Here is a 51,283-nt window from a genome sequence, read left to right as displayed (position 1 = left end):
ATAGGAGCTACTCCCAGGCAGGACTCGTCTGTCAGGCTGCAGTGCCCTGTGCATGGGGCTGGCTGCCGGCGAGAGGGCAGGGTCCAGCCTGCCTGCCTCAGCCAGAGATCTGTCATTCGGGGCTAAATTGACTGCTCAGAGGTACAAGGGCCCAGCCTGCTGATTTATACCAAGAGATGACAAAGAAAAACCACTGATGCCTGTGTCTCTGGCTGCCAGGGAGTGGGGCAAATTGTTGTTGGCTAGACTTGGTGAGTAGTCCTACATCCTACTTCTCCTTCCAGTGACTTCCTTTGGAGAGGTATTTCAGAGACAAGCAGCCAGTTGGGATTCTACAGTTGTGAGTCTTTGGTAACTTGGGATTTAACTAATAACATATAAAGAAGTATTTTGGTGATTATGTATTAAAAAGAATTTGGTAACTTGGAGGTGGTGTATATAATTCAGTAAGAGCATCATTCTGGTATGAGAATATTTTTATTTTTACTTATTCTCTCTGCTCAGTTGTCCCCTGACCCCATTCAGAATTCAGAGTCCAGGAAATTGGAATCTCCAAAAGACTGTTTTTATTTTTTTCTGATGACCTCCAAGTGACTAAGTGCAAATAGAGAAGCTAATGAACTGTTTTATCATTATTTCCCCCATATAACTTTGTAACATTTTATCTCCAATTTTGACTGATTATCAAGGCATCACCAGCTTTAAAGTCTCCTTGAAACCAGAGAAATATTTTTACACCTTTTAAAAGAATCCTGCACTTCCAATGGCAAACCTGAGGCATTAATTCTTGATTCTAGATATTCTATTCCTCAGATCAGACTTTCTCAAGAGGAATGTAAACTTTGGGAGATTTCTCTTGGTTTTAGGTTTGTCTTTGTTATGTTGTTCTTTGCACTGGGGGAGAGCAGATGAAATCACACATCTACATTTCCATTGCCTTTCATATCATTACTCAAATATTGTTATAACTGAAGCTTAATTTTATTCTTTCCTTCTTCTGAAAGGGTTCTTTGTCAGTATTTGTTGAAAGTGAATTTAAAAAGTTTAGTTTTGCTTAAAACTTTGATGCTTTGAAGCTTAAAAAATGTGTTTTTCCTCCTTAAAGTAAACTTTTAGGTAACATGATAAGGCTTGAATTGATCCCACACTATTTCTGGTTTATTAAATTTCCTCCTTCAAAATTCATTCATATTCTTACAGTTTGGAAAAAATCAATATATCTGTTTCTCAGAGAAATAATTTCAAGTATATTTCTGAGCAAATTGTTAGCCTTAAAAGCAGTGAAACTTGTATTTTAAGTCTTTAGGGATTATATCGTAAAACCATATAGACTCAAATCCCTGACCAATGATATTTGCATAATATAGAGTTACAACATCATTGTCTTTTTGCAAAATGAATGAAAATTTGTAAACAGAAACCAGGGCTCTTATTCAAAGAGCCCAGGGGACAGCTCAAAGCCCGCTGACATGGATCACGGGCATGGGTGCAGGAGAGATGTGGTTTGCTCTGGGTCCGGGCAATAAGGGAGTGCGTTGTCTATAGATAATAATATGTCTCAATGTGTCTAAAAAGAATAATCATTTCAACTACAAGTCAGTCTTATTTTTATTATCAGCATGCTCTGGCAAGTCTAAACAACGTCAGTGATAAAATACTCCTCCCCACTGGGGCAGACCACTCTACCCTTCGCACTGCTGCTGTGTGGGATATTTGGCTTAATTCTGTGACAAAAAGCTCAATTAGACGCAGTGGTGAGGTCCTCAAAACTTTAGCAGCGGCTCCTAGTCCCATTGTCTTGGGAATTCATGGCTCTGGGTTCTTTATTTTTATTGGCTCTTTCTCTTAACATAATCCCCATCTCTCAGGCCTGTAAAGCCCTGGTTTTATTTTTATTTAGGAGTGAGGCTATAGAAACTTACTGGGTCTGCATATTATTTCATAATCTTTTGACTGTAGTGAATAAAATCCTGAGTCACACTAGCTTAAGCCCAGTGATTTATTATAACAAGACTGGGTTAGCTCATAGAACACAAGGCATGAAGTACAGTGTCCTGCATGTCACCAGGACTCTCTCTTTTATCTTTTTTCTTCTTGGTGTACTGGCTTCATTTTGCTCTGTCGTTTCTGGATTTGTGCTGTTCTCAACTGTCTATCTGTATATTAATATCATCTGGGGAAAAAAAATCCATGCTTAAATGTTAACAATTAGTGAAATCTAGATGAAGGGGTAAGTAGGTGTTTACTTTATTTTTCTTTTAACTTATGAAATTATTCAAAATGAAAGTTTGGAGAAAGACATTGGTGTCTGAGCATTATTCCCAGAAATTCTGACTCTATATGTCTGGATTAGAGCCCCTTCACTAGCATTTTTTAGAAGCTTCTCTGAGGATCTTACTGTAAAAATTGAGTTTAGAAATTACTGCTATAGGCTGTCTTTCTCAGCTTCTCCAGAAGACAGTGAGTCAAATTCTTTTTCCCTGTTGAAGTTTCAAAATTCCTTGTGTGCGGACTGCCCAGTGGACGTCAGCTGACTGCCCTTAACTCAATCAACTCTGGCCAGATACATTGTTCAAAAGGGCCACACTCGAGTAAACAAGGAAGGGGTAAGCAGTTTCCAGAGACGTGTCGGTGAGGTGAGAGGGTAGCTAGGCAAGATAGTTAATAATAATTAACCACAGTAATAATAAGAAATTTCCAGTGTATTTTTCTAATAAATACAAAGTGAGCCTTAAATGATAAATCTGAGAACACCTGGCTGTTGAAAAGTCGAAGGTATTATTTCTTATTGTAGCTATTCTTCAAATTATGTCTTTGTTTTAAAAGAATGGGATGATGGAGAAATATTCTTTGTTAATATGAAAGTTTATATGGTTTAAATAGCAAAGTTTATATAGCAAAATACAAATTACATATATTTAATAACGAAAAAACCCTGTCCATATCCGAGTGGGCCTTACAAGTTGCTATACATTTAATAACGCATAACATTATTATATGTCCATAAAATTATTTCTGTATATTAATAGATACCATTCTGTCTAGATACTTGGCATAGTGTTCCAGCTGTAGCAGGTATAAATTTTACTCCACAACATGTCTAGTTGTGAAAATATCACCTTTATGTGAAGAAATTCTCTAATTCAATTAATGAGTTCTGAGTCACAGTCTCCTACTGTTTTACAGGAAATTCCATCTCAATCTTGTTTGGGGGGGCTGCCTCTTGCCAAGGGCTGGGCAAGAATTCTGAGAGCCTTAGGCAGTCTGAAATTGTCATCTTAGCTGGAAGCAAGTGGCACTAACACATCTGTGCAAGCTTGGGCAGAGACCTTTTGTGATGGTTCTTGAGGCCTTGGCTCTTGGAGTTAAATCCTCTGCACCCTGAATCCCTATGAAGGTCCCATTACCTCTAGGGGCATTGTGTTGTGCATGAGCACATGACCAGGGAGTTCATAAAACCTGCCCCTTCTCCATCCCAGGGGGAAACTCTTTTCCTTCTCTGTTTTCCAAAATCTTCCCACTGTCACCTCTTGAGCCGAGTGTTTATATAAAAACAAAAGCCTGGGTGGTAATTGCGTTCTGGGTACCTAGAAATTTTTCCTTTGGGTCCTGCAACACAAAATTTTTAATAACATCTTGAGGCATGGAATGTATAGGTCTTAAAAAAAGTTCAGGGAGAATACATCTTAGTTCATCCATTCTCCTGCAGCAATGAGCAACACATGCACACACACACATACAACATGCGTGCACATATACACTATCTTAAGAGATTATCGTTTCATACAAATATCCATATACAGGTCTCCATGTCCAACCGTGAATCATGGCAATCACTGGGTTTCTATGCTTTAGGGAAGCAGTACTGGAGAATGAAAGCAGGAGACACATGATGCCGATATAACATATCTAAGCAGTAACATTTCCAGCTAGCTCCAAAAAGACAACTGGGCTTCTGAAGGCAAGAACTGGACTTTGGGAGGGAGAAAGGCTCTGTGATTCTTGAAGGATCAGAGCAAGAAGAGAGGGGAGAAAGAACATATGATGATAGAATAGCAGTTTCCCATGACCCTGAGAAGTAGCAAAGAGTGGGCCTGGCCCAAATATTCTTTGGCCATTGAGAGAACAAAGAATCAGTGTGGTTGTGGACGTGGTCACCAGAGATAGAGCAGGACACAGATGTTTCAGTGTGGGTGAAGCAGGGCTGAGCACTCTGCCCAAAGACCAGCAACGATTGTACATCTCAGCAGAAGCTGGCATGGATGGAAGCTTATGCTTGGGACTCAGATCCATTTCTCCTGATGCCTGCATATCATATATCATTGCTGGGGAAAGAGAAAGAGGATAGAGGAAAAGCTGAATGGACCAAGAGACTACATTTATATTGAAAGTCAATGAATTTACATTACCTGGGCAAGCTTTCTATTATTGGCTCAAATAAGGGTTCTAGTGCTAATTAAATTCTATTAAAGAGGCAAAAACAATTACATTTTTGCACACTCGAGTTTCATAACTGCTAAATGGGTCCTGCTACACATAGTCACCGTCTTTGTGTATTTGTCTTAAGTGCAGTCTTTAAGAACCGATTCTTCCTTAATTGATTTATCCAGGAGGCCTTGCTTCCCTCCAAAATATTCTGCAGATTGCTGGCTGTCTCTCTGAGATGCTCGCCTCTTTCACCTGAGCCCTCTGTGTCTTTGCTCTCCTTGAATGATGCCCTTCTTCTGGGATCTCGTGCCAAGAAAACCATCTCAAAGCCTCCTTGGTGCAAAAGTCTCTTCCTACCCCAGGACCAAATTGTAAACAAGTCACCCTTGAATATAAACATTGCTGCCTTGACCATTTACTTTTCCATTTAATCACCCAGAATGAGAGTAAAGTAATATTTTAAGACATACAAAGAGTAAGACAATTTACCACCCATAGATCTTCAGTAATAGAAGTTTGAAAAGGTATATTCCAGCAAAAAGTAAAGTGAACATAAAGAGACATGATACAGGAATGAATGTGAAATGGAAGGAACCAAAGGAAGAAAGGTATCTTTTTCCAAAACATAGAACTGAAATGGATAGAAATATTCCCTCAGTTTTAGTATTTAGAGAGCTTGTTTTCATACTGTTTTTTATTTTTGAAAACCCATTTAAGGGCCTTTTTTTCTTACCATTTTATAAAATAGTCATAAAATAATTACTAATAACCCTGCTATATATATATATACATATTCATATATAATAATGATGGATAGATATAGATATAGCTATATAGATATAACTATAGATATAGATGGAGCACTAAACATCAAATGATATAGAGCTAAAATTCATAAAATCCATTAAAAAAATCACAAAACTATTTCCAAAATAATCTGAAACTCCAACTTGTGATCTGATTTTAAAATATCACTGGTTGTGTTATTATTCATATCTTAGCATAATTATTAAGCCACTGAATCAAGAGGTCCACATTTTTAATCGTTCCCATACTGACCAGAGTAGAGCTGCTGCTTAAGGCTTCTCACTTCAATATACTGATGTTGTGAAATGAAAACGAGTTATTCTCGCCATTGATCACAGTTAGGAGTTACACTATATCAGTATTCAAATTTTGTGCTTTTGTAGACATCCAGAGGTCAGAAATCATTCTTATGTGATAAACTGCTATTTTTATGTATTTTTTAAATCTTAGAACAGTTATTTGATAATATATATTTTTATGTTGTGTTCTTTCATTTCTGTCTTTACTCATGAATGATATGATAATGGGATGCTTTTGCAGAAGGCACAATATATTCTACAGTCATAATAATAATATGATTTTTATAGAAAAAATGTTTAAAGTCTATTGAATTCTGAAGGATAATAGAAGTGCTTCAGGAAGAAATTGATGTTAATGTGAATACATGAATCTTGAAACAAACTTTTTTGGGCTAAATGTCACCTAACCATCCTCTCAACTCCCTCAGTTCTCTTTTCTAGGCTTGATTCTCCTTCTGTATTTTCTCTCTTGGTTAATGTCATCAGAATTCATCCAAATATTTAGTCTAGAAATGTCAGTGTCATCTTTTCTCTGCTACCTTTTTCACATGTGTTTTCTTCCCTAAACTTTTGTCTTTCTCTTCAAACCCAGTTTTTAATGGTATTTTCCCCTTCACTCTTCCCTCTTGCTTGTTTGGTCATCAGATCCTGTTTATTTTACCTCTTAATCCATTTCCCACTGTGCCAGTTTGAATGTATTGTGTCCCCCAAATGCCATTATCTTTGATGTAGTCTTGTGGGGCAGACGTTTTGGTGCTGGTTAGATTTGCTTGGAATGTGCCCCACCCAGCTGTGGGTGATGACTCTGATGAGATATTCCCATGGAGGCATGGCCCCACCCATTCAGGGTGGGCCTGGATCAGTGGAGCCATATAAATGAGCTGACTCAAAGAGAAGGAACTCAGTGCAGCTGTGAGTGATGTTTTGAAGAGGAGCTACAGCCAGGAGAGACACTTGAAGAAAGCACAGGAGTTGCAGATTAGAGACAGTTTGAAGACAGCCATTGAAAGCAGACTCTTGCTCTAGAGAAGCTGAGAGAGGACAAATATCCCAGTGCAACTGAGAGTGACATTTTTGAGGAACTGCAGCCTAGAAAGGAATGTCCTGGGAGGAAGCCATTTTGAAACCAGAACTTTGGAGCAGACGCCAGACATGTGCCTTCCCAGCTAACAGAGGTTTTCCGGACACCACTAGCCATCCTCCAGTGAAGGTACCTGATTGCTGATGTGTTACGTTGGACACTTTATGGCCTTAAGACTGTAACTGTGTGACCAAATAAACCCCCTTTTGTAAAAGCCAATCCATCTCTGGTGTTTTGCATTCTGCAGCATTAGCAAACTAGAACACCCACCATCATCTTTGTTTATTAAGTCTTTACTTTTGCACCTTTGGACTGTGGGATGGCATCTTTGCCGGCTAGTCTCTCTCTTCTCACCTTCTCTTTATACTCCTGGCAAAAAACAATCTTTATAAATGAAATGAACATGTCATTAAAAGATTTGATGGCTCCTCATTGTCATGGAGGAATCCAAATGCTTCATCATGTCTCAGAGCCAGCCTCATGTTGGCATCAGCTTACCCTTAGCTGACAAGCTGCGAATATCACCTTCCCCTCGCACGTGCTCTAACTCGGCAACTTTCTCCGACATCTCGGAACATGCCTGGCTGTTGCACACGTCCTGTCTTTGGACCTGCTGTTCTGCATGGAATACTGTTCTTCGCCTTTTCCCGGTCATGCCCATGTTGAATGGGGCCTTGTTTGTGAACTCCGCCAGTGCCTTTTAGGGAGAATTTATCTCTTCCTGCTTCAGGTTTCTAAAGTATATTTTATATGCCTCAGAGATGATACATACGGCATTATTTTATACCTACTTACGTTATCTGTTTTCTTTAATTAGACTGTAGATTCCTGGAAGGCCACATCATGTCTTATTTGTCTTCATAACCCATCCATGGAGCCTAAATTTTACTTAACATGGAGCAGGCCTAATGTTAATGTTTTCTGAATGAATGAATGCGTGAAGAACTGAGGCTCAGAGAAGTCAAGTGTCTTTCAAGTATAATAAAACTAGTTCATGACACAATTGGGGGAAGAACAAAATCTCCTGACTTTCAACTTGCTTCATGCTCTTTCTACCATAATATTTAACAGTTTATTTTTTCTAATTATAAAACTAATTATTTGTGGAAAATATAGAATATTGAGAAAGAAGAAAGAAGAAAAAAATTATTCTTTGTATGTATTCATTGCAAATCTTTTGGTCTATTTCTTTCCAGTGTTTATGAGTTTTCCTTCTAAAAAATAATTTCTAGATATTAGAAAAAAAAAATCTCAAAAATAAAATAAGAACCCACATTTCCATATCCAAAATTATCTGTTGTTAGCTAGCATCTTGCTATATTTAATTCTTGTCTATTTTTACTCTTTTCCTCCTTTTTAAATCGCTCTTCTTGTTTTGGTAGAAATGATATATGCATATTATAAAAGAATTCAAAGGGAGCCCAAAATTCAAAGGATAGAAGTAAAAGAAACCATCCCAAATCCTGCTACCTAGAAATAAGCATTGTTACTAGTTAAACATTATTCCAGATATGTGTTTTTATATATAAGAACATGATAGATGGATGAATAGGAAGATGTAAAGAAAAATAGAAAACAATAAAATTACAAAGAGATGATTATACTGTATTTGCTATTTTAAGTAAAGGTAACTAAATTTAATTTCACTTAATTTAAATAGAAAAAAATGAAACAAATGAAACCTAAGGGTGTTTTGAACTTCTAATAAGCTTTTTTTCCTCACAAGAGATATTATTTCCTGGAAAATCCTCCTAAAAGTTCTCTTTTGGACTTTTGAATTATGAAATATATTGAAGTTGGAAGCAGCTTCTTTTCTTTTCTTTTTTTTTTTTTTTAATTTCCTTGTTAGCAATTTTAGGAAATGTGGATTTATTTCTTAGTGAAAATATGAAGTTTCAGCACTTTCAAATTTTCTTCCATTTTCTCCCATCTCTCTATTTTTGACAGTTATGTTTTTATTTTTACCCTTTCTACCCCCTAAATTTCGGGGGATTGCTCTTGCATTATATCTGAATATATATATTTTGGTTATACTTTATATATGCTCTATCCCAGGGAATGCAGTTATCCCTGCTGTAGATTATCTTTGTCCATTTCCATATCTATAACGTTCTCTTTATTTGCATTTCTCTTTTTCTTTCTTATTAGCATTCCTGTGATTATATCAAGTCTTTCTTTTATGTTGATACTTTATTTTTATTTGCATCTCTTTTGTTCCTTGAAGTTCCTATTTATGCATTTCATGTTGCTTTGGTCTTTGAGGTTTTATCTCAATCTATTATTAAATCATTTCTTCTTTGAACTCATATTTGATAAAGATTGTGCTCATATTAACTTGTTCTGTAGCTTCATTTAATTGTGACAAGTTTCCTTCTGTGTATATGTGAGTGTGAGTGTTATATTAGCTGTTATGTTGGGTTCTTTGACAGTCTTCCATAAGCTCTATTCCTTTTTTTTTTTATTTTGAAATAAATTCAAAGTTATATGAACAGTTGCAAAAACAATACTAGCCCCATACACAGAATTCCATCATACCCTGACCCCCCCTCCCCTGGTAGCTCAATCCACCAACTTCAACTTGCTGTCACATTGCTATTTCTTTCCCTCCCTCCTTCCCTATCATCCATCATCTATTGCTCTGTCGTCTGAACATATGAGAGTTACTGCACACGTCCTTGAGCATTCACTATAATTCACGTATACACTTCCCATGAACAAGAACATTCTTTCATGCAATCCCATTAAGCGCAGCTAAGAAGTACAATAGATTCAACAATGATAAAAAGCTTACATTCTATATTTCCTTTTCCTTATGTCTCAACTGTGTCCCTTTGAGCCACCTGTCCTCTATCCTCCTGTCCCATCCAAGTTCATCCTTAGTATTCAATTGTCATCTAGTTAGACTGACTTTTTTTTTTTTTTCAGTTGTGGGAACATATATACAGCCTAAATCTTCCCATTCCACTCCCTCCCTAGCCTTTCATTAGTGGGATTAATCACGTTTAGAATGTTGTAATGCTCTTTCCCACCATCCATTACTAGAAATTTCCCTTCACCTCAAACTGCAACCCTACACCCATTTCTTAACTCCCCATTGCCCCTTCCCCCATTTCTCTTAACCCAAACTCTACTTTTCATCTCTATGGTAATATTCTCTGATAATTTCTTTGTGTTTACTGTGGGGCTTAAAATTAACTTCTTAAATCCATATCAATCTTGTTTTTCTTTGATACCACCTTCACTTCAATAGGACACATAAACTATGTTCCTATACTCCTTCATTCCCCCACCTTTATATAGTTGTCTAAAATTACATATTTTACATTGAGTTCAAAACCACTGATTTGTCCTTAGAGTTTGTGTATTTTATATCATGTAGGAAGTAACTAGTGGAATTACAGTTCAAAAATTATTGACTTCTATTTGTATTCCATTGTGGTTGGAGAATGTGCTTTGAGTATATTCAATGTTTTTTTTTTTAAATTTCTTGAGGCTTGTTTTATGACCCAGCTTATGGTCCCTTCTCGAGAAAGATCTGTGATCACTAGAGAAAAGTGAGTGTCCTGGTGATTTGGGATGTAAGGTACTATATATGTCTGTTAAAATTCTCTGTATCTCTTTCTCCTTTCCCTGTCTCTCCTCCAGCAGGGGTCCCCTCAGAATCTGAAGTAGGGCAGGTCTTTCATTGGCAAAGTCTCTCAGCATTTGTTTGTCTGTGAAAAATTTAAGCTCTCCCTCAAATTTGAAGGAGAGTTTTGCTAGATAAAGTATTCTTGGTTGGAAATTTTTCTCTCTCAGAGTTTTAAATATGTCATGCCATTGCCTTCTCGCCTCCATGGTTGCTGCTGAGTAGTCACTACTTAATCTTATGTTGTTTCCTTTGTATGTGGTGAATTGCTTTTCTCTTGCTGCTTTCAGAACTTGCTCCTTCTCTTCAGTATTTGACAGTCTGATCAGAATATGTCTTGGAGTGGGTTTATTTGGATTTACTCTATTTGGAGTTCGCTGGGCATTTATGCTTTGTGTATTTATATTGTGTAGAAGGTTGGGGAAGTTTTCCCCAACAATTTCTTTGAATACTCTTTCTAGACCTTTACCCTTCTCTTCCCCTTCTGGGACACCAATGAGTCTTAAGTTTGGACGTTTTATTTTATCTATCTTATCCCTGAGATCCATTTCGATTTTTTTGATTTTTTTCTCCATTCTTTCTTTTGTTCTTTCATTTTCTGTTCTGTGGGCTTCTAGGACACTGAGATGTTGTTCGGCTTCCTCTAGTCTTGTATTGTGAATATCCAGAGTCTTTTTAATTTGGCCAACAGTTTCTTTTATTTCCATAAGATCTTCTGTTTTTTTATTTACTCTTGCTATGTCTTCTTTATGCTTTTCTAGGGTCTTCTTTATGTAGCTTATATCCTGGACCATGGTCTTCTTGATGTCCTTTAAATCCTTTGCCATGTTTACATTCCTCGATTGTAGATCTTTGATTAACTTTGCAAGGTATACTGTATCTTCCGATATTTTGGTTTGTGTGTTTGGAGTTGGATTCTCCATATCTTCTGGTTTTATCATATGCATTAAGATTTTCTGTTGTTTTTGGCCTCTTGGCATTTGTTTTGCTTGATAGGGCTCTTTCAAGTTGTAAAGAAAAAGGGTTATCGATCTAATTTTTTAGGAGCACAGTTTGGTGACATACACTTTCTCTAACTAACCAGCAGATGGCATCTGTGAGTCACCTATATCCCTCGAGTCAGTTCTCAACCTTTTTTCCTCTTTGTGTGGGGAAATGATTCTTGTGGGTTCAGTTGGAGAACTCAGTTTGGGTGTGTTGCTGGAGCTGTCTGCTCTGAATGTGGGGCATGTGTATGGGTAGCCAGGGAGGAAGGGCAGTTCTAATGTTCAAATCCCCCAGGATCCCGGAGATTCAAGGCCGCCACACAAGTCTAAGCCTTCATTTCAGTTCAGCCCCAGCCTCTCACTCTCGCTGATCCACAAACCACTGGACTTGGCATAGTGTCCCTGGGTTCTCTGAGCAGATCCCTCCTCCCAGCCACGCTCCTCCAGTAGCTCAGCCAAGGGAAGGCTGTGCTACGTCATCAGTGTGCGCCGTTCCATAAGGGAAGCCCCGGGCTGCCGGCCGTGCAGCGGTGCACTCCCAGCCCGAAGCAAAAATGGCCGAGCAGGGTGTCTCAGCCCCCTCCTCCTCGCACAGTTCCTCCTTCCCAGCTCCGGGACAACTGGCGGGGCTTTGGGCTGTGGGCACAGCCCCGGGCAGGAGTTTATCCAGCCCTCTGGGGGCCAGCTGCTAGCCGCGGGGTTCCTTTCTGCTTCCGGCTCTCCCCTCCATTCCCCCGAACCCAAGGGTATCTGCTGTGGGCTATCTTCCTGGCCAGACAGCAAGAGGCCAGCCCAGCCCCCTCTTGCTGTGTTTTTCTGCATGGTTCCCACAATTGCTACTGGAGCTGCTCCTTTTTTTTTTTTTTTTTTTTTTTTTTAAACAGCCAGCTGGTCTCCATATGCTGAACCCTGGCTTCCCCAGCCCACCGTGTGGCTGCGGGTCTTCCAGCCAGCTTACTCACTCATTTCAGAATGCCGACTCCTGGTTTCACCAAGTATATGGCCCCTCTGGAGCTAGGAGCCCTCATCCAGTTGGTATATTGCTGTAACCGGTATTCTAGGTCACTTTCTGGTTTTTAGCTAGTGTTTTGCACAGAGGCATTTTTTTCACCCTGTCTTAGCTAGCTGCCATCTTAGTTCTCCTCTATTCCTTTTTATTTTTCTTCAAAAAATTTCCCATCTAAAAAGTTTGCACTGTTGTGATGCCATTTCCTTTTCTCTTATTCATGCTTAAATTGCTCTGAGAACACAGCAGGTTACTTCTTGATTCTCTTCTCTCCATATACAACACTACTTCATTCTTTGCCAAAATACTATTTGAGGTCTGAGTATTTTGTGCCTTATTCACTTGTCTGCAGTCCAAGGGAATGGCAGAGCAAGAGAATTTGCTGCAGCAGTTACACTCAGTGTGCCAGCCAAGCTCCCAGTGAAAAGTAGATGACACTATCAAAAGAATTTAACTTGAAAGGATTTGACAGTAAAGAATGAACTGAAGAGAATTTAATGAAGAGAGTCTTTACGGAAGTGTGGGCAGGGCAAAGGGAATGGACAAGGGCTAGGAAGCAACCGAGGACCAGCAGGACGGAGAGCTGTTACCACCCCTAGACCTGAAGAGGCAGGAGGAGGGAAGGGTGTCGCTGGGGCCCAGTGAGAACTGGGGGCCTGGAAGAGAGGATGCTCAACAGCAACTGCAGCCCAAGAGGAAGCAGGCACTGCTAGGACTATGCCCACAGAGGGAATGGAAAAGAGGAGTAAGTACCCCCATCCTTCTGTTCTCTCACGCTCTAATTTCCTGCCAACAACTCCCATTGGAAGCACCCACACCTGGAAGCCAGTAGGCAGGAGAGCCCGTGGAGTTCAGCCTCTGGGGGCAGAGCAGGAAGCGGAAGGACAGCAAATGGTCTGGTGCGGGGTGGGGAGCAAATGGAGAGTATCCAGCCACCCGGGGCTCAGCTCTCTGATTCTGAGATTTTGTTAAATTCCTCGTACAGATTTATTCCATTTTCTTGGGTGGTGTATACCAAAGAAAGATATCTTTACGTTCTGGATTGTTCTGTGACTCTGGGTATAAGCCGTGGAGTCTTTATCTTCATCAGAGAGAGTGCGTCTCATTGTTAACTGCCCCCATTTCACAATGTGTCCCCAACGTCCAACTGTAAATGTCATAAGTTAGAAGAAGAAAAATAAAGATATTGTCACATTTTGCTTCTCTCTAGATTTCTGAGTATTAGTGAGATATATGAAGATTTTCTCTTGTGCTCGTATGGCTAATGAGGGGAGGAGAGAAAAGGGGTAATATTTAGGAGCTGTGCTTTGCTAACACATTCTGCTGCATCCATAATTTTCACTTTCTTCCTGTAACAGTTTTTGATTTATTCCATTAAGTCCTGCCCCTTTTCTCATTTTGTTGCAATTAGTGAAATTTGGTTTGTTTTTTTTTCACTATTTTGTAGGTATTAGGGATAAAATTCTATGGTTTGTTTCTATTCAAACAAATGAATCTCACCAATGTTTTTCTATGGCTGTACATCTTACATACGGAGTATTTTTCTGACTGCTTTTCTTATTAAGATTATAAAATTGTAATATAAGCATACCACTGCCTCATACTAATGTTATTGAAACTCTTTTAGTTTTTAATGTTTATATAACATTCCTTTATATAGACTTATAAGTTACTATTCACTTTATTGTTTGATGTCTATCCTATTTCCACACTCTTTTTTTTTTTTTTTTTGCTAATTAAATGCAACTGCCATCATCAAGCTTGCACCTCATTTTTTTTCTGTGCTTCCATTTATTTCTACATGATAGAGCCCCGGAAGTGTTGTAGTGCTACAATAGTTTGGGCTTAAATAGTTATTTAGAGTTTCTTTCCGAATTTTGGTATTTCTACAGTCTTTTAAATTTACCCTGGCTGTATTTGCCTGCCAGGTTAAATTTTCCCCTTGGTTTGTGGTGGCTCATGAAGGAGATGATTCTCAGGGCACACCTTCAGAAAGCGCCTGATGTAGACATCATTGCACATGTGCATCTCTATGTACTTTTTACATTTCAAGTGTGAGCAATCATCCATCACTCAGCACTGCTTGAAACCTGTGTAAAGGGGAAAGCACCCAACTTGAGAAGGTGACTAGCCCTTTTACATCCCAGTGAGGACAGGAGGGAAGACCTTGGCAGCCTGATGAGCCCTGGATTACGAAGTTACAGGAACTCCACCAACCCGGAGTGTGATCTTGGGAAAGCTACTTACTACATGGACCGCAATTTCCTCTTGGTGAAAAAAAAAAAAAGGGAAAATGATACCTTCTCTGCCTGCCTCATACAGTTAGTATGATGTTAAAATGAATACTATGTGAAAAATTCTCTGAAAGAATTAAGCTCCTTATGAAGATCAGCTGTTTCTTATTTCAATGAAATTAAAAGACATAATGAAGAAAAGCACAGATCTGGGTTCAAATCCCAAATATGCCACTTACTAACTGTGAAGTTGGGTGGGGTCAACTTTTAGGCCCTTAATTTTGGGAAAACATAGGAGTCATTTCTGTCTGACACAATTTCTGATTGGTATTAAAAGAGCTAATGTAGACATGCCTGATGCAGAGTAAACAGTCAAAAAATATTTGTTTTATTCTTCCCTTTCCTTCCCTAATGTCCGCATTCAGGCAGGAGGGACTGGATTGGTCGCTGACTAGAGGTAAAACTACGGGGTGGTTAATGACAGACCCCGTGGCATCTTCCTTTCCTGAGATCACCTGAAGTGTATCCCCACATCTGTCTGGGAACTTTTATAGCACTTTGTGGCATCTCACTCTAAGCCTCCACAATTCATTGCTAAACCTAATTATGAAAGCGCTACCACAGACAAGGCTGTCAGCTGTTTACTACTGCTTGTGATTGCCGTGATCGCTATTCCAATATTTTTTTTTTCTAATCAAGGTTTAAGACTTCAAGTGGTAGTTTCAGTTAAAAAAAATCGCCACTTAAAATTGCTTTGTTCCTATCGTTTGTGTGTGTGTGTGTGTGTGTTTAAGTTAAGCAAATGTTCCTTTCTGATGGAGTCATAACACAGAACATGACTCAGCATGCTGATCACATATTCTCTTTCTGTCCATTTGCTCTTCATTCCTGAGCTGTGCCTGTTGCCAGTCGGCCGCATGGCTTTGTGGTGGAGGAATTCTACAGAGACAGGAAGAGAGAGTTTAAAAGTAAATTGTTAACAAAGATGAGAATCATGTTGTGGAATCTGGAACTTTGGAATAGTCCCCACCATGTCTATTAGACCAGCTTTGACTTCTAGAGTCCACCCGCCCATCTCTGAGGAGCAAGCCCCAATCCACGTTCCCAGCAGCTCACTGGTGTTTCAGAATCCCCATTAAACTGACTTCCTGGAGGTGGTGAGAAGGCAAAGTGAAAGAAGCCATTGTGGTGGTGGCGTTTGAATTTCTAGCTGTTAGGACACTGTGTGGAAATGAGTGCTTATTTTTGTTTGTTGAATAAACAAATAATGGGAAAGCAGACAACAGAGAATAGGAAAATGTATTCTAGGTGCAATGGTTGAAACTGTTATCTCCTTGCATATCTAACCAGTGTGCTAACATGCATTTGTGTTCTTTTCTATTAGAAGGGAGGGGGACATTTCTTCATTTTTACTTTTTCAAAATTTTAATGCTTTGTATTTAGCACAGTTTATTAAATTTCAGTTCTGATGCGATTGCTTCATGGTTTTTTGGTGTGACTCACATGAAGCAACTTTTTCTGATTGTGTGTTCTTGGGCAATAAGCTTTTTCTGAAGTTAACATCTGATGTGAATTTTTTGGCTTGCATTGTATGAGATCAACATTTTCAAGCATTTGTTTTAGAGGGATGAGTTATATCCAGCAACTCCTGCATTTCAGAAATGTATGGGACTGATCTGGGGGACAGAGACTTGATCAAGTAGAGACGTTGGGCTTTTCAAAAGAAAAAGAGACTCTGGGGTGGGAGTGAGAGGATCAAAAAAATTAGTTCCATGCTACTGCTATGTCCTTCTAATAAATATGGATTAATGCCAACAAATCTGAAAGAAAAATACTTCAGTCCAGATCAAAACATACCACTTTATAAAAGAGCAATCAGTGTTATAGACTAAATACAAAAATAATTCACTTTACAAAAATATTCCTTCCAGTTACAAGAATTGAAGAAAAGCTAAAAGTGCACTAAAAATAAAAGTCAGCCTATTGCTGAAATTTGGAGACAGATAGCATTCTGGAGATATGGTGTCAGGAATTCTATGACAAGCTAGACCTGGGTAGTAAAGATGTTAGAAAATACTGAACTCTAGGTAACAGCATAACTATCAAAAAGGACATAATGAAGGTCTCTCCCACATAATACACGAAGTGCTTATTTTGTCATACTTACATACACAATTTTATTAGTAATCAAAAAGCATTTTTGATAAAAACTAAAACTTAACACTATTTAAAAATATATTTAAAAGTAAAAGAATTGCAGAAGTTCGGAAAACTGTATTAACAACAGGCCAAGACAGACAATGCAAAATATTTTAAATAATTATTGTATTTCAATGGAATTCCAGCGAGGTGAGTATTTCAATGCAGGAAACATGATTGAAAATAAATTTTACCTAGTCTTTAAAATAATGGAGTTATCTGCCATAGACTTTTGCATCATTGGGATAAAGAATTCCATTTATTTTTGGCTAAAAATAGTCAAATAGCCAACATTGTGATAACTCCTGGCCTTTGTTGATGACATCCAAATCTTCTGAATCCTTTAATCTAAAGGCAAAGAAGCATCAAATGCCTTTCAAAGAGGATCTCACTCAGGATGCAAAAATATTAAATTATTAAAATTTAATATTAAACATTTCAACTTATATGTGTCTTCTGTAGAGCATTGGCCCTGATGCAAATCGTCAGCTATTTCTTCTCTCCCTCCCTTTCTTCCTTTCCTCCCTTCCTTCCCTCCTTCCATATTTTCTCCCTCCCTCTCTTCCTTTCTCTCTTCTTCACTCCTTTACTGAGTGCATTGTGTGCTCAACACAGGTCAGACACTGTTCTAGGTGTTGAAGAATTAGTAAAGTTTTGACATCATTTCTGGTAGAAATAATAGTAACAGGTCATGCTCAAGGTCAGGTTTGATAGGGTTGCTTCCTGCCTACGAAAATAGAGCTCCAGATTTAGGTGGGAATGAGGGAAAATGGGTCAAGCCTGGTGCTTGATGCCCTTCAAAGATTATTTCTAGGCAGAGTTTGCACATAGGGTCCCAGTTGGCCCTCTGTAGCCGCCCACATGTTTCTCAGCCCTGGCTAACTATCATTTCCACTCCCCAAACACGGCAGGCGAGGTGAAACCCAGGGAGCAGCTTTTTCTGGAGGGGTTTCCATATTAGGTGTCACTGTGAACAGACAGCACAGGGTGGGGGTGAGGAGTAGTTCAGCAATTGCCTGCACTTCACACAATGGCTTGTGCTTGCATCTGCAGCCGCCTAGGAGGTCTGTGGGAGACAGATTCCTGACAGTCGGGGCCACAGGATGCCTCCCCAGGAGCAAGAGAATCTGAGCAGACAGCCCTGAGAACAGAGCCCAGGCTCACGGGGCTGACTGGGGCTGGAGTGCAAATCAAACTATGATAAAGCGTCAGATGAAAGTTGCTTTGACTTTTTTAATTGTCTTTTTTTATAGAAGCAAGACAGTGAGCTGTGTGGAAAACAATGACTCATGTGTTTTTATTGTGCTGCTTGGCATTTGTTTTGCCTCTAGAATCCTGCAGGACATTATCCCAGGTAAGAAAAGGGGAAAGGGTGGAGGTTGACTTGGTGAGGAGAGCAAATGGAAAATAAAATCCATCAGTTAACCAGTTCTCAGTTTGAGCTGAGGTGTAGGGAGAAGATGGTGATGGGGTGACTGGTCCAGCCTGAGAAGCTGCATCTATGGGTAACCGGAATCCCATTTTAGCCAATAGCTACATATTTCTTTCCCATCAACATTTTCCATGCATTCCTGAGATGCAGTGAGTTTTCATTGGCTTTTAAGCAGGGCTGCACCTCTTCCCGAGGGCACTTGGAAGTATATATGGGCTGGAGGAGTGTCACAATGACTGCAAGGTACTCATGTCATTTAGAGGGCAGGGCCTAGGAATGGAGCATTGTTCCACCCAAAATAGAAAACAACACCTCCTCTGGGTAACCTGGTAGCAAACCCAGTGAATGTGCTAGAAGGAGCCATGAGCAACTCACTGCTTAATCAAGGTCTAACTGGAGTGGAGTTTGTAGCAATGCACTATTTGTTAAGTTTTGTGAGGCATTTTGTCTATGGCTCCTTCTGGAATATTTTCTTTATATCATAAATAATCTTAATTTCCCCATTAGTACTTATTTTAAAAAAGGTGTGGAAGATCATAAAGAGATAACCTAAATAGATTTTCAACTTCTTGGGTAGAAAGTACTATTTGACCACTTTTAACAATAGATCTGGAAGGGAGCTTTGAGATCAACTGGTGAAGCCACACTTCTTTATTTTTTACATGGGGAAACTGAGGCCCACAGTGGATTGTTTTGCTTGAGGTTACATTTGCTTGTGGTTACATTTGCTTGTGGCTATACCTATTAGCCAGAGGGCCAAGGCCAGAACCGCTGTCTTTAGATTCTCAGTTTCCTACTCTTTCCATTTTGATGTGTGCCTCCTTAGGAAACAATGACTTTGGAAGATCTTTTCAGGAGTTTTTCGTATGATATTTACTTTACCCTCTAAGTAGTTTTGTCATGGGTTCAGTCTCCTTACACCTCAAACCTATGATCTCCGTTAGAAAAGGCTTGAGCCTAGTCAGGTCTTAATTCAATGGATTTGGGCTTCTTTCAAGCAACCTCCCCCTCATTTAAGAGTATAGGGAAAGACAATAGTTTAAAAATAAAGAGCACTCAAGCAAGAATTCACCTTTAACACATTTTTACTAAAGGAGCACTTAAGGTAAAAGGAACAAGTTTACAATGTAAAAATTATTTGATACATTACCGAGCCTGGGGGCATCTGTTCCCCCAGATGCAGCTGGACATGAGATCAGAGAGCTCCCCCTTGTCTCAGTTACAGAGAATTTATAGCACTTTTGGTTTACATTTAATCAAATCATATTCTATTTTTACATTAGATGTTGATTTATGAACATGAATGTCTTATGAAGTGAAGCATCTCAATCCATGAGTGGTTCAGGATCAAAGGAAGGTATCCACATTATCAGAGACTTAGCCTTGAATGCCTGTAAAGCTTTACTTATAATATTTTTACTAGTTAAGCTATGATTTTTGTAAGAGCAATATAACGTACTTTTACTTGTATAAACACTAAAAATTAGAAAACAGATTTCTATTGTTTCTAACTTGTTAATATAGGTTTTTATTTTATTCTATGATTAGTTTAGCCATTACATCACATTGATAAATATACATTTGATTAGGACTGCATTCAACCTTGCTACATTATTTACTACTTCTCTATGATTAAAGTAACAGCTGCAGCCCATCCTGTTTTCACAGAGGACTAGGTGATTACATGTTATCTATAGCTAAGAAGGTTGAGAGGGCCTTTCTGCTTTCTTGAAAATATTCACAGTTCTTTTCAACTGTTTAGCTTCTCCTTCAGTATAATTTTCTAATATGGGACTCGAAGGGTATGAAACATCTGTCCCAGTTATTATCGTTAAGGCCTTTCCACTTTTTACCATTTGGAAATTGTACTTGAGTGTTTTAGGTAAAAGTTCTGTTAAATATGCTTCTATATCAGAAGAATAACTGGTTTTTCACTATTAGAACAGAAAACATGAGAGCAGCATAGAGAGAAGGAGTCAATATCCTCGTTATTAGATTCCTCAGTTGACATTATCCTGCGACAGTTGCTCCTGGTTGGACATCTTCTCCATGGCTCTCCTCCCTCCCCTAACACTCAGCCAGGATCTAGTTTCTGGAAGAGGTTAGAGATGCCTTCAGAAAGACCTCTTCCTCGAGGCATTCAAACCCCACCCCTCTGTACGGTTTCCTCCCTTCATTACATTTCCTTATCTACATTTCCCCACAAGACAGAACATGGAGAGTAGGCACAAGCATGGGAGAATGTGCTTGTTTCTCTTGCTTATTGGGGATCACCCTATGAGATAGCTCATCCTTTGCCTTCCATTATATGAGTTACTGGATGATGAGCTGCTGGATGCTACCCTCCCGTGACCTGCCTACTCACCCAGGCAGCTCAGCAGGTTTAACAGTTTACAGATTCACAATGTCTGTTTTTCAGAGTATTAGGTTGAGAATTATTGGTATCTGAAGCTAAAATGGTCCATGTTGATGCCACTCTAGAAATGAAGTGACCAGAAGGAGTTTTACGTGGGTGTGCTGCTTTGGCAGATTAGCTGGGATGAAGTGAACCAGGCCCTTCACTTAAGAAGGCAGGGTTTCCATAACTCCTTATAAACAGCATGGCCTGCCCACGTGCCTGATTAGTACAATGTTGCTTCACTGGAGTCTGTTGAATGGGCCAGGTATCACACAGAAATGTTGATATCTAAGTGCATTTATCATGGTGTATTGTAGATGATGGCCCTATCAGGATGGGTTTTGGGAGTCTTGAGATGCCTGTACTTCCACACATCCTCCTCTGCCTGCTGGCTCGGTGGACGGAGGATTATTCTAGGAGTTAGAGCAGCTAAGGTCTCGTCCCAGCTACAAGAGGAACTCCCTACATGATGTTGAGCAAGTCACCTCATGTCTCAAGGCCTCAATTTCCACATCTGTAAAACAAGGGGGTTGGAGAGTGGGTCATCTATAACGTCTTCCAAAATTCTAAAAATATTGTTTTAGCATTCTTGTTTAGTTGAAGAACATTAACTTCTCCACTCATATTATAAGACTTGATTCTCTTGACTGTAAAATGAAAAGTCTTCTTAAATCAGTAATTTCAAGGAATTGTATTCCGTGAATCCTCAGTGATACTCTCTTGACTTTGGGCAGACCCCAAATGTTCAATTCAGATTCTCTGTAAGTTCTCATTTGGTAGAGAACAGGGAAGATTCAGTTTTCTTTCTTGATGACATAGAGAAAAACAATATTGTGAATGAGAAATGACGATAAACTCCCGGTGTGAATCACACAGTTGGGTCACTGAATTTCCAGTTTCTTCCCCACTGACTTAGATACTGGTCTAAGTTGGAGTAATAATACGAAAGCTCTTCCTTACCACCAGAGGGCTCTCTTCTGCAGCCAAACCAGGAAGATTCAGTCTCCCCCCTCCCTCCCTCTTTTTTTTCTCTCTCAACACACACACACACAAACACACACACACACACACACACACACACACACACACACACGTGCAAAATGCAACACACTGAAATAGGTTTGGGGTGGGCATAAAGAAGCATAATACACAGTCTTTGTTCTCAAGGAGCTTAAAACTTAATTGGGAAGATACTATGCACATATTTTTAAAATGTTAGATAGCAAGACAGCATGTCAGTTGCATGTATGTTGAGTAACGTGTGAGTGGTATGGTGGTATGGTGATGAGGACAGTAAATCCTACAGGTGTCAGAGAGAAAAAGATTGGCCATATAGAACTGGATCAGAGAAGGTTTCTTGGAGAAAGCAAACTTGAGATTTATATGTAGTAGGCATTAAGTCCATATACAGAAAATAGTAACAATAACTAAATCTTATATAGTACTTATGGTATTCCAGGACCTGATCTAAGTGTTTTCCATAGATCATCTCTTGTATTCCTCATAAAAACCCTCTGAGGTAAGGGTCATATAATTATAGTATTATAGTTCCTAGCCTACTTTATAGATGAGGAAACTGACGCTTAGAAAGACTAACTTTCCCAAGGTCTCAGGTGATAGTGCTGAGGCTTGAACTCAGACCTTCTGCACCCAGAGTAAAAGCTTTTAACCACTTGTGACACTGTGGTTAGGTATGATATGGATGAGTGGAATAGAGAGGGGGTTCCAATTGGCAGAGGTGGGAATGCAGAGGAGAGCCACATTTTAAGGGAGCCCTCTTAAAGAAAAAGAATACAAAATATGAAATTAAGTGAAAAATGAATATTTACTTAAAAGGAGAAATCACGACAAATCTCAAATTAAGAAAAGCTGAAGAGTATTACAAATTCAGAAAAATAAAATATTTTATTAATAAACTTCTAATATTGATAATATACATCTATAATATTTTTTCTTCATTTTGGCTACAATTTTTTTAGCATCTTGTATGACAATGGTTTTGCAATATCTCTAGAGCAAGAATAGAAAGATTATTGTCTTTTTTTTTGCATTATTGGTGACATTTGTTATTATTTCTAGTTTAGAAAAGCATCTCTTGGCTTCTCAAGCCATTTAATGTTAATGCCATGTGAGTATGTAGGACTGCTGTCAAATTTGGGAAAACCTCTGATGAGTCTCATTCATATATGAGCTACAAGATATCAGGGCACTTAGAATTTTCTTGTGCTCCAACTGGTTGTAAATACTCTTAGAACTGATGCCACTTATATGTCAATGTCCTTATGGGAATGTAGAAGTGACTGCAAACTATATCTTATTAAGTCCAAACTAAATGCATTCCTAACTCAGCTTCTACTTGCTCAGATCCCATAAATAGCTGCAGCCTCTAGTACTACCCCCAAGTGAGGGAAAGTGTGAAGGACGGAAGTTGGAAAGGCAAAAAAAAAAAAAAAAAAAAGGATAAAATATTTTACTTTTGAAAATTAAATGAAATGTGATCATGTGAAAATGTGGCTCTCCCAGGACTTGGAAGGGGCTCATATAAGCAAGGGACCCTGAAGTCAAGCTTCATTAACTACACCCACCTCTGTTCATGATTTATTTCCCAGACAGAATGTATACCATTATTAATGGAATGGAGGAGAGCAGTGGGAGAGAAAGCTGTCCAGGCTGAAGGGGAAATAGGGTCACAGTGACCTACTTCCTGGTCTCAGCTTTTGGTGGCCTTCCTGGTATCATAGCTGACTCAGAAATGGTTGCAATCTGTGACTAAAATGAACCATCGGGCTGGAATATCAACAGTTGATTTTGACCTGCATTTGATTTTCCCTTTTTAGGCTGTCAGCAAAGGCAAGCAGAAGGAGTCTGCCAGGCCACACGGTATGTTGGCGGCGGTTACTAATCAAATGGAGGTCTTGCTGCTCATCCATTGAATCGGCCATTCTCCAGCCCTCTGTCTCATGTCATGGCAGAGGGGACTCCTTGAGAGCTTGCACGTGGACTGATTTAGCTTTCACCATATTAAATTATACTGTCAAGTCTAGTCCCTTTCCCTCTCCTTCCAGCACTCTCTGCCCCAACCTGGTCCAGGTCCTTTGCCATAGATCTTTTGGATTAAGTCAACTCAAACTGGGCCAGAGGCTAGAACAGGTCTGTGAGAACTTGTTGATGACATGACTCATTACAAAGTTCCAGAGCTGGGAAATACTTAGAGAACATCAGGGACAGTGACTTCAAAATGTGTTCTGAGGGTCTCCAGAGGTGTTCAGGGGTTGCTGTGGGGTGTGTGAGTGACTGAGTGGATAGAACCATGGGCTCATGGCTCTCCCTTCAACTGGGACAGTTCCATTTTCATCTATGTTATACATTGAGGCTCAGGATAAGATTGTGCTGGAAAGAATAGGATTTTGTTGCCAAAAAAATCTGACAGCCACTAATCTACTTCAGTCCCCCTCCTCTTCACACAAAAACCGTATCTGGTGTCCACAGGATTTAGGTGCCTTCACCGTTGGGACCCCTCAGTGATTGGCCCAGTGCAGCCCAGAGCCCAGACTTCTTCACCTGATGTCGATGCCTTTGATTTCCGCAGGAGTATGTGATGGTCTCTGCGTGGACAATTCCCACTGCAGCCAACCTTGCCCTCCAGGCACTCAAGGAAATGTGGGGTTCTTATGCAGGAAAAAGAAATGGCACAAGGTCACTGATACCTGCCAAACCCTTAATGCCTTCAACATCTTTGAGGTAATATCCTTTCTCTCACAGCCTGGATTCTAATGTGAACTCTATGAGCAAACTGAGACCCCAAATTTACAATTCATATTGCCCTCAATTAGAGGAAGAGCATGGGGCAGGGTGGCATGTATGTGTGTGTGTGTTTGTCAATATGTAAACACCTACTTATTCTTGCTTTCTACACCAGAATTGCATTTGGGAAGCTGCCCCCCACTTCTATGACATGAGGGAAACTGCTCATCTAGGTTAGATCTAGAGGGGTTCCTAGCATCACAATCTTCCTCTCCATCCTCACTCTCAGCCCTTTTAATACACCAAAGCCTCGCTACTCAGTGTCCTTCACTGTTTAGCAGCATGGAGCGCCTCTGAGAACTTGTTAGACAGGTCGAGTTCGGGCCCCACCCCAGACCTCTTGAATCAGAGTCTGCATTGTATCAAGATCCCAAGTGATTCCTGTACTCATTAAAGCATGTGAAGCACTGCCCTAAAGTGAAGGACTTTACCATGAAACTGACATATTTTGGCAAATACTTAAGTGGTGGTATATTTCTAATCAAATTCTAATAAAAATAAATAAACTCAGGTCGAATGATTTTGTTCTTTTGCTTCTTTCCCCCCTTTTCCAGTAGGGGCTTTACCTTTCAGATCGTTTACCTCTTGATTCCTTCAGAGTAGACTGTGTGTTAGCATTGCTTTGCTTTTGTCCTGGGAATATTCCAATCCCCTGTTTTTGGGCTTGGCCAGGATGAGTGCCTGTGGAAGCTGTTCCAGAAGCCCCTGACCAGACCCCATAAGGCTGCCCACCCCAGGGTGTCTACCCTTAACATTTAGAAGGCTGAGGGCCAAGATACACACGGAAGCCCACATGCCGTGTCTTAATGTTTAAATGTTTTAAATCAAGCACACAAGCTGCTAAATTAAAATCCATCTGCCTCCCATCCCATACTCCAACAGATGCTCCTTGTCCACTTCTCAGGCCTGGGGGTGGGCACAATGGTGGCATGATCCATCCTCAGCAGGACAGACTTAGTGAAGAAGCCCACACAGGCCCTGGAAGAGGGCTAGAATCTGGATCATGGGTTCTGGGTAGACACGTCTTCTTGGCCCCTGGACTCCTCACCCGATGTGAAGGGCCAGGCTGAAAGACAACCAGAGAGGGATCCCCTAATGTAAGGGTCAGCAAACTTTTTTCGTAAAGGACCAGATAGCAAATATTTTAGCCTTGGTGGGTCATATGCTCTCTGTTGCAACTACTCAACTCTGCAGTTATAATGTGGAAGCAGTCATAAACAATATAGAAATGAATGAGCTGGCTTGCGCCAATGAAACATTATTTACCAAAACACTCAGCTTAGGGCTATAGTTTGCTGCCCCTGCTTTCAAGCGTGCGACCTAGAGCCCAAATCTATGGGAAATACTGTCTATCACTATTTTCAGTCATTCTTCTCTCCTGGTGTTCCAGTTGATTAGTCCAAATCTAGTGCAGATTTCTTTCTTTTTTTAAAAAAAATATGCTCATATCTCATACTTTGTAACTTGAGAAATAGTAAAAATAGGCTTAAATGGTAATAGTGATTTATACACACACACACATACACACAAACATGCCCGTATACAGTATGCATACACAGAAAGGGTCTGAAATGGTATGTTAAAGATAATATTTGCTATTTTTAGGGAGTGGAGTTAAAGAACAGGCAATCTGGAAGTTGGGAGTTTCCCTTTCTGATTTATGCACCTTGGTATTGGTCAAGTTATTTCAAAGCAGATGTGATTGAAAATGTAAAATAGAAAAACATTAAGCAATATATAATTATGTAATAAGGCTGTTCTAAATTTTAATAAAGGTAATTTTATATTTGAAAGAAAAGTAACAATGAAATGTCTTTTTTTTTTGCCCTTTCTTAGATGGATTCACATTTAGCTCAACCACTTGGAGGAAATTTAAAAATACAGGACTATGCTGAACAGCCTGAGACCATTTCAGATATTTTGATGCAGAGGTGTCCAAAAGATTTGTCTTGTGCGATTAAAAACATTCAGCAGTCTGCCCGGATACCGGGAAACATTGCTGTCATTGTACAGCTCTTACACAACATATCAACAGCACTATTGGCAGATGTTGATGAGGCAAAGATGCAGGTGAGTGGTTTTGAATATTTGGCAGGGTATCATGTCAATAAAAAGTGCATTAATATTTAAACATTTTAGTTCACGTTTTCTGTGTGCTTCTTGGAGGCTGGAGATGGTGACTTTCACCTCAGTATTGCCGATGCCACATAGCAAGTATTCAATAAATCTTAATTGAATAAAGAAAGAGCAAATGAATGGAGTAAGTGAGCACATTCTGTAACAAATATTTATAGAGAGCACTTACTTTGTACTTTGGTGGACATTAGGATGTGCTTTTCCAATGTGTATTTTGATTATTGAAAACCTTTGAGACTCATTCTAGGTTCTGCATAGAGAAAGACTTATTTCTTACTTTTATTTGTGAGTCAGAACAGATTGCTAAAATGGAAAATAATTGAATGAAGACAGTCATGCCTGTCTGCTGTAGAAATGTGAAATGGAACTAGACCCACTTCTTTTGTTTTGTTGTCTTCAAAGCAGAGCATAGTGAAAGGTAGATGCAATTTCTAGGGTCAATTTCCAGTTTAGTGTGTTCTGGTATGGTGTCCTGTACATAGATGGGATTTATGTGTGAAGTGGAACTGATGATGGTAATGACCATGGTGGAAGCTGCCCACTTGCCTATCTCAAGGAAGGTGTTGCATAAATGGAAGGAGGGCATGCCAAGATAATTCCCTTGTAGCTGTCCTCTTTAACTCACTCATCAATGTGCATGGGAGCCACCTGGGGAATCTCATTAAAATGATCATTCTGATACATTAGGTCTGGAGTGAGGCCTGGGTTTCTACAGCTTTGAGAAGTTTCCAGCAGCCTGTGCGCTTGTTGGAGGACCAGGCATTATAAAAGTGAATCTCTAATATACTGGCAGATTGAGAGGGTGGCTCAGTACTGACACCTGTTCTTCATTTGCAGAGTTACAGCATCATGGCCAACCACATTCTTAACAGCAAAAGCATCTCAAACTGGACCTTCATCCCTGACAGAAACAGCAGCTGCATCCTGCTACACTCAGTCAATTCCTTTGCAAGCAAGCTCTTTATAAGTAAACATCCCATTGACATATCGGATGCCTTCATTCACACCATGGGAGCCACCGTATCCAGAGATGACAATGGAAAGAATTTCACTTTTTCAATGAGAGTCAATGACACCAGCAATGAAGTCAAAGGGAGGGTGCTGATCACTAGAGATGAACTTCAGAATGTGCCTTCCCCTTCTCAGATTGTCAGCATTGCATTCCCAACTCTTGGGGTCATCTTGGAAGCCAGTCGTTTTGAAAGCACCACTGTGAATGGGCTTGTCCTGTCTGTCATTTTGCCCAAGGAACTTAAAAGAGTCTCACTGATTTTTGAAAAGATCAACAAGTCAGAGAAGAGGAGAACGCAGTGTGTCAGCTGGCACTCCTTGGAGAGCAGATGGGACCAGAAGGTCTGTGAAATGGTTCAAGAAGACTCCCAGCAGGCTCTTTGCAAATGTAGGCCAAGCAAGTTGTTTACTTCTTTCTCAATTCTTATGTCAGCCCACACCTTGGAGAGCCCGATCCTGGTTTACATCACATACATAGGCCTGGGCATTTCAATTTGCAGCCTGATCCTTTGCTTATCTATTGAGGCCTTGGTCTGGGGCCAAGTGACAAAGACGGAGATCTCGTATTTACGCCATGTGTGCATTGTTAATGTTGCGGCCACCTTGCTGATGGCTGATGTTTGGTTCATAGTGGCTTCCTTGCTTAGCGGTCCAGTGATACATCATAAGGGATGTGTGGCAGCAACATTTTTTGTTCATTTCTTTTACCTAGCTGTGTTTTTCTGGATGCTTGCCAAGGCACTCCTTATCCTTTATGGAATCCTGGTTGTTTTCCATACCCTGCCCAAGTCAGTCCTGATGATATGTCTCTTTGCAGTGGGCTATGGGTGCCCTTTGGTCATTGCTGTCATCACGGTTGCTGCCACTGAGCCTGGCAAGGGCTACTTGCGGCCCGAGGCCTGCTGGCTCAACTGGGACATGACCAAGGCCCTCCTGGCCTTTGTGGTCCCAGCCCTGGCCATTGTGGTGGTAAACCTGACCACAGTTGCACTGGTGATTGTCAAGACCCAGCGAGCCAACATTGGCAGTTCCATGTTCCAGGAAGTGAGAGCCATTGTGAGAATCAGTAAGAATATCGCCATCCTCACACCACTGCTGGGACTGACCTGGGGATTTGGAATAGCCACTGTCATTGATGATAGCTCCCTGGCCTTCCACATTATCTTCTCCTTGCTTAATGCTTTTCAGGTAAGTCCAGATGCTTCTGACAAGTCCACAGTGAGAGAATTCATGAAGAGCTTTCATGATAGGGTGACTTTGGCATCAGATTTCTATATAATAGATAATGGCTTTGGAATAGCATATTGAATAAAGAAATAAGCTTTAGTTCCAGAAAGTCCTGGATTCAAATCCTGACACTCTCATTTACTGAGGTGTAGCATGATCTTGGGATATTTTGCTAACATTTCTAAGCCATATTTTCCTCACATAAAATGGGTATAATACTGCCTACTTTGTAAGGGTGTTTGGAAAATGAAATAGAATGGGCGAGTTTCCCATCAAGTACCTTAGCACCAAGTACTAAAATAATTTAAAGTTCATAAACAGCCTAATAGTAAGCTAAGTTGTTACTGTAGAAATTAAATAGTACCAACATCCCAAAATCCAGTTATGTCACTGGAGGTGTTACATTTTGCACATTTATTATATTTCCTTCCACTTAGAATATTAAGTTACTATGTGAAATCACCTTATCTTAACCAGGCGAGCAATACAGAGTGGTATTTCAAAGTAATAGTCTCTGCTGTCTTATCTCACCCCTTTGAACAAAGTGATGCTCGTGGTTTCATGTGTATACTTGCTAAATTGTCTGTGCCTATGCAAATATATTTCCACATAATACAGGGGTTAAAAAACACTGTACATTATTACACTACTTACTTTTCACTTAAAAATGCATCCTAGCATTTTACCAGGTAACTATGTATAAATATGCATCTTTCTTTTTAATGGCTGCATAGCTTCCTCTCCCCACCCCACCGTTACAGTGTACTAATGAGTAGAAGTTTATTATACTGAATGCTAAATATGTAAATAGCAACTAATGGAAAAGAATGCTTTTTTTTTCTACAAGAAATCTAAAATATTATTTGTTTCTGAATGTATGCCATAGGCAAGGAGACTATTTTCAAGCAAATGCCTTACCTAATGAATGATAAGGATTTTAAGTCAAGTATCTTCTCATTTTTCTCTTTCAAAATTCAAGTATAAATAATATCATTTCACAATAAGTGTTTTGATGCCTGGTAGAACAATATTAATAATGATAGGGGTGTCTCACATTTTGAATCTCTCAGTATTATTTTTGTTGCATTTCTGTTGAAAATATTAATTGTGCCCTATGCTTATATAGCTCTTAGTAATTATTAAGTGACTTACCCAAGTTTACATAGCTAGTTATTACTAGCACTAGAATAAAAACCCAGTTTTCCTAAATTTTAGTCCTGCATATCCTATGCCTGCTCCTCATGAATGCTTGATGAGTTTAGGTCTCACTGTCCAGGAGTTTCCTTTCCTTGTCTCCCTCAGGGCTATCTTAGCTGTGATTTTTGTTTGGGGCTAGGCTGTAAGCACTTGGTATTTTGATAGCATGAGTAGCTTCACCCTGGTTCCTTTACTCATCATAACAGGATCAACGTGTAGTTTCAATTGAGTTTCTGCCTTGACTCCTGGCGAGGAGCAGATGGGGCCCACGTAAGTGCCAGCACTGATGGGGCAGTGAAAATCTGAGAGCAGGGTTTGGGTGAAGGACTGACACCCAGGAGGGCTTTAGGCAGTCATGTGCTGGAATCATCGTGTACTGGCTCAGGAAAGCCGACTGCTCTATTTTCAGGTATTTTGCAAGCTGGTTTTTAAACATAGGCATCATTGAAAATTTAAATTATATAGACTTGCAATTAAGCCAATCAGATGAAAAACAAAAGTAACACATACGCAAAATCATCACTTTCTAACTATTTTACTACATTTCCCTATGCTCTTGAGGGTATTTGCATCCATCATATCTGTGTGGTGACAACACTGTAGGATGGTGAGCCGCTGCACCTTTCAGCTCATCTCTGTGTTCAGTGACGATGTGTTGCTGGATTTAAATTGGTCATGGTTAAGGTGGAAAAAAAAAGTATTTATCTTGGAGTATTTAACCACCAAGATAGGCAAGTTCTACAAATTAGAACTTTTTTCCCTTGGAGAGATGGTTTTTGCTGGTCCCTCACTGTATCATAGCAACCCTAGGTTGTCCCTGTGTGGGACAAGAAAAAGGGGAGCCATAGATGTGCTCAGCTAGGAGACAGAATCAGTTGAGCTGGAAGAAGCAGGAGAAGCAGCATCCTGGGTTGTGGCCCTAGTCGGGGCACTGGAGGCTGATGGAGCAGATGGGGAAGAGAGACTTGGAAACCTACTGGGCAGGTCTGGAAGATGTAGGAGGCCCTGCCTTTAGGAGATTTCCTGGTCCTAGCTTCATAGGCATAGCAACCATCCCTTTCACTAGGGAAGTATTATATTATATAGTCAATTGCTGCCTTGACTGCCCACCTTGTCAGTCCACAGTTCCTGGTTTGCATTCTCTTGTATTTGCTGTGAGTGTTTTGATTTCTATTTGTGGACTGGGGGAAGTTTTGGAATGCCTCATAGCTGTTTAAGTGGGAGAAAAGAAAAGCACGTATTTGAAAACCTGGGAGAACCCCTTGAGAGTTACCTGCTTAAATTGTGTTCTATTTGCTAAACGAAATGCAAAGAAGCTGCTTCCAATTAATTAGTTTTAGTTATATTCTCTCATCCCTTCTCAGTCAGATACTTAACTTTAAGACTAATCTTTTATATAAACCTTCTGAATGATATTGAGTGTAACCTTTCCCAAGGGGCCATGGACCAATGAACAGTGATCCTGGTGGAATATTTCACAGTTAAATATTTATGGCTGTACAGATGCAGATTGCATAATTAAGTAATTGTACACACATACACACAAAGGCACAGAGACACCACATTTATTGAGTGCTTACTTTGTGCCAACCATTATGCTAAATGTTGGACATATAAATAGTACAAACTCAAGGAATTTAAGATCTCATAAGGAGAGAAATTCCTGTAGTCTTCTAGTCAAAGGAACCTGTATGTTGGGGAAACATGCTAGAATTGTGGTCCCCAGATCTTTTTTAAACTCCCAGGGCAAATTCTTAGAGATTCTCATTTAGAATGTACTCCTAGTACCAGGTTGGAATGTATTTGTCCTGAGCACATTAATAGAAGTGCTACTTTGTAACCTAATGGGTCATGCCATCAATGACATTTTCTTAGTAGACACAATGAAAGATTTCAAGTTATCTTGTCAAAGAGTGTCACACAAAAGAGCAATCTGATAAAAGCTACACAGGGACCAAGCTTTTGAATGTTTGCTGGACTGGCTTATTGGAGGGACGTGTTTTAGTGTGTTTTGGGGAATGGATGAGTCACATGGCCCTACATTGGCTCTGTAAACTCCCCTTCCTCTCATCTGAGCTTTTGACTAAACTTGGTAGAAGTTGGTTTGGTTTTGCTCTCCTGCTGTAACATCTGTATGATGCCAGTTGCAATTAGACCTTTGTGTCTTAATGGGCCTCTGAACTTGGTTAGAGCTCACACCTGCTTATGAAATTGACACAGCTTAATAAGGAGCTTGCCTAAATAAAAGGTCATCATCTCACCTCTTCACAGGGAGCCATGATCTGAATGACCACACATTCAAGAACAATTTGGTGTAATGTATATTGCTCTCTGTCGCATTTTGAAGGCTGAATTTCTGAGCCTCGTTTTCCTTGTCTGTAAAGTTGTGCTCCTTTTTGCAAGGTAGTTTTGTGCCAACATATATAAAAATATGTTGAAAATAAAAATGGATTATAATTATAAATTAAGAGCCTGCTTATGACTTCAATGGGGTCTCTTTTTATGGATGAAAAGAGATAGAAGATCTAATTAATTCCTTCTATAGCATCATATCAAGCACCTGTTTTGTACTTGGAAACAATCTGTTTTGTGTCTAAATTTTTCTGAGAATGCAGGTATTGTCTTTGTAAGTTTTATAACATTCTTTGGTTGTGGATGGGGGAGAGAAGTTGAATGTGTTTTGGGAAACCGAGCACAGCCCTTTTGCTCTTTACTGTGGAAAACTTTTCATTACTGATTGTTCAGAGACTGCAAGGCTGCTGCCCATTGCTTAAAATCTCTGACTCTTTCTTTGACCATTATATTCTCATGAGATTCATGACTGCTGCTAAAAGCAAGGCACTTTTATTTTGCTCAACTTAAAAAGAAAGTCTTAAAATATTCCCATATGAAGGCAGGAACCCTGATCTATTTGTTTTACTGAAGTATCCCAAGTGTCTGGAATAGTAGCTGGCATATGGAAAATGCCCAGTCAATATTTGTTGAGTGAATGAATCTAGACGCTGAGGCTTTAATTCAGAGATTTAATACAATTGTTTTCTTTTTACCAAAATAGGAACTGGTAATGAATTCTCATGTTAATTATTATTATTATTATTATTATTATTATTATTACCATTATTATTTTGTAATTGATTCTTCCTCCCTCTTCCATGTTTCTCAGGGCTTCTTCATCTTGGTTTTTGGAACAATCCTGGATCCAAAGGTACTGTAAATTCTTCTTGCTGTTTTCTTTGCATTGTCCGCACTTGGCCCTGAAATGCTCACTTTAAAGACTACTTCCTGAGAGTATTTCACCTCAGTCATTTGGCTAGGCACATGGAAAGGGCATCACCGTCTTCCCAATGAAGTAATATTTACCATCTTCCAAGCTCTTACAGGGCCAAGCATTTTACTTGCATTAGCTCTAATCTTTAAAACAATCCAGGGTTTTACTGCTTTCAGTTTTACAGATGAGGAAACAGATTCAGTGATTAAGTAGCTTGCTCAAGATCTTGACAGAAACCTACCCTAACTAGTTGAAGCAGAAAAGGAATCTATTAAAGCTCACAATATTGTCTTTGAGAAGGTTCCTCTTTGGCTTGGAGGCTACACACCAGGAATAACTCCCATTCACAGTGCAGAGCTGCTCCATGAGCTAGACCATTGTCCCCCCTCTTTGCTGGGAACAGATGGCACAGCTCAAAAAGTCGGTGTAAGCAGTGGCTGCTTAAACTAGAGTCGCTGCTGCTGCTGTCTCTGGGGTGACCTCCATCCTGCCTGTTGGAGCTTTGCACCTGCTTTGCATTGTTGTGTCAGATTAGCTTAGCTTAGGTCATGTGCCTGCATCTTAGCTGCAAGGAAGGTTGGTAGAGCGAGTTCCTGGCTTCTACTTCGAAGAGAGGTGGACTTGAGGTAGGGAATTCTCCAAACACAGATGTGTGTTTAAAAGGTGGTTGATGGTGAAAATAGATTAAAAAGATAAACAAGTGAACAAAACATAAATTTTATGTTTTTACATAGGAGCCTAAGATCACCCTCTTACCCTTGTATCATGCTGCTTCCTGGAACGAGCAAAGCAAACAGACCTTCCCAGATGTGGATGCAAACACTTCTAGCACAGGATTTTTTTTTTTCAACTATCAGTGTTTTTCTACTATTAAGTTAATACTGAAGGTTTTTGAAAGTGACATTTTAAATCATCCTTTCATTTTCATACTTCCCCTCAGATCATGAGAATAACATATCACCTTAGTAAAAATTACTCAGAGGAGAAAGTGAGAAAATTGGTCCTGATATTTACCTACTGTGTGCCATTGGGAAGTTCAGATTTCTGAAATAGAATGCAGGGGTAATGATGCTTTCCTTGCCTTTTCCATTAGATTATGGTCAAGGACAACTGCAATTTTATAAGTGAAAACACTCAGAAAGCATTTAAGATATTACACAGATAGATCATATGATTTTTTTTATTAATCATAATACCACAGCTAGTATTTGTAGCCAAAGTATCAGTGGCAGCATTATTACTTATTAGTATACTAGTGTAAAGTGTTGTGAGGTGTACAAAGAACTCTAAGACATGGAATACTTCTGTTAAGATTAAAACCCCTTACATTTGAAATTTTACCATAAAAGGCAAATACTCAAAGGTTTCCCAGTACCTACCACATATGACCAATCTATGGAAGGTTATATACACCAATAGTCTTCAAACTTTTAGGCTTAATAAAAAACAGTAAGCATGTGTCCTCACGTGTGTTTCTTATTAATTTACAAAGTATATATTATGTACATCATGAAACATAGAATTAAAAAAGGATGAGAAAAAAAGAAATAGAGATAGAAGTTCTAATATGTGTTCACATATCCCAGTGGAACCTCGGCATACCCCTCCCTACCCACCCCAGGGAGTGCACCTCCTTGGAGCCAGGTGACGATGAACACAGCATTTTCAGGGAAGAGTGGAGTCTCACTGGGCTTGAGGACTTTGATATGTATTAATTGTGAAGTCAGAACTTCTACAAGTTCTTGAAAGGTGAATAACATTTTTATAGCAGAAGGGAAAAAAGGGAGGGGGAAATAAGAAGACAGTGCTTGCTTTCAGCTGGAGAGGAAAGGTGACAGGATTGTCTGGAGTCTGGGGTCAGGGGACGTGAATTCAAGTCCCATTTTTCCATCTCAGCTGAATGATTTTGAATGTCACTTAATCTCAGAGGCTTAATTTCCTCAGTAGTAAAATGGGGATAATAATATCTATTTTATAGGATTATTTTCAGTATAAACTGAGTTTAATAATAATTGTTACTTATTATTCTTATTTTCTTGGCTTAACAGACTTTTCTTATGTAGTTTAGAATTTTTTTTTTTTTTTGACTATGGAGTCACCCTCTAGAAAAGGATATTTGAAAAGCCAATGAACTAGGGAATCCTTGATTATTTGGATTACTCAAAAAAAAAAAAATAAGAATAACTAAGCTATAGCTATATCAAGGAATTCTCGAACTTGTAGCAAAACTATATTTCTTAGCCATTGAGTTCATATTTAAGGCCCCTGAACCTGAGGTTCCTATGCCAGTTCCACTCCTCTCATCTTTCCCCCTCTCTCCATCTTTTCTCTGACCACCCTACCAGATCCTTCCATATCCCACCACCAGGACCCAGCCGGTAGCACACACCCTTACCACGATATTGCCAGCCTCAAGTGTATGTGTTGACATCTTAAAATCTTTTAATTCTTAACTTTTTGTTAACTATTCAGATAAGAGAAGCCTTAAGTGGTCGAGTAACCTCTGCAAAATGGATCTCCAGATTATCAGAGGTAAATCTTTCACACTCTTTTTTTCATTTCAAAGTCTGACAAAATAAAAACAGTGTTGAAATTTCTGGCATATGGACTGTTGCTAAACCTACTACCTTAAAACTTCATGGTGTGAGTGTTCAGAAGTGCCGAGTAGGAGCCTGCTTGAGCTGTTCAGTTTGTTTCCAGAGTATGGGGGAACCACATCCAAAGGGATGGTATTAGATTTAAATGCATTTAAAGGAGAGTGACCAGAGTGGCAAGGTGGCAGAAGGGGAAGAGTAGGTGATGAAGCAGAGAAATGAGATAAGATGAGAAGTCTCCGGCTCCTACAATAGTAAACTTGTTCTTTATGACTCCAATTGGTTGAGCCACATCCAAAGGGTGAAAATTCCAGGGAAACAAAGTCTAACCCTACACAAAGCAAGAGTGGTCAGCTGCCATTGTCCTTGGAATTGTTTATGTGGGCTTGGGGCCCATTCAGGATGTTGTAGAGAAGTCAGCCATTGATAGCAGCTGGACTATTGCATACCCTTTAACTTATCTTTCATTCCTATAATTCAAAACCTATCAGCTGTTCTGAATGAGGGAAAAATAGTAAACATATTGAATGGCAGCAAAAAGGGATTTAGGGTTGGCACAAGAAACATAGCCAGCCATAAAAGAAGAAGGTGATATAGGGTTTCCTGCCAACATTTGATAGGATCAGCGTTGCCTGGTGTGGAGATCTGCATGGAGAGAGGGGATGCTCACTTGGGGGACTGGGCCCCTTGTGGCCCTGAGTAATGGCTATTTCTCCCATTTTCCCTGCCTTTCCATTATCTCTCCTTTGATTTCTTTAGCCTTCTTCTTATCTTTTCCCTTTTTCTTCCCTTTCTTTTCCTATTCCTTTTGCTACATTCATCCCTAGGCTTTGATCTTGGTCCTTATCCTTGGTCTCCATACTTAGGAGAATTCTTACCTATCTACAACCTTTCCAGCTAAAAAAAAAAAGCCAAGTTCTACTGTGAGTAAACATCAATAGTTATTTAGAGAAATGGTTCTGAACCTTGGCTGCACATGGGAATCAACTGGGAAGCTTGCGAAAATACTATTGCCTGGGTCTCACCCCCTAGAAGTTCTAATTTAATTGGCCTGCAGTGTGGCACAGGTCTCGGGATTTTAAAAAGCTCCCAGGGGTTCCTAACATACTGTCAAGGTTGAGAACCACTGATCTAAAGCCTTTCTGTAATTTCTTAGCATTGCAGAGATTTGCCTCTAAACTGCTCATCTGATGTAAGTATTCCCCTATGACCTCACTCTGGTCTGCCACTCAGGAGTGAGGCCTGACTCTTTCAACCCCTTCCAATTTTGCATTGTTCCTTTCCTTGTGTGCTTATAACACTGACCTTTTCAGGCCACTGTAGAAGAATTTTGTTCTTCATGCTGTGGATCAAGAGTCATTTTGCCCACTTTGTGTTTGTACATGAAAAATAAGTTGGAATTATACTCAGCATATTATCAATGGGTGATTGCCTAAGTCAGTGGTTTTCAACTTGGCTGCACAATAGAATCACCTGGGAGTTTTTAAAAATATACCATTGTCCAGGATCCATACAAGAAAAATTAAATCTGAAACTCTTGGGGATGGCACCTAGACATTTTTAAGCTCCTCAGTGATTCTGATGTGCTACCAGGGTTAAGAACTACTGGTCCAGGTTCCAGCTACATTTAGCCTAACTTCTTGCATCCTTCCTTCTTTCTGCCCATTACCTTTAGGTTATTGCATGTTGTTAAGTCTTATCAGCCTTAGAAAGAGGGCAAAAGTAGGAAAATCATCTGCCCTCCCTTCTCCCGGCTATGGGCCTCTGATCCCTACGTCACAATCTCCTATTGCCCAGATTCACTTCAACCCCTCATGGTGCCTGCCTGGGGAATGTCAGTCCCAGCTCCCAAGACCCAAGATAATCAACATAGGCTGTGTTCATTTCCTATCTTATATGATGAATGAATTAGTGCTCATTTGATAATAATTCTACCAGTGAGTTTATATATTAGCCATCTAGGTGACAGATACCTGAAACACAAAGATGTTTTGGACCTGGGCACCTTGAGAGGGTACAACTTCAACATTGAGGGTTTCAGCTGAGAAGGGACAATTATAGGACTACGAGCCATTTTAGTGCCCATCATTCCCTCTGTACCACTCACCCCCCACCCCACTAGGGGCCCCCTTGGGAGAGGGATCCAGGCCAGGCCAGGGAGAAGGAGGATGCTTCACACTGGCCTGTTCCTATGTAGTCAGTGGTTCTGATGCAAGAAAAGAGAGGGATGAAGTAAAAGAATAAAATACAGTGCTGTGATCACAATTCCCACAATGGAATGACTATGATAATTGAAAACAGACTAATAATGCTAACTGCAATTATTCTTTTGTCTTCAATAGCACCTTTCTTCTGAATTCTCTTGTCACCCCACCAAAGGGCCAAGCTAACAAGCCAGGTGACACCCCTAACTTGAGAGGTGAGTGGAAAGCAAGGAGATCACATCAGATATATGATACTTCTTTTAAAAATCAAAATCTGATGCATTATAATTAGAAATTATTTTTTAATGGAAAAGATTCTCCATAAACAATGTATTCTCACCTAATGAGGGTTAGAGGTATTCACATTTCTAACTCTTGAGCTACTGAAATTTTTTGTTGTCCCTGCAAAACAATCAGGCATGTCTGAGGATGCTTATTAATTAGCCTGGGTGTATTAAAGAGGGGAGCAGGCAGAGGTGCCAGCTCTACTTAGCTGCTCCCTGTCTTCCACCTCCTCTGTATTTCCCCATTCCCAGGGAACCATATATGATATCAACAATATCTCAAATTTCCCATTCTGATTCCCTCTCTTTTTCCCAGTCTTGGAAGATTGGGGGATTATGGAAAACAAGATCCTTGAGAGGCCTTAGGGGTAATGTAGACATTTATTAACACTTTAGGTAGTTTGCTGAGAGACAGAGATGGAACAAAAGAGGTAGAGAAGATGGCCTCCAGGGCAGACTGAAATACAGAGACACAGAGATCGAGGGGCTTGGAGATGGTTGGAAGAAAGAGTCCCTAGATGAATGCAGGTTTGCAGACACAGGTCTTCCAACCTGGCGTCCCGGCGACCCTCTAGATCTCAAGAGAGAAAACCAGAGAGGGAGAGCCAGGCATCTGCACTGAGACACCCACATTCACAGGGAGACATACAGAGAGACAGAGAGAAGCAGAGAGAGGCTGAGAGATACATAGAGACAGAGAAACAGAGAAAACGGAAAGTGATGTGCACAGAAGCTGAGACTCACAGAGAGATGCAGACAGCGTGACAGAAACAGAAGCAGAGAGGCTGCAAGAGGCCCTCAGATGTGTAGACTGTTCCAGCTAGTGCCTCCCTCCCTCCTCTCATCCCAGTGTATCCAGGTTCCAGCTGTCTCTGAGGTTGAGACCTCTTGCAGCAGCCCAGAGCCTTGCACAAAGAAACAGGTATTTTCCAGGAAGAGTTAACTTAGCCCAGCTTAGAGAAAAAGAGGGTTTATCACTCAGCATTTGTAGGCGATAGAACAAGTCTGTGCCCTGGATTCTAGAGTGACTTAAAGAGAAGAGACTCTCCATCTGTTAAGGGAGTTCTACCAAAAGGGGCTTGTTGTTCAATAAAGAGTGAGTTTATAATGCAGTTGTCAGGAGGACTTTAGCTCTTGCTACTTGTACATTAAAGCTGGGATTTTCTGTTCCTAACAAGGTCATACATTCCATGAGCAGCAGAGCCCTGAGAAGAAATGTGCTTAGTCCTGTCTTCTCACCTCTGGGGAGTATGAAGGAAACCTCATGCATTATGGTGCTGATGACAGAGAGCATGAAGTGTGGAAAGGCTGGAAGACGGCTCCATCTAAGCTTTTCTGTGCTGCTAAACATTTCTTCCCTGATCAACTGTCAGTATATGCCATGCTGGGCATCCACATGGGAACAGAAAGACCATGTGGGCCACATGGTCTCATCAGGGCCTCCAGCTTATGCTGTGGGGTCACATTTATCCTCAGGAAGAGATCTCTGGCACATCTTGGCAAGGTGGCCTGGGATGTCACCTGAGTGGAATCTGTGGGTTGCTGAGGGAGGGACCCTCATGAAGAGTCACCAACAGTTGGGCTGACTCTAATTAGGTCATTGCTGGTTCTCTTTACAAAAGGAATGTAACTGCTAGCAGACTCTGCTCCTCCAAATTTGCATTGGTTGAGTGGTCAGTCTGGCTTGGACTTACATACAACTTCTCTGGCCATGACCCAAGTGAAAAGCGTAGAGCTTTGAACCACAAAAGATGTTCTTTTCAAGTCATGGAGACAGAAGCCTGGAGCAATAGGTCACAGCTAAGCAAGAGTTGAGTCAGAGGTAGAAACCCATCTGCTGCCTCCCAGCCTCAGACTTTCTCCCCAAGACCATAGCTGCTGAGTGACTTTCTGTGCATGCTAGTGATGTAAGATTAACCCTCACCAACAATACCATGTTTTGAAGTCTAGGATGGGGAAGGGGAATTATCATATTTCATGTAGTGAGCTGCTTATTTTCTTAACTTTGTATTTAAACAAATTCAACATACAAACCAGGAGCCATGTGACAGGAGAATAGTACTGCAGGTAGAAGCCCTTTTAGAAAAACAGAGAGAAGCCCTTTTACAAAGCAAGCCCACAGGCAGCTGCAGCTGAAGAAAACTAGGGGATAAAGGAAAAGGGACAATGTGTAGCCCCTAACTACCCTATCAAGAAGCCAGTTTTAATGATGTTATATTACAAATGGGAAACCGAGGCTCACTTTATGAATGAGTGGAATCACTCTCCTGCCCTCTCTCTGTCTTCAGTAATACAGGAAAAAATCTTCCTCTAAATGGGGAAGTTTGAGAAGGCAAAAATATAATAAAGAAGTCAATCAAAAGGTAGAAAAATGCACCAACCGTAGAATGAGTCATCTTGCAAGTAGCATTGCTCATCTTGAGACAAAAATAGCATCCTTCTCAAATGAAGTCAGAAAGTTGTTTTAATTTGCCATTTCCCAGGACATCCATAGGGTCTCTTCAAGGGAAGGGAGTGGGGACAGGCAGAATTTTGGTTTTCTCAATTCAGAGATGTAGGCACAAAAAAATATCACTTACCTGGAGTTAATATGCTGAAGTGAGGATGGAATCCCATGAAGCTAAGTAGTTACAGGATTACAAATCCAGACAAACTTCAGAAATGACTGAATCCATTTGCCTCATTTTATAGATGAGAACTCTGAGTATTAGGGAGAGAAGGGGAGATCGGTCTTCTTCTGTACTGTGCATTGAGCAATCACATCTGGTATGAAAGAACTGAGGAAAGACACTCTATCTTGGGTTTATCATTAACCATGAAGGGCCCAAGGATGCTAACAGAGTCTTGGAATTATTTGGCAGAGCCTAGAAGAAGACAAGATTCTCTCCTGCAGTCCACTCTCCAGTCTGCTCCATTCTGAAATATGTCAGTGAGCTGCATGGATTAGGTCAATCAGAGATGACCCTGAGTGGAGACACATTCAGTGTCCTGCTCACACCTCACCAGGGAGGTGACTTGGTCTGGTGGCCTAAGAAGAAATTGATGCTTACTATCTCTAAGAAAGATATGTGGGTAGAGCACTAATAGATAATGATTGTTTGGAATGTTATCTAAATTCCTTGGACTTTGGTTTTCTCATCTATGAAATGAGGATAATAGAGTCTACCTCATCAGGTTGTTGTGAAAATTAAAAGGATAATTATAGGTAAAGTACTTAGAATAGTGCTTGGTAGATAATAATTGATCATTAAAATTTTACCTGTTTTTTTCTACAGTTATCTGTGGACACATGCGCACACACAGACACACACAAACACAAGCAAACACATAACCATGGCCTTTGGCATGGATTTTTATGTAGACATGCTCTTGGAAGTTAGTTCATTAATGTCTAAATGAAAGAGTGAACCATTTGATTCAGTTTGTTCAACATCAGGGGTATCAGCCAGCAAAATCTGCTGAGCTTACCTTTGAACATAGTTGTAAGATATAGTTCCATGCCTGGGAAAGAAGAATACATATCCTAGGGCTCTTCTTAATGCACACTGTGTCCTAGCTCTGTTTCACTTTTTGCCCTCTCTATGAACTGTTCCCTGATTGGTCCAACCAGATGTGCTTTGTCCCTACTGAATTGCCTACAATATTTATAACCTATGCCATTCGCTTTACATTTAGTATTCATTGCATTTAATTGTTTATTCATTTTTTGTCTTTTTTTGTGCATACAGTTTCTTTCCCAGATAAGACTGTCAACCTTTGGAAACAGAGACTTTATACAGTTTGGTTTTGTATGTCCACAGTGCAGAGCAAGGTTCCTTGCTCATAGAATATGTTCAATAAAGTCACTTGAGCTGTATAAAACACAATAAAATTGCTTCTCACTTATTTCTCCTTTGCCAATATTTCCCCTGGTAATAATTCACTGGGGGTTTGTATCAGCTCTTTGGGGAAAGAAGGCATAGAAATAGGAGACACCACAACTGGGATGTGTGAGACTATTTTGTGGTGAGCCTGACAATCCAAACTGGCTCCAACATCTGAAGTCAGATAATGTGAATTTTCCTGCAAGTCGAGACTGTGCCTTCCATGTCTGAATTTCTCATGGCCTTGGACCCACAGTAGAGGCTCAATAAGAACTCCTTGGCCAAGTTGTTAAAAAATAAATTGAAAATCTCTTTACAGCTAAGACAGGAATTAGATCAGGATTTACTGAGCAGTTTCCCAGCCAATTTTCTTCATTTAAATTGAGTACAGGCAAAAATATGATAGCATTTTAAAATCATCACCAACCATGGCTCAACCTTGTCTTTTAACACCCAGAGTTCTGATCACACTAGTGCGGTAGATGGAACACACAGCCTCATGTCATCATCTGAGATAAAGAAGAATTGAAGGACAAACAAGTGACTCACTTAAATGGATTTGCTTCAGACAAGAGAAACCAGTAATTTCTCTTAGGTGTGCTTGACAGTCCCATTGTAGAGTGAGTCACAGACTTACACAAGCCTTGAAACTGTGGGCAGCTTTACAATTCTCGTGTTGGCTTCTCACAACAAGCAGTTGGTTCGCTCTGGGGCCTCTTGGCTCTCCCTTTTTAAAAATGGAGAAGACGGATCATGGCTATTGAAGCGAAACTGTAGGAGGTGCCAGTGGGCACCTGTGGTGGTGGGGCATGATGGTAGGGAGTGCAGCACCAACCTTCCTGCTGGATGATTCCCCATCTCTGGGCTGCTAGATCTCCTGGATGCTGTGAGTACACATCCCATGCCAACATCTTTTTGCTATTGAAGAAAGGATTGTTTTTGTGCATATTCCAGTATGGGGAAAATGTATGATTTATGATGGTATTTTCTCGAATGCTTGATTCTGCATGAACTTTCCCTAATATTACTTAGAGTTTGGTTAGTTCAAGTTTGGAGTATTTTCTGTCTCTCTTACATTTGTTGTTCTTCACAAAGTCATCTGCCAGGCTCTAATTGCTCGCTTCTCAGAGTGAAAATGCAAAGCATCCTGTCAGACAATTAGACTTTGTGTCGCAGATTGTCCTCTTGCTTGATAATCGGATGAGCAAACTAGCTTTCAATTCCCTTCCTTTAGGCTGAGAGTTTAGCTAGATTAGTTTTTCAAAAAATATTCTGAGTAGTTTCTTCTTGTTCATGGGACTAACAAACTCTCTTTATACCAATTTAAAAGGAAACATTTCTGTACCTACTGCTAAAACCTGTGTACAAAGGCATCTCCCATTGTTTTGAGTGGCCAATAGTATACCACTTGAAGGTGTGTATTTCTTACTCTCTGAGGATAAATGTGGAGGCTCTAAAATAATGCATCATAAGGTGCTATTTCCCCCATATCCAGTATTTTTTCACTCCAGTGGTCTTTCTTTATGGAGCAGAATATTTGCCAGTTCTTTCATTTTCTTCAAAATCATATACGAACAACGTAGTTGGCTAGATGTCCGGGTGCCTTTCAGCTCCAAGGTTGTATGATTCCTGAGACTTATCAGAATTTGAATTTAGACTCCAATTCACAGAAAAGATACTGAGCTACAAAGAGATGGGCTGAAAGCCATTTAAAATAACCAAGGATGAGACATTTCTGATTCTAATAGATCTTTTATATCTTTCTTTCCCCCAAGGCTCTTTTTGAAACACCTCATCCATGGCAAGGGAGAACCGGTAAGAATGACTGAATAGATTCCACTATTGAGGCCAAGAAATACTGGGTCTTAAGATGTATAAGCAACTGGTTAGACATCTCACTTTATAATCAGGGTTCTAATTACACCAGTGGAGCAGATGGGTAGATGGGGCATCTGGTTATGAAATTAGGCTGAGGACAGCAGACACCACCCACACCCACACAATGTGGGTTACCTAACTCTAGGTTCCTCCATCTCCAGTTAACTTTCTGAACTGCTCATTCCCAGCAGACGAGAGGATTGGCCAAGGAGGATGTGAGTAGGCCCCTCCCTCTCACCTTGAGGGTGCAGTTCAAAGGAGAAGATGAACTCTGGGAAAGTGTACCCTAGGTTTACAAATATTCCCAGTTCAGCTTACCTTAAGATGTTTTGCCTGAAGAGGTCTGAGAGATGGTACTTTTCAATACATTCCTTCCCGAATGACTGAAGTTACATTTCCCAGGCTTACCTTTTTTGTTTTCTTTGGGAGTTCCTCTGCTGTCCCTGGCTCAGCAAGTGCAGGCAGGTGGGAATAGCTCAGTCTGCATGAGTCACCTCCTGCAATTTCATTTAATACCTATCAGAGTGAAGCTCCAGGACCCAGGCAGACTGTCTTTTTGAATTCCAACTCATTCAGAAACTCTACTCTAGATGCAAGGAAGATGGGGCAATCAAAGGAGGTGTTCAGGAAATGGCTGGGGTCTTATGGGTCTGTCCAGGGACATGGTGTTTTATGAGCTCTGATTTTGTGGAGACGGCAGAGAAAGAGACACTTGCACTGCTCTGCCACCCTCCCATGCCCATGGCACTCATCACTAAGCTAGTATGGCATTATTTGCTGCTGAACCTAGAGTAGATGGATAGATGGGGCATCTGGTTATGAAATTAGGCTGAGGACAGCAGACACCACCCACACTCACACAATGTGGGTTACCTAACTCTAGGTTCCTCCATCTTCGGTTAACTTTCTGAACTGCTCATTCCCAGCAGACGAGAGGATTGGCCAAGGAGGATATGAGTAGGTCCTCCCTCTCACCTTGAGGGTGCAGTTCGAAGGAGAAGATGAACTCTGGGAAAGTGTATACTTGGTTTACAAATATTCCCAGTTCAGCTTACCTTAAGGGGGACTCACAGTCTTTTTCATACAAAGCATCACAACAAATAGGAGGTGCCCAATAGGCCTGGCATTAGGGTACATTTCCACTGGTTCAATCCCCAGGTTTCAAAATTATCTAGAGTTGCAAATGTGCTAACCTGACACAGTAAGAAGGAAAAGTTGCCTTGTGACTTTAAAGCAAAACCTGCGGAAGCTGGTACCCTCAAGGGGTCCTTCATTCATTCATTCATTCATCCCACAAATGTTGACAAATGTTTATCAAGTGTCTATTATGCACCTCAGCTGGGTGCTGAGGTTGGAAAAACGTCCATATTTACCTCCTGAATAGTGACAACCTGATTTTTTTTTTCTATTCCATTAGGTGTGGCCTAATTTCTCTCAGGCTCTGAGGCTAAAAACACTAATCTTTGTGCTCTGCAGTCCCCTTCTGATTGGGATGTGTCACCAGAGGCAGGGGTGGGGAGGTGCCTACTGCTGTGAATTCACTGGGGGAGCTACATCCTCAGACACATTCTCTCTGGGACTGTTAGGTCTAGCTGCTTTTTTCTTTAAGCTTCTGCAGCCAGCAAATGCCCTTTTCTCTTTCTTTGAGGTGATTGCTCTATTAGAACCAAGAACCTGACTTCCATTCAGCAGTCTAGAGTTGCTCTTTATTTATCAAGTGAAAATCAAGGTGGATGGCAGTGGGTAATTCACACTTTTATAAGGATGCACAGGAGAGAGGCAGGGGCCTGGAAGTAGGGAGGAGGAATTTGGGATGTGTTCTGATTATTTTTATAGGTCCTGAGAAACTGACACTTCAGATGTCTTGTCCTTTTATCTCTGAAATAAGTCATCTTGCAGACACACTTGGAATGAGATGTGGAACTGTCCTTATTGGGTGGCTAGTATAGAAACTGGAGAAAACTGACAGGTATCTTTTTATTTACCTTATAATCAGAGGTAGTGATTTTGGAGTCCGTCCTCCCCTCCCTGTGTTCATCCCGAACTTCTGATTGTCAGGCGTTGAGCCATCTCATCTGAGCCTGCCTTTCCCTCATGTCTCCACTAGAGCACCGTGTTTCAGGATAATTCTGACATGTTTCTCAGATTAAAGTTTACCTGTCCATAGCCTCCGTCTTTCAGGATTTACTAGATCTGGGCTATTGCTCTCTGATTAACTACTTTGGGGTGATGGTATGAGTGACTTAAGAGCACTCAAGGAAGATAAGTAGCACAGGGACTAGCATGTAGTAAGTGCCCAACTAATACATGTTGAGTCCAAGTCTGTATAGATTGATGAGCCCCTGTGAAGATAACAGATTTCCAGAAACCTTAAATTCCCCAAAACCTTTTTGGTGATTAGGTACATTTGGTAAAGTCTGCCTGAAACCAATCTTTTTGCTACAAGAATTCTCAGAACCGTATATATACATGTGTATGTATGGTAGGGATTTGATGTGAACTTTGTCTTTTATAAGACCTGTGTTCCACAGAAATCCATTTTAGGACACAATGCATTGGCCAAATACAGTAGACACCAAACTCGGCATTGTTCCTCTCCTAAGGTAAAGCAGGCAGATTTCCTGAATTCATAGAAAATTTGAGCCAGTGCATACAGATGTTCACAGTGCTCAATTTTTCCTTTTATATATTTGCTTTCAATCTTTTGATGCCTGCTACAAACTGTTGGCAAACAAGTGGATAATAATCCTGGGTGTAACTATGCATTGTTATAGCACATTTCTGTCAGGATTACTGTTTATTTGTTCTTATTTCCTCTCAAGGGGTACTTGGATCTTGTTTTAAATAGCCAGGGACATTTCTTCCAAACAAGGTATTTTTCTGACACCAGACCCAAAGGTTTATTAAATTAGGGACCTCAAGAGGCCTAATTATATTGAGAACTACTAAAGTCAATGTAGAACCTGAAGTCAGTAAACAGTATGCGGCTATTTTAAGCATAAAGTACAGGGAACAGCTCTGGATTCTCTACATAGAATAGGGCCTGGCATTGAGTCCAGCAGCTCTTCATGAAAGCTTCTTCTTCCCACACTGTCCACAGTTTATTGATGAGCTTCTGAGCGATCCACACTCTTCTTGTCACGTTTAATTTAATGTTCAGATTTTGCATGCTTGTTTTTTTTTCTTCTCCCTATTCTTTCATGAGATAATTATTGAGCACATACTATATGGAAAACTTGGAGGCATTAGAGAGGTACTTTAGTAGCATTTGCAGATTTTTTTTGGTTTGAAACTAGGCAAACTCAAAGTTCACTTTAATGATTAGATCTTTATCAGTAGTATACCTAAGTATGCTTCCTCCTCCTGTACTATAAAATATCAACTACTAATTATTATTTTTTTTTATTTTTTATTCCCCATTCTAAGGGCCCTGCAGCTCCACTCTTTTTCTGCTCTGCAGAGCACTCTGGCTTCTGGCCTCAGCCACATCTGAACTCTGATGAGAGGATCCCATTCAACGCTCTCTGGTGGGGAGAGAAACAATTCATTTGGGGCCAACCTAAAAACATCTATCAACCTAAAAATATCTTCCCTGCTAAACAAATTGGGGAAAAATATGAATGCTGTGATTCTTCTTGGGCAATGTCATTAAACATTCTTTCCCTACATTTGTAGTAACTGAAGGAAATTTACCATGTACTTATCATACCACGTTATGGAGGTTATATACCCCAGACTATAAGAACATGGATGATCAAGTAGCAAATGAATTAAACAAAACCTTCCAAACAGCTAATTGTGCTTGGTTCAAAATTTGTTTCCTTATGGTCAGGCTTATGATTTCATATTGCATATTTATTTTCTGCTAGTAAAATTTTTCTAGGCTATATGAATACATGAAATGTATCATTTTATAATGTCCCACAGAGAGCATAATGATCTACAGAAAATGCCATTGCTATTGAGTCCTTTAACTCTGAAGCCTTTTGGGAGCTGCTGACTTGGAGGCCCTAGCACTGGCTGGGGGACTTTTGGACACCTCAGATCACATCACATCACATCACTATGCCACATGCCTGACTTTCTTCCATAAGGTCAGCCCTAAGCCAAGTTCTTACACTGAAAACTCTACACAATAAACTGACCCTTTCCCTGAAGCCTTAGATAGCAATAATTATTTATTTATAAATGTCTTCCCTTTTTGTGTCTCTTACTCCCATTTGAATGTGCATTTCAAGCTATGTTCCTTAGGATGAGAGTCGGATCTACCCTCAGCAGCAGTCCTATTATTTAGTCCCAAATTTAGGTGTCTTTTCTTGGTGCTACACGCACCTTGGAGGGAGATTTCAGTAGAGTTGTGAAGAATAGCAAAGAGAAAGGATAGAAGTGACCACTTTAGTGGGAGAAGTGAACAATTTTCAAATTAATAATGAAAACAAATATTATACTCTGATTTTCAAACGGCATGTTATAATCCATTAGAGGGTTGTGAATCCAAGTTAGTGGGTTGCAACCAATACTTGGGAGAATATCAAATAGAGTAGAGTGGAATAGAAGATAAAAATATTGGAAATGTCAGTGTCATGCTTGTAGATAGGAAGAATAATTATTGTTAAATAATTTTTCAATTATAAAAATTATGTATTTTTATACATAGATTCCTATGTAATACATTTATATGTATGTACTTACTGAGTCACAAGGTAAAATCTGTTTCTTATTGGGTCATAGTCAAAGATTTTTGAAATCTAGGTGTATATGTATGTTCTGGTTTGCTAATGCTGCCAGTATGCAGAATATCAGAAATGGATTGGCTTTTAGAAAGAAGGTTTATTTGGCTACAAATTTACAATTCTATGGCCAAAAAAGTGTCCAAACTAAACAAAAGGATACCTTCACTGAAGCATGGCTGATGGTGTCTGGAACACCTCTGTCAGCTGTGAAGGCATGTGGCTGGCATATGCTGGTCCTTTGCTCCCAGGTTGCGTTTCAAAATGGTGTTCTCCAAAATGTCTCTGGGTTTCTTTTAGCTTAGCATCTCCAAACGTACTTCTGTCTGTATCTCCAAACATCTCTAAGCGTCAGCAAGCATCTCTGTCAGCTCCTAGCGTCTCTCCAAAGGTCTCTTTCAGCTGCTCTGTGTATGAGCTCCCTTTCAAGGACTCCAGTAAACTATTCAAGACCTACCCTGAAAGGGTGGGGTCACATCTCCATGGAAACATTCAATCAAGGTCACACCCCAATCAGAAAGATTAATAAATCTGCCCCCACAAGATTGCATTAAAGAATATGGCTTTTGGGGGGGACGTAATATATCCAAACTGGCACAATGTAAAACAGTTGGATACTTTTTAAGACTTATACTTAAGACTTATACTGGTTCTTCTGATACTTCCTTTCATGATGATCAGTAAAAAATCTATCCTAAACAATATCCATGTTGCAAATTGCTTAGTGTACCTATCTACCAATTTGCTGCATACATAAGAACTTCTTTCTTTCTTCACACCCACACTGAAAGATCATGTGATCTGCACATATAGTGCCAACACCTATGCAACCCCATTACCACACTTCGCTTGTCATTCTGCCATGTTCCCTTTCCTCTGCTCAGACTTGCTCTACAAGTTGATGATGTAAATCAAAATAATTTTCCCCTGTTCATTGGCTGGGAACTTGAAACTCAAGGACAATTTGAAAGCCTTCCTGTAAGTGCCTGTGGCTCAAAGTCTCAGCTGAATGCTCATTGGTCTAATGAAAGTGATGCCCCACCCAAGGAGGGTTTGATCCCAGATAGGGAGTTTTGTTCTCCTTTCTGACCACAGCCTGCCTTGTGAACCAAGATGGGTCTACATTAGAACAGAAAAGAACTTGCGTTTGCCGAGGGCTTAGTCTCTGCCTGGCCTTGTTCATAAATGATCTCTAATACATAGGTAATCTCTCTTCTCTCGTTGGTTTTACTAATCTATTTTCCCCTCTGGACATTATCTGTGGAAAGGACAGCATCTTTTATTTTTGTACCTCCAGCATCTGGCAAATAGGAGGCACTTCATGAAAGTTAGTTGTTAGAAAGAATGATGATCTGCATTTTCTGAAATGTATGAGAAAATGGGCTCAGTAAGGAGCAAATAGTTTGCCAACATCAGGGATAAGATTAAAACCTAGCTCTTCTTGACTCTAAAATGCATGATATTTTCACTTTACTGCATCTGAATGTATTAGTCAGGGTTCTCTAGAGAAAAAGAACTGACAGGAGATATCTGTAAATATGATATTTTAATAAGAATTGTCTTACATGACTGTGGGGATAGGTAAGCACAAATTCCATAGGATAGGCCACAAGTTGGGAACTCCGATGAAGGTTATTGATGAATTCCCAAGGAGATGCTGGCTGGCTGAAGTAGAGTTAGGAATTCTCTCTTCTGAACACTGAGATCATCACTTCTTTTAAAGCCTTCAACTTTAAAAGTTGATTGGAGGAGACTTCTGTCATTGTTGAAAGCAATCTCATCATCATGATTACTTTATGTAGATGTAATCAGACATAATGCAATCAACTTACTGATAATTTTAGGCCACAAAATATCCTCACAGTAACAATCAGGCCTATGCTTGCTTGATCAAACAACTGGGCACAATAAACTGGCCCAGTTGACACATGAACTTAACCATTACACTGAACTTCCAGGAAATTAATTTGAAGAATCTGTCTTTACCAATAAGGCATCTGAATCACCATCATCCTGTGTGAAAAAGATGATGATGTTGATTGTGATGATGTTGATGAATTTCAAGTGTTGTAAAGATACTTTCTTGGAGTTTTGGCTTTGACTGGTGGAACTATCAAGAAAAAGGCAAGAAATAGAGCTGTGGTAAAAGAACAGAGAATTATGTTCCAGTGTCTAGTTTCTGTCTGGGATTTTATCCACCTGTAAGAGGGTGTCTTAGAGCTAACTCCAGTAGCCAGCAATAGAGTGTATTAATTTCTCTTATGTTACTTGACTCCATAAGCCTAGAGAGACAGTACACTGTTGGACAGTGGCTCTCAACTGGGGCCATTTTGCCCCAGGGGATATTTGGCAATATCTGGAGACATTTTTGGTTGCCACAACTGTGTGTGGGGAGTGCTACTGGCATTTAGTGAGTAGAGACTGGAGTTACTGCTGAACATCACAAATTCACAGGACACCCCACCCCTGACAGTTAAGAATTATCCAGTTAATAGTATCATCACTAACAGACCCTCCTATATAGATTAAGAACAGCTCTCAAATTAGACCATCTGAGTTGAACTCTTGGTTCCCTCATTTCTAAATTAA

The 51,283-nt window shown here is 40.1% G+C and overlaps 1 protein-coding gene across 2 annotated transcripts; it reads left to right on the top strand.

The window, feature by feature from the left end:
• Positions 1–17,950: 17,950 nt before the first annotated feature.
• ADGRF2 (adhesion G protein-coupled receptor F2) lies at positions 17,951–38,125 on the top strand. 2 transcript variants are annotated; one of them, XM_037844850.1, is made up of 8 exons: positions 17,951–18,022; positions 23,336–23,378; positions 24,088–24,239; positions 26,139–26,372; positions 27,276–28,637; positions 33,037–33,078; positions 35,614–35,673; positions 38,078–38,125. In XM_037844850.1, the coding sequence occupies exons 1-8, from the start codon at positions 17,951–17,953 to the stop codon at positions 38,123–38,125; spliced, it is 2,013 nt and encodes a 670-aa protein (XP_037700778.1). The 2 variants fall into 2 exon arrangements, 1 of the variants encoding a protein (XP_037700778.1); XR_005218131.1 differs by lacking the exons at positions 17,951–18,022; positions 26,139–26,372; positions 27,276–28,637; ... (1 more) ...; positions 35,614–35,673; positions 38,078–38,125 and having other exon boundaries at positions 23,344–23,378; positions 23,988–24,102.
• The last annotated feature ends 13,158 nt before the right edge of the window (positions 38,126–51,283 follow it).

Source organism: Choloepus didactylus, chromosome 7 (genome assembly GCF_015220235.1).
Source record: "Choloepus didactylus isolate mChoDid1 chromosome 7, mChoDid1.pri, whole genome shotgun sequence".
NCBI lineage: Eukaryota > Metazoa > Chordata > Mammalia > Pilosa > Megalonychidae > Choloepus > Choloepus didactylus.
This window is presented reverse-complemented; position numbering and strand designations above follow the sequence as displayed.

What these genes read in the sequence shown, in the direction of transcription:
- ADGRF2 (XM_037844850.1), top strand. Translation starts at nt 17,951, where the DNA reads ATGACTCATGTGTTTTTATTGTGCTGCTTGGCATTTGTTTTGCCTCTA. An exon ending in TTGATGAGGCAAAGATGCAG is followed by an intron (nt 26,373 to 27,275) that starts GTGAGTGGTTTT and finishes CTTCATTTGCAG; the next exon opens with AGTTACAGCATCATGGCCAA. An exon ending in GAACAATCCTGGATCCAAAG is followed by an intron (nt 33,079 to 35,613) that starts GTACTGTAAATT and finishes TTAACTATTCAG; the next exon opens with ATAAGAGAAGCCTTAAGTGG.